Genomic DNA, 66,265 nt, shown 5'->3' with positions numbered 1-66,265 from the left:
GATGAATGGATAAAGAAAATGTGGCACATATATACAATGGAATATTACTCAGCCATAAAAAGGAGTGAAACTGTTATTTGTAGTGAGGTGGATGGACCAAGAGACTGTCATACAGAGTGAAGTAAGTCAGAAAGAGAAAAACAAATGCCATATGCTAACACATATATATGGAATCTAAAAACAAAACATGGTCATGAAGAACCTAGGGCCAGACGGTAATAAAGATGCAGACCTACTAGGGAATGGACTTCAGGATTCGAGGAGGGGGAAGGGTAAGCTGGGATGAAGTGAGAGAGTGGCATGGACATATATACACTACCAAAGGTACAATAGATAGCTAGTGGGAAGCAGCTGCATAGCACAGGGAGATCAGCTCGGTGCTTTGTGACCACCTAGAGGGGTGGGATAGGGAGGGTGGGAGGGAGGGAGATGCCCGAGGGAAGAGACATGGGGACATATGTATATGTATAACTGATTCACTTTGTTATACAGCAGAAACTAACACACCATTGTAAAGCAATTATACTCCAATAAAGATGTTAAATAAAAAAAAAAGAAAATGCATACTCTTCCATCAGGATAATGCAAGACCACATGTTTCTTTGATGAGCAGGCAAAAACTGTTACTGTTACTTGGCTGGGAAGTTCTGATTCACCCACTGTATTCACCAGTCATTGCACCTTCGGATTTCCATTTATTTCGGTCTTTACGAAAGTCTCTTAATGGAAAAAATTTCAGTTCCCTGGAAGACTGTAGAAGGCACCTGGAACAGTTCTTTCCTCAAAAAGATAAAAAGTTCTTGGAAGATGGAATTATGAAGTTGCCTGGAAAATGGCAGAAGGTAGTGGAACAAAAGGGTGAATACATTGTTCAATAAAGTTCTTGGTGAAAATGAAAAATGTGTCTTTTATTTTTACTTAAAAAACGAAGGCACTTTTGGGCCAACCCAATAAATAACACACCTACAGTTCTTTTCTGTTCACAAAGTATTTTCAAAACCATAATCTTGTTTGATTCTTATAGTAACCCTGTGAAGTAGGCATAAAAGGCATTGTTATTATTCACTCCACCTCACCTCTGAGAATGAGATGACTGAGGTTCAGAAAAGTTAAATGTTTTACTAAAATTTACAAAGCTAAGAATGTGGTATCATCGTCATCGTTGTCGTAGCTGCTACCATTTGTCTCATACTTATTATATGCCAGGCACTGCTTTATGTGGATAGTTCTTTTAACTTAAGATAGCATTTTGCTGAGACAGAAATAACCAAAGGTGTGCTCCATTTTCACTATATAAAACTGCCGTTCATAACAGTAAATGTCAGACATTCAAAAGCAGCTCTTCAGTCTATTTGATGTGAGAAAACCGAATATCAGATTTACATTTCCTGAAAGCAACGGTTCCTATGACTTCTTACCTCATAGTTAAGCCTACTTTAAAAAGACTTTTGAGAAAAACATTTATTTAAATTGGTTGTTCTGGCCAAATTCTTTCATTCATCTTTCAGTTGAGTTGACGAATCTCATGATTTTGTGCAGAATTTGTAGACAAAAATGTAACAAATACAGGTTCCCATTTAAGGTTGCCTTTGTCCTTTAACATAAAGCAGCAATTCAGGCACTAACATGAAAATAGTTCAATTATGCAAAGAGGCCCAAAGGAAAACTTTACGGTCGATTTTCTGAAGGTTTGCTCTCTCTGCTGTGAGTAGGTTATTCCACCTAAAAATACATTGGAACTACTCATATAATTTCAGGATGAAGAGATAACTTTATACTCTTCCTTTGGGTCTTGGTGTGTTAAAATCATTATAATATATAAAAACAGAGATACTTTTACTTCACTAAGCACCAGCTCGAAATGTTTAATTTCAACATCTTGTTACTTATTGCAGAAGTCAGCACTCTTGTAGCAATCACGTCACCACTCTGTCAGTCCTGGGGGGACATTGCTAATTGTGAGAAACATGTGCTTCCCGCTAAATCAGGACTCAAAGCAGCCTCCAAGCTTGTACTCTAGCCAATACTAACCAACCCCAGTTGGCACCTACAGAGAAACCTAAATCTGAATAAGATCAGCTATTGTATCAAAGTCCACATCCTGGTTGAGATATTGTATCACAGTTTTGTGGGATATTACCGCTGGGGAAAACTGGGGGGAGGGTACTCCAGAGCTATTTTTACTGACAAAACAAGGTTTTTCCCTACATCAACCAATTCTCCTACACCAGCTGGATGTCATGTAATTCAATTCAATTCTGACACTCTTACCTGAGGTTAGCATCAGATCCCACAAATTAAGGGCTCAGTTGCATAAGTTCACCCCACTACAGAAACCAATCACAAGTCCCGGGCCTCCCATAAGTTCTGGCTGAAAAACTATAAGTCAGGGGTTCCCACGACCCTCCTCAGGTTCGATTATTTGTTAGAACTGCTCACAGAACTTAGGCACCATACTTACTGGTTTATTATAAAGGATAGAACTCAGATGCGGCCAAATAGAAGAAACACATAAGGCAAGGTATGGGAACGGGGTGAAGGGAGCTTCCATGACGTTTCTGGGTGTACCACCCTCCCAGTACCTCGATTTTTCACTAACTTCTGTGAACCCTGTGATTTAGTGGTATTTATGGAGTTTCCATTATGTAGGAATGATTAAGTCATTAACCATTGATGATGAGCTCAATCTTCAGCCTCTCTCTCGTCTCTTGAGATTTGCAGCGCTCTAATCATGCCTTGGTCTTTCTTGTGACCAGCATCCATCTGAAGCTATCCAGGAGCCCGGAGCCCCCAGCCATCTCATCAGCGTACAAAACACACACAACTCACTGGGAAGATCCAAAGGTGTTAGAAGCTGTGTGCCAGAAATCGGGGACAGAGTCCACGTATTATTTCTTACTGTCGCAGACACACGAGATTTCTGTTTTATTTCTTACAACTGCATATGAATCGACAGTTACCTCAAAACAAAAAGATGACTTTAAGAAATCTATTTGTCACTTGGGATTTGCAATAATTTCAAAGAGAATCTCTCTAATGTGATAACAGAATGACCATTTTAATTAAATCAGACAGTTGTAGAGCAGGCAAGGCACCAGCTCGTCTAGTTCAGCTCCTTTACTTCAGAATGAAGAAACGGAGGCCAAGGGAAATTAAATGACCATTGCTGTGGTGCCAGAATCTGTTTGTATGCATAATACCGTAAGTGGAAAGAAGAAGGAAACTGACGTTTGTTAGGTGATTATTTTGTGGCAGACACTGTGCCAAAGAAGTTTATATACATGATCCCGTTTTACTTCCCAAGAATTCTTGTAGGTATTATTTCCATTTTACAACTGAGGAAATTGAAGCTTGTCATAAGTCATAAAATTAGCAAGGGATGGGGCCTGGATTCAAACTCCTTGTGAATCTAGAGCAGTCAGTTTTCTGCTACGCATTTTAAAACTTTCCCTACTAGAATCCATTATAAAAAATAAATATTACATTGTAACCCAAATACACATACAAACTGAATCTTTTTTTTCAAATACCCTTACTATGTATGATGCTCTGTTCTATTCTTTCATGAAAAATACACTAAAATTGATTTTATGATCCATTAATGGGGGTTGCGACCTACAGTTTGAAAAACACAGCATGTTATTTTCCCTTTCCTGTGACCATTCCATTAATATTGTGGAAGAATCTTTCTTTTCCATGCTAACCAACAGTCAGTCCTCTTTTTAGCTTTGCTCAGATCTTACGAACCAAAATTAAAGGGGAAGTTGTCTTAGTTAGTCTTTGCTCATTTAAATTTATAATAGCTCGTGCAAAACATCATAGCATAATTCTTCCTGTGGCTTTAGGCATTTTACCACCCACATCCCGTACTTCTCTCTCTCTCTCTCTTTCTTTCTCTCTCTCTCTCTCTCTCTCTCTCTCTCTCTCTCTCTCTCTTTCTTCCTGGCTACATCCCTGTGAGGGAGCAGATAGACCCATTCAAATTGAACCCTGTCATTTTCTGAACTGATAGGTGGTTTGTTGTTTGAGGAGACTCCAAGGCTATGTCTATAAGAGGCAAATGTAGGCAAGTTATCCACTGATTTACATTTGGCTTAAAACCTTCTCTGAGTGGGTGTGTTGGGTGGTAGTAGTGGTGGAGTTGGCCTACGTATCATTTACCCTGGCACTCCTCCATAGGGCAGGGTGTGCTTGGGTGACCTGGCATTCCCAGCTCATTTCCTGGTGGATGCCATGATGTACCTACTGGGGACACCTATATCACCCATTTACAACCCTTCCTTGGGTAATGATATATCAGGGCCTTCAATTTCCTGGCCCATGTGGGATTACTCTGAGAGCCCAGAAATGCCATAGGTCTGTCAGTGGTTGTGTTAGATTTTGATAACTGCTGGAACTGATTTAGCCTCCTGGGTGTCAGGGACTGAGTTAAACACGTCACACACATATCTTGTTGAATCCTCAGAGCAGTCCTGTGATGGGGATATTATTATATCATTTCATATTAGCCAAAAGGCTAGGTAGGTAGGTGGCTTTCGCTCAGTAAGCACTTAAAGGGCAGGGAAGGGTTGAATTAGAAAACGTAATGGGAAAGGAAGCTGTAGAGATGATATCTATACACAGACACACAGACACACACACACACACACCAAAAATCAAGTTTTGAGGCGTTTTGGTGTCCAAGTTAAGCCTGACCTGCCTTCTTCCTTTTCTGGCCTTGATCATCTGGGCGCTGTCATCATCTGTTTCAGCCAGCACGCTGACAATTTAAATCCTAGAATCTGCTATGCTTGGCTCATCTCATTTAGAAAAGAAGATTGAAATTGGCTCTTAGATCTGAGCGGACTTTTCAGTCACAGGCAGACTCAACCTTCAGGTGGAAGATAGTTCAGTTTTCCTGTTGGCAGTTGTTCTCAAATACCAGTGCACACAGGAATAAACTAAGAAACATCTTAAAATGCAGATATCTGAGCTCCGCTTAGTTAGATTTTGATTCAATAGGTCAGAGGTGACTCCTTGAGATCTGTATTTTAAACAAATTTAGATTTAACAGTGTGAATCGAGGTGATTCAGATTCAAGTGACCTAGGAGCCATATTACGACAAATGCTAATTCGAGGTCTTATGAGATGTACGCAGGAGTAATCCACGCTGTGGGCTTGCTTCCTTGTCAGTCCCGTCTTCAAAATTGTCTTAGGGAGGACCTCAAATATTTTGCTAAAGACAATAACTATAATATGCATATAATATTTATTAATATTATATCTATTCATAACAACCATGGATAGAGAGTTAAACAGTGCTTCCAAGCTACCTAGAAGTGTTCTCAGCCATATCTAATCAACCAGGATACAGGTCCCCTACAGGAAGATGCTCCTCTTTTTCTTTCCTCCCCCAACTTCATATAGGTAATGTCAGGGTGAGACTGAAGCTGCAAGATGATAGAAAAATAAGATGGAAACAGCCTGGGTTCCTGGGTCATTGTCTACGGGAGAGCTACTTTGAATTGTGACACAAGCAACAATAAGCCTCTATTGTACTAAGCCCCCAAATTTGGGGCTTATTTATTTTAGCAGCACAGGCTAACCTCTCCTAACACTGCTGTTATTAACAACTGATTGATAGTCATGATGGAAATATTTCCTTTACTATGGCAGAACAGACTAATTTGAACTGAACTCCCCATTGTACCAATAACCTAGCAGAACAAAGCCTGGGCAATCTTACCATTGCCCCTTCAAACCAATAGCCCACACGGAACTATTCCAACCAAATATTTGCTGAAAAGTATAAAAGTTAGTCCTGTTTAGCATGCAAGGAATAGCTACCCACTTTTTCTTTTTTCTTTTTTTTGATAGATAAGAAGTGGATTTATTTAGAGAGAAACACAGACAGAGTGTGGGCCATCTCAGAAGGTGAGAAAGGTACCAGGATATGGGGTTGTCAGTTTTCACAGGGGTGGGTAATTTCATAGGCTAATGAGTGGGAGGAGTATTCCAGCTACTTTCGGGAAGGGGGGAGGATTTCCAGGAATTGGGCCACCGCCCACTTTTTGATCCTTCTGGTCGGCCTTGGAACTGTCATGGCGCCTGTGGGTGTGACATTTAGCTTGCTGATGTGTTACAGTGAGGTATACTGAGGCTCCTCAAGGTCTAGTGGAAGTCGACTTGTCCACCATCTTGGACCCACTTGGTTCCAATCAGTTTATGTCATGTCCTTGGGCTACGTCATTCGTTCAAAGGCTATGCCCTGCCTCCTTTCCCCCTGTTTCATTCCCCTCTCAGAGATTTTACTCCCATATTCTTATGGGAAGCAAAAGGGCAATAGTCTGTCTTCTGTAACTACTTCAAGGCTGAGTAGGGACATCGACTCTGCCTGTCAGGGAGTAAAAATCTCTGGATGCCTGACCTAGGGGCCCCAAGGGCAGGACAGCTTCTTGTTTTGAGTTGTTATGGGTGGAATCCTTGCACGGTCATCATCTTGGAGTGGAACTGGTTGTAACTTCTTCCACAGCCTTTCTATGAATCTCCCTGATGACGAAGTGCTTTTTGTAAGAGCATAGAGTACAAGAATAACTATAAATGACAAAAGACTTAAAAGGCATAATTAAACATCTGAATTACAGTGTAATCAATAAGCAAACTTGGTTACAAGTTTCTGGCCCTATGCCTCAAACTTGATCACAAACCAACCCTTTCTTTACTGCTTCACCAACAGAAAATTATGAACTCCCTCAAATCTCAGAAAGAAATGGTGTCCATGAATTAAATGGTTCTTACTTTCAACAGCTGCTACATAATCTATGGCAAAATAGAAACTAACACGGCATCTAAAAAGATGAAAAATAATGAAAACCTAAGAAGGTACTGCTACCACTCATCAAATTTCTTAAGAATGCGATCACTTAACTTGGCCCATTATCTTTCCCATAAATGTTGAATGTTGACTTTATTTACTAAGCTGAGAAAAATTGTTTTTCTTTCTGTGTGTGCTGGAGCAGTGTTTTCCAGATGCCCGTCATGACCTGTCAATTCGGGGAGTTGAAACAATTATAAGCAGCATTATAAAAGAAACATAAGAGAGATTATCAAAGTGTGTCACAAATAGTAAGGGTAAGTATTATATTTTATGAAAGTTGTTTCTGATTAAGCACACACACGCAATCCTTGTTATCAAGGTACTTACGCTTTACTTAGTTGCCTTGAGCAGTGAATTAGCAAATCCTGAATCATTGCTCCTAGAAGACGTGCAGCGTTAGGTTCCTGCGAATCTCTGGTCACAACATTTTCATCCACTGATCAATACATAACCTTGTTTTATGTGTGTTTCTGTTTAAAGACACCTTATTAATAAACACGTTTTATTTATTCATTGACATTAAACTCACGGCCAACAGCACTATAACTTATGCCTTAACAAAGCTCATCTAACATGTATTTCCTCCATATGACACATCACAGCCTTTCTTGCACTCTGGAACACTAGATAGCACTTCAGCGCTACGCTTGGAGCCACTTGAAGCAATGAAATCACCAACAAAAAGCACAAAATACAAAAAGGTGGCACTAAATAGACCAAAAAGGACACGTTTACAGTATGAGAGTTGAAATAAGAAGGCTGTTACCTTGTTTGACCTCAGCTAGGGATTTGTATATAAGGCAGCTCAAGTTTTTTGATGCTCTGTGCAAGCACATGTCCTCGATTGACCATAAAATGACTGTAAATATTGATTTTGGGGTTACAAATAAATGCTAGCAAGTTAGTAAATTAGCAAATACGGAAACTTTGAATGAGCAGGATTGACTATCAAAGCTGTTGGATATTGAGAGATGGCCTCAATTAAAAGTAGAATGATTTTATGAATACATTTTTATTAATAAATATGTGCTACAAAGTTTATATATAAATAATATTAAGAGATACTATAGGTAAGACCGGTAAATTCTGTCACATAATAGGTAATTAACAGAAATGCCACTGATGGTTCAAAGAATGGAGCTTCCGTAATGGCAGATTACCTGTGTCCCTCGTTTTCTCTGAAAATCTGCTGACTAAATATGATTGGTAGCCAGAGATGTACAACTGGTCTTAGAAGAGTTCTATTACAGCCAGGGGTAGTTGCTCAGATTCAGAGAAGGTTCAGTTGTGGCAGCTCTATCTAAACACTTCTACAGTCTAGACCTAGTCTTTTATTTTCTACAGAACTGGTCTGGGAGGTAGTGGGATATGAGATTAGGGATCTCATTAGGGATGTGATTTTATTCATACAACATTTTGGATAAGGCAAAATGATAAGGACAGAAAACATATCAGTGGTTGCTAGTTGCTTTTTTTTTCCCAACTATTTCTTTTAGATGTATCCATGTTGATATACAGAGTTCTAGTTCATTCCTTTTTAACTGCTACATAGTTATTCCATCATATAAATATATCATTCTTCATTTATCTAGTCCCCTACTGATGGACGTTTAGGTTGTTGCATTTTTTGCTAATACAACAGACAGCAATGAATATCATTGTGCATACTTTTCAAAATGAAAAAGACATTTTTAAACATTTTATTTAAGTATAGCTGATTTCAAAATGAAAGATTTTTAAATCTACTCTTTAGTAACTTTCAAATATACAATACAGTATCACTAACTATAGTCACCATGCTGAACATTACATCCCCAGGACTTATTTATTTTATAACTGGAAGTTTGTACATTTTGACCCCCTTCACTGGTTTCACTTATATCCCACTCCTCTGGTTGCCTCTGGCAACCAACAATCTGTTCTCTGTATCTATGAGCATGATTTTGTTCATTTGTTTCTGTTGTTGTTTTTTAAAATTTCACATATAAATGAGATCATATGATATTTGTCTTTCCCTGTATGACTTACTTCACTTAGCATGGTGCCCTCAAGGTCCATCCATGTTGTCACAGATGGCAAAATTTCCTTATTTTTTATGGCTGAACAATATTTCAATGTGTGTGTATGTATCATATAAATGAGATCATATGATATTTGTCTTTCCCTGTATGACTTACTTCACTTAGCATGGTGCCCTCAAGGTCCATCCATGATGTCACAGATGGAAAAAGATTATTGAAGTGTAGTATACACACATATATATGTATATATATTTAGTTTTCTTTATCCATTAATCCATCAATGGACACTTAGGTCATTTCCATATCTTAGCTAAATGATGCTGCAAAGAACTTGGGAATGCTTACATTTTTTGAGTTAGCATTTTCGTTTTCTTCTAATAAATATCCAGAAGTGGAATTGTTGGATCATATGGTAGTTCTATTTTTAATTTTTTGAGGAACCTCCATACTGTTTCCCATAGTGGTTGCACCAGTTTACATTTTCACCAACAGTGCACAAGTGTTCCCTTTTCTCCACATCTTTGCCAACATTTGTTATTTCTTGTCTTTTTGATAAAAACCATTCTAACGGTGTAAGGTGATATCTTATGTGGTTTTGATTTCCATTTCTCCGATGATTAGTGATGTTAAGTATCTTTTCATGTACCTGTTGGTCATCTGTATGCCTTCTTTGGAAGAACGTCTATTCAGACCTTCTGCTCATTTTATTAAAAATAAAAAATTGGATTCCCCTGGTGGTCCATTGTTTAAGACGCTGTGCTTCCACTGGGGGCAGGGGGGAGGCATGAGTTCAATCCCTGGTCAAGGAAGTTCTGCATGACACGTGGTGCAGCCAAAAAGAAAAAAATTATTGAAGTGTAGTTGATTTACAATGTTCTGTTAATTTCTGCTGTACAGCAAACTGACTCATTTATATATATATATAATATATACCACATCTTCTTTATCCATCCATCTGTTGATGGACATTTAGGTTGTTTCCATGTCTTGGCTATTGTAAATAGTGCTGCTATGAACATAGGGGTGCAAATATCTGCCCATTTTAAAATCAGATTGTTTTTTGCTCCTGAGCTGTATGAGTTCTTTATATATTTTCAGTATTAACCCCTTATAAGATATATGATTTGCAAATGTTTTCTCCCATTCAGTAGCTGCCTTTTCAGTTTGTTGCTGGTCTCCTTTCCTGTACAGAAGCTTTTAAGTTTGATTTAATTTAACTTGTTTATTTTTACTTTTCTTACCTTTGTTTTTGGTGTCAGATTAAAAAAATCATCACCAAGACTGACATCAAGGAGTTTGCCATCTGTGTTTTCTTCTAGTAGTTTTATAGTTTCAGGTCTTACATTCAAGTCTTCAATCCATTTTGAGTTAATTTTTATGTATGGTGTAAGGTAGTGGTCCAGTTTCATTCTTTTCCATGTGGCTGTCCATTTTCCTGACACTTTTTATTGAAGATACTGTCCTTTCCCTACTGTTTATTTTTGGTTCCTTTGTTGTAAGTTATTTGATCTTATGTGCATGGGTTTATTTCTGGCCTCTCTCTCTGTTCCATTGATCTATGTGTCTGTTTTTATGCTAATACCAAGTTGTTTTGATTACAGTAGCTTTGTTTTATAGATTGCAATCAGAAAGTGTGATGTCTCTAGCTTTGTTCTTTTTCAAGATTGCTTTGGTTATTTGGGATCTTTTGCTGTTCCATACAAATTTTAGGATTGTTTTTTCTGTTTCTGTGGAAAATGCTATTAGAATTTTTATGGGGATTGCATGGAATCTGTAGATTGCTTTGGGCAGGATGGACATTTTAACAATATTAATTCTTCCAATCCATGAGCACAAAACTTTTTTTCCATTTATTTGTGTCTTTTTCAATTTCTTCTGTTAATGTCTTATAGTTTTCAGTGTAAAGGTCTTTCCCCTCCTTGGTTAAATTTATTCCTAGACATTTTATTCTTTCTGATGCAATTATAAGTGGGATTGTTTTCTTAGTTTCTCTTTCTGGCAGTTCTCACAAAAATCTTTTAATTGCTCAGTTTGAACAATATAAATGCTGAAGTAGGAGAAAATTTTCATAATGACTTCAATGTCAGTAGAAAGGACATTAGATGCTGTTTGAACAGCATTTGCAGAATATGGCAGGATAGCCAACACCTTACATTCATGTTTTGCTTCAACTTTGACTAAACATTGTCTGCACTTTCATGCAAATATCTAGCAGAATCTGTATTCATGATTTTGCCACCAAAAGCAGTACAGTTTTCTCATTAACTCCTAACACAATAATAGAACCCTTCTGAAGTCTCATCTGAAAGAGATTTTACTCACAATAGCCTTATAAGTAACACTTTTTCATGAGAAAAGTAATTGTACAAACAAAGGGAACATGTTTTCTGCATTATGGCTATTTGCATCTATAGCTATGTAAAGATAAGGCATTAGATTTCCCATAAGCTCTGTAACAATAAGTGGAACTATTACATTTTTATTGTTGTAATAGATTTCACCCTGATAATTTATTTGTAATTTTGGGATCAGAAAATACTTCTGGTAGCAGCACATTCCAACAGTTATTTGAGATGAAGGCAGATGATATTCAGTGTGGAAAGCCATTACAGCTTCTGCTGTGATTATTTTATCTTCTTCATCTGAATGTCCCATAAAAATTTATTATTTTATCACATCTTTGGCAGTAGTTGAAGAAATTACATTTCTTATATTTAGTTACTATTTTATACTGATTTATATCTGTCTTTCTACAATTTTTAAAACATTAAATCAACAATTGGGAATTGTACAGAGAATTTCCAAAGGACTTTCTCCTCATTTAATCAATGTTCACGGATCAGAAAATGTATTACAAAATTTATATTATGTTTTGGGATTCAAATATACACAAATTAAAGGCCACACAGCAAGGAATGAAAATTGAATTTGATAACATCACGGTCGTGATGGTGTGTTTGTCATTCACAAGTAAGAACTCACAACTAGCTGTAAGCAGGGTTTGAACTGTTGAAAGAGTTGCAAACTTGTGAACTACTCAAGAACTGATGTAAAAATGATGAACTTCCCCTTTGCACAAGGAAGAGCTGTACTCGTAAGGCACAGTATTACTGGGTTAATGTTTTGGGAAGCCTGGCTTTCAGGAATCGGTGGACTTTCAGAAAGTCCAGATGTGCTAGTGTGGCCACTGGAATGAGGCACTTACTGATTGGCTGTTGTCCTGAAACATGGGGTTGTCACTGATTGGCAGACTTTTGGAAGCTTCGATGTCATTGATTTGCTAACTCTCAGAAGCTGTTACTGGAGTGAGGCTGTTGCTGATTGGGTGATTTTTCAGAACGTGAGCATTGATCTATCCCTAATTAATGGTGGTTCCCTCTTCATGACTTGGGACTTTAGCCAAAGAACAGTCTTTTCTTTTCTTATGTATGAAAAATATGTATTTTAATTCTAAGTCCCTCCTTTTGGTTTTCCCTCAGCCAGACCTGCAGGAGAGGGCAACTCGGGTTGTACAGATGTGTGCAGGAGTAATCTGGGGCTGGAGTTGCCATTTAAGAGACTTAAGCTCCAGTTACTGTGGTGGAAAAATAGCACCAACTTTTCATGAGTATTGAGAAGAGCGGAATATAGGACACTTAGGTAGACCCGACCAAGTCAATACAGGAAGTAGGAAAGGTCATTTAAATACAGGACACGTCCTGTGCATTCAGGAGGACACACAACCGACCCCAACCGCATCTCTGGCCCTGTTCCTCTTCTTCCAGGGTCTCGAGGGTTCTCAAAGGGGTGGGGCCCAAGTTGAAGCTGGATGGTTTCAGAAGTCCCATGCCACATTAAAGAGACACTGAGAAGTTTAAGTCGAGTAGTAAAATGATTAGATTTGCATTTTAGAAAGATTATGCCAGCATCTGGGTGATAGATTCAGGGGTAGGGCCCAGAGACTGGAACCAGGCATGCCTGTTAAGAGGTTCAGCACTCAGGACAAGAAAAATTAATAATCTACTTATAATATTTCATAAAATAACTGTTAAAGTTTAAAATTTTATTTTATTAATTCATTTTTAATTTAAAAGACATCACTTTACCAATAATCTTAGGAAAGTCTGGGCAGTGACAAGGAAGGGACTCAAACTTGGCAAAGAACCATGAAATTCATGATAGCTCCCCCTATTAGGAGTCATGTGTGTGCTGGGTACGGAGTGGTTTTGCATACATTACCCTCACTGTGTCATTATGAAGGAGGAAATTAATTTAGTGCAGTGGCTAAGAGCCAGGTTCTGAGATCAGAATTATGGGGTTTAAATCTGGGTTCTGTCACTTATTGTTTGTGCCACCTTAGGACCCACTTTCTCCATCCCTGTGATGGAGATAGCAGAGTTATCTGTGTGATCATTTAAGGACTACACGAGATAATGGGCTTAGATTGCTGTGTACAGGGTGTATCTTGTTATAAATGCTAATATATAAATGTTATATAAGCGTTAACCGTTATCATAACATAATTTTACAGATGGAAAAACTGAATCTTAGAAAGATTAGGTTACTTTTCCAAGGTCACATAGGAAAAGGCAGGGGTTTGACCCAGATACATCTGACTTCCAATCTATATCATTACTCTCTACTAGCTCTAAATATCTGAGACACAGGTCTGGAGAAAATAAAATATGTGCCCATGAAAGAGGAAAACTTGAAGTTTTGTTTTTTGTTTTCATAAGAAGAAAGGATTATGTGTTCTAGCAGTTGTTGTCTCAGTCATAATAAGGCATTGGAAGCTAAGACAGGCCAACAGACATGTCTATTACTTGAGGTTCAGTTCCAGTGTCTTCTTTAATCAAGCTATTTCACACAACATTATGCCAGCTAGAGCCTTGGTGGAAATGGAATATGGAATCTGGAAGAAATGGTTGCCACTTTTAAAAAGACTATGGTTGTTTTAAAACAACTTAATACAGTGTCTGTTTTTTTAAATTGCACTGACATTAATTCAATGTCGGGCAGTGGAAGGTTTTTGCCATTTAAACTTCCATCAGTCAAAGATGTCCAGTAGGGATGTTATACATCTGCTCACACAGAGAACACCTACTCAAGCGGCTTCTGCTGTGAACTAGTTGGAGTCAACTCAAAATAATCTGAGTTGGAACATTCTCCCTGTGTCTCCGCTGCTATTGCTATTCTTGCCTTATTTTTGACGTTTGGCTCAGCTACTGTTTATCCAAATTTAAGGAAACAGGAAGACAGATAGTTCAAAGTCATGGTAATAGAGTAGCCTCTAGATTAAGAGTTCCATTCCAAGCTCTTTCTTTAAGAACAGAATAACAATCCTAGTTAAGGGTTTATAGATAGCTTTTTTAGTTACTAAATTGATGTAGATCTCCGAGCCCAGATCTTAAATTTTAGTTAATTGTTTGGTTTCCACAATAAATTGAAGTTTATGTTTTCCTTTAGGTAGACCTTATTAAAACCGCAGTTTTCACTTCTCAATTTACAGAATTTGAAATGGGTTAATTACTACTTTTTCCCCCTAACAGCTTCATTGAGGTGTAATTGACACACGATAAATGTACATATATAAAGGGTACAATTTGATGTTTTGACATATGTACACACCCATTAAACAGTCACCACAATTAAGACAATCAAAAGTATCCATGAAAATTTCCTCATGCCCCCTTTAAAAATCCCTTCTTTCTACACACGCCAGCACCGTGGCCCCCAGCCCCAAGGCATGAAGATATTGATCTATTTTCTTTCACTGTAGCTTAACATGTGTGGTAGGCAGAATTTTAAGACGATCCCCAATGACCCTCACTTTTGTACAATCCTCTCTCCTTTGAATGTGGAGAGAACGAGTAAATATGATGAAGTATCATTTCCATGATTGATCTCTGGTGGCCTTGGCCTACAGCGGCTTGAAGCAGGGTTTCAGATCCCAGCCAGAGATTGAGGTCAGGTTGCGGCGGTGAGAGCACCGAATCCTAGCCACTAGAACAGTGGTCAGTGACAAGGCCCTGGCCCTATGGCTTTGCAGAAAAAGAATTCCCACAAAGATGGAAAGTAGTGAAACGAGTAAAGTATTTATTAGGGAAAAAAGAAGTACAGTACGTGGGGATAGACACAAATGGGTGGGCTCAGAGAGACAGTCATGCCCTCGTGGCAGTTTGAATCACTTACATGGGGCATTTCTTCTGGGTTTCCTTTGGCCAATCATTTTGATTTGCCTGGTTCAAAGTCTGTATTTGGTATAGCTCAGGATTTTCCCATGTGTGCGCACGCAGCTCTTAGCCAAGATGGATTCTACCAAAGAGGCCTATGGGTAATGAGCATCAGTTGGCATCAGTTAGCATCACTCCGCTTTTGACCTCCAAAGATCCCTTCTGCTCATGTGTAGTCGGGGAGGTCTCCTGATTTCAGGAATGAGGAATATGTGGTCTCTTATCTTCTATCTGGGCAGGGCCCAGCCTCCTCCATCATCCTGCTTTTATGAAGTTTCTGCTATTATGGAGTTTCTGTCCACAGTGGGGAAACTGTTCAGGCTGGGGCCCATCTATCTCCTGCCTCATGATGAAATCCTGTTAATATGGCAAAAAGGATTTGGCCAAGGTAATTAAGTGTGCTAATCAGTTGCCTTTAAGATAAAGAGATTATTTAGGTGAGGCTAAATGAGCCAAATAAGCCTTCTAAAAGCAAAAGTACACTTGGTGACTTGCTAGGCAGCAAGAGAAGACTAATATAGATTTTGGTACATGGAAGTGGGGTGCTGCCATAAGAAATTCTTAAACTGTGGGTGTAGCATTGGAATCAGACAATGGGTAGAGGCTGGAAAACCGTGAGTAGAAATATAGATGTTAAAGACACTGCTGGCGAGGTCTCAGAAGGAATGAGCAAAGACATTACTGGAATATGGAGGAAGAGGATTCTTGTTATCCTCGTGACAGAAAGCTTGGCAGAATTTTGTCCTTCAGTTATGTGGAAAGCAGAGTTTGTAAGCACTGAACTTGGATATATAGCTAAGGAGATTTTTGAACAAAGTGTTGAGGCTTCTGCCTGGCTTCTTCTTGCTACTTATAACAAAATGCAAGAGGAGGGGCTTCCCTGGCGGCGCAGTGGTTGAGAGTCCGCCTGCCGATGCAGGGGACACGGGTTCGTGCCCCGGTCCGGGAAGATCCCACATGCCGCGGAGCGGCTGGGCCCGTGAACCATGGCCACCGAGCCTGCGCGTCCAGAGCCTGTGCTCCGCAACAGGAGAGGCCACAACAGTGAGAGGCCCGCGTACCGCAAATAAATAAATAAATAAAAATAAACAAAATGCAAGAGGAGAGAAAATACATTGAGAGAAAAACTGTTAAAGAGAAAGAAACCAGGACCTGATGGTATTGAAAGGTCTCTGCCTATCCAAATGGCAAAAGATGTTAAAATTAAGAAGTTTGCCATCAGGAGAGAATGATCTAGAAAAAGCTGAGGGTATGACGCTACAATCCTTTGCTGAAACCTGGGAAAGTTAACAAAAGATCAGAATTCTCATGTTAATTCAGGTTAACGGAAAAGGAAGGCAGGTTCAGTTCCCTAACCTCCACTAGTATCTGTTGTGTTGCTCCCAGAAGTGACTTAAGACTCCTTAAAATTTGATTAGGTCCTTTAAGCCACCCACGTAAACATGCTGTTTAGATAAGAACAAAGTGCTTGCTATGAAAACACAGCTTCAAGGCAAATCTCTTTCCATTCCTTCCACTCCCTTTCAACCTTACTACTTTCCCTGTAATAGTTCTATATATAAATTCTGGAGTTATCACTGTTGGATTGTAGCAAGTTACTTGGTTCACATCCTTTGATATTATGACATTTTAAAAAATTGGAATATTTTGAACAAGTACATGGAGAGACTTAGACTGTCAAGGTTTTCAATTCTTAGATTGGAGAACTGGTTTAGGGGTTACCCGCATTACAGCATACGTCTGGGGTTCAAGTGAATGGTGAGTTCAGGTGCCAGAACTTGTGCTAGAATTATGGTCTGGCTTTCTAGGTCGTCCTCCACGGCTAGCACAAATAACAGAGATAACTGAGAGCTAGATCTACTGTAGGTATGTACTTTTGTACATCTAGCTACCTTACAATAAGTTTTAGTATTTTGAATATCTATTTTTAAAATTTAGTTTGAATACTAAATTGATACATTTTTAAGCTTCACACCACTGTTTATTTAGGTCAGAGAGATTTCTTGGGAGTTACTATTTATAGACTGTTAAAGACCCCTCAGGCGATGTCCAGGCTGTTGCATGTGGACAGTTTCTTGAATTATAGCACAGAAACTTTAATACCTACCTCAGGAATGATAGGGGTCTTAAATAGGCAGTATTTTACTAAAGAAACCTAGAGTTTTCTTAGATTGCCAACCTTAGTAAGACAAGAAATGTCAGGGTGACAGAATTTAAGTGGCTCTTTTCAGATATGTTACAGTGATTGTCTATATTTAAGATGCAAAACAGCCTCCCAGGAACTATTTAATTAAGTGAAAGTGAGTCTAGTCCCTTTGGAATCGAATGGTTCAGTGAGCAAATACATATCAGCAAGTGAAGGAAGTGGGGTAACTTATTATGTGCTTCATAGACACAGTGACACTTTATAACCCCATATCAAGGATCCTAAACAGTGATTGGTTGAGAAAATTATCAAACTGACTTTAAATTTCGGCAGGTACAAAATTGTCATGCGAAAGCCCAGGACAGTGTGCCACTCAGTCCTCAAAGAGAAAGATAAGAAATCCTGGATTTTCAAAGTCCCTTTGAAGGCTTTTAAGGTAAGATGGACCCAACTGATTTCTTTGGAAAGAAATTCGAATTTCAGAGAAGCCAACTCGATTTAAAAAAATGAATAACCCTTATGATTAGACATTTTCCTTCACTTTTGACTTGTCAAATTAAAATTATGTTTTAAAAGATAATGGAAAATTATGTGGTAAGTGGTGCTAATTCCACCTAGCAAAATATTGCATCACTGAAGAATCAGATTTGTTTTCCACAGCCATTATGTTAAAATGTCAGTTGCTAATAGTCAGGAAAAGTATATGTAAGATGAAGCACATATTTTATATCTAAAATACTAACAACGGAATGAGTGATTAGAATATTTTATGCATAATTCACTAAAGCTCCATTACTGTTATTTTTATGCAGAAAAGCCATCTCTTTCAAATAGTAACATTTAAACACTGACTGTATTAAGAAATGAACATGGATTTAGGAATTTGATTTAACACATTATGTTACATTTATTTCAAAGTTTGGCTAATCTAGTCAGTAATAAACTCTATGAGGATAGGACTCATATGTGTTCCCAGGGTTCAGTATCTGGCCCACGTTAGGCCTTCAAATGTTTGTTGAATGAATCTCAGTTTACATTTAATTTTTTGGTCCCTGAAAAATCAACCTTTGGCCTAAAATAATAATAATAATAAATTGTTATTATTTTACCAATTGACATTAGGGTTTTAAAACTAGATTAAAATACTTCTACTTAGGATATCTGGAGAGTCTGACTTCTTTCACACACTTTTTCTGTTTCATGATATAATAATAGGTTTGGAAAATAAAAGACATGTTACTAAAACAATGGTAAACTGAGGTAGAAACCTTGTAATTATCTGGTTGCTTTTATTAGTTTTGATAACAAATTAGATAACCAGATATAAATAACTACCTTGGGCTTTGAAACAGGGCTTTATTTAAGCTTTGCTTTTCAAGGTTTTATTAACTCGTTCAAATTAAGTAAAATCTCATTTTGTTTGTGATAATACATAAAATAATCTGAAGGGGGTTCACACAATTCTGAAGCCTCTGCTTTCAGACTGACAAAATGGAGGCCATTTCTATAGTAGCCTTTCAAGCCATTTCCCTACCTGTGGACACAGTGGCAAGTAGCGTCGTGCATTGTGCAACTGTTCTGGCGTAGATCTGAAAGGGAGCTAAAGTGGTCAGATTGCTGGATTGCAGTTCAGAAATGGGATGCACACAACTCTGTCCTTCACTATAAGTTCCTTTCCAGGATACCGTGTTTCCTCCAAATCACAGTGTAGACTGGTCTTCTGCAGAGTCTATGTAATAATTAGGTTTGGGACTGCAAAGCACAGTATAACCTCTGCTTACTAAACAGCTGCCCTTCCACATCTATGCCCCAGAGCTCTGCATTCTAGTGTCCTGAGGTCACATCAGCCTCGTTTTTAATCTACAGCATTTTTGAAAGAGGTCTAGCTATTCTTGGCTTTCTGTTGGACAGCTATAAGAGTAAGCACATCTTTTTCCCCTCTCAATAGCTCTGGAACTGGGTCCTCTCTCCTGTGAAAATGCCGATACTTCTAGGACAGTTGATATTCACTGCGGTTTTATTATGCTTCCACTATCAACATTAAATTCAATCAAGGCTATCTTATGACATACAATATTATAATCTATAAATCCAGTGGGAGTGCATGAAATAGAAGGTTTAAAATTTTGATTCTCATGAACTCAATGTCTATCCCAAAGTATCAAAAATGTACATTAGATCGTTTCTGAATGTGGATTCTAACAGGAATGAAGGATCATGTTTTTAGAAGTCCCACATAATAATCGCTATCATTTATTGAGACTGTTAAATACCCGGAACAGTGCTACATGTTGCTTAGAGTAATAAGTATATATTCATCAGCAACAGTCACAAAATAGCTTGTTCTGTGCTATGGTTTGGAATACAGTGATCACCAAGACACTCTCCTGGACCTCAGGAGCTCTCAGTAGAGTGGGGGAACATATAAGTAGCCACCAGGCTACTTTAAAACAGTGAAAACTGTGCAGCGCTACTAGCAAGGTGTGCAGAAGCTCCTGGGTGTAAAGAGGAGAGAGACAGCAAACGCCCTTTGACATGGAGTCAGAGAATGTTTCTCAGAGAAAATTCTTCTGCTAAGATAATTGGGGTAATCCTGAAGTGCAGGTATTCTTGTTATCCCAGACCGAGGAGTCAAATGCTTAAGAAAGCTACTTAAATTCTTCAAGCTCGCACATCAGGTAGCAAAGATAGAATTGGAACCCAGGTCTCTGAATCCAAACTCCATGTTCTTTCATCTTCATGCTAGTAACTTCTTTTCTGTACAATCTAGCCAGCCCAGTAGTGTGGCTTTGGGGGTGGGGATGATAAACACAATCTTTTAAGCACAATTTTAGCAGAATTAGTTAATCCTTGATTAAAACTATTCAGAAGACACATTATTGCCATCAGGAACAACAGAAGGAGAAAGTTATAGTTATGGTTTTTGTAACTGCCTGGCTGTACCCCTTCATTAGCAAAGGCAGAAAAAGTCTAGGTAGCGCCATCAGTACTGAGCTGGATGACGCCATTGTACGTCACTGTGACTCCAGGTGTGTTCTGGAACACTGAGTCGTTTTTTTTTTTTTCTCGGTACGCGGGCCTCTCACTCCTGTGGTCTCTCCCGTTGCGGAGCACAGGCTCCGGACGCCCAGGCTCAGCGGCCATGGCCCACGGGCCCAGCAGCTCCACGGCATGTGGGATCTTCCCGGACAGCAGCACAAACCTGTGTCCTCTGCATCGGCAGGCGGACTCGCAACCACTGCGCCACCAGGGAAGCCCGGGAACGCTGAGTCTTGACAGCTTCTTCTGATGTTGGATCCATACTCCTTGCCTAGGAAAAACGCAAATGCTTACGGACCAAAATAATACATTATATGGTTATCATATTTTGCTCTATAAGTAATTTTGTGCTGTTCTTTTTTCTTCAAAAACAGCCACTGATTAATATTTCTAAAGGAAATGAAGATAATTATATATTTTTGCATTTGGACAGTAGCATGGGCCATTCCAGTAAGTATGCCTTCCTCAAAAAACCCTTCTTACCTTGTTATCTTTTTTAAGCTAACATATATATATAAATATATAAAAGTATATATACTTTTTTTTTCTTGAGACCTTATCGATCAGCTGAATCTAAACTTTTAGATTTACATGAAAGACTTTACAAGATATATTTGGGGTCTCAACAAAACCAAATAGGCACTCCAATTCAGGCTCCCGTTCTTCTAATTGAAACTCCTGTCTTGTTGGAAGGATTATTTCTTTTAAAATTCACTCAGATTCATTTACATTTAATGCTTAGAAGTCATGGAGACTGTCCATCTTTGCTAACACCCTATGAGTTTCATTCTAATATCAACAAAGCCTGTATTGTTTAGGAAGATTTCAAGAAAGAAAAGTAGGAAAAAAATCACATGTTTTTTCAATGAAGGGAAAACTGATGTTTCACTCAGAAAGTTAAATTTGGGATATACAGATGAATACCGACAAAGAAAAATTAGGAAAATTAAACCATTTGTAATTTTATTAGCCAGCTGCTATGGTTAACATTTTGATATGTTTTCATAATACCAAATACTTTAGTGTTTCTGTAGTTGAGAATTTTCTCAACTGTTTTCATTGTGCTCCTGAAGGTCACAGAAGTAGCAAAGTACTTGCCTTTGCTTCCTCCCTGGCTCTGGTCAGACCTAGCATTTTCTTAGGGGTTTTGGCCAGGATTATACTTAATGTGGGTCTGGTGCTATTGCAAGAAGCATCGTACAGAAATATCAAAGGTCTCTCTCTTCATTTTTATAAAAGACTATTCCCTTTCTACAGTTAAGTGATCTGGTTAATACTTCAATAAAATTGGGAATACTGCCAAGTTTAAATTCTACATAAGCCCTATAACAAGCCACTTCTCTTTTCTACCCAATTAGATCATACTTTGACCTTTGTGTTATATCTTTTTTTCTTCATTTGGAGAAAAATGTGTGTGTGTTTGTGTGTGTGTGTGTGTGTGCATGTGTGGGCACACATGTGCACAAAATAAGAATGCTTTCAATTTCCAGTATTTTCACTTTGGTAGGTTCCTCAAATCAAGCCATTGGAGAGACATGCTGTTGACAAATCTGTGAATTTAAATCTTCTAGCAAAATTGAAAGTGCCAATACAGGTACAGGATGTAAAATGTGTTTCTAAGTTGTTTTTAGATTCCATTAATTTCCAAAAAATTGATGCTCATCTTTTCAGTTTGCTTTACTTTAAGATGGTATCCACAATTTATTTTGCATTGTTTCTCTTTTCCAGGATGAGTTAAATGCCAATGATACCACCAAAGAAAGTGGTGTCCTCCTGCATGAAAATGAAAGAGGAAGGCAACAGTACACCGAAGATGGTTACAAAGGAGAGAGAAATGGTTCTGAGGAGGCAGAAGTGGGAGAGAAAAGTTCTTCTACAAGTTCCATGTTAGCAAATGAAGAGAGGAATACTGAGGATCTGAATGGGGGCACAGGAAAACCAGAAACACATGGTCATGATGGGCTCCATCAAGAAGACAGCACCACAGCAAATGGCATCAGGAGACAAGTAAGCATCACCGACAGTGCTGGAACAGCAAATGGGAGCAATATTAGTGGGATTACTGAGAACAATTCCCAAAATGGGGGTGTTGGAAATGCAAGTCAGAGTGAAGATGCCACTGTTGTCCAAGAAGATGGACATCAAGTAGCTGGAAGCAGTAATGGTACAGGTCACGAGGATGAAATAAGTGGGAATTTCTGTAGAAATGGGGGTGATACAAGTGAAGAAACACCTCAGAGAGAAGGCGAGAGCAATGGGAATAAGGAGACAGGGGTAACACCAGGGGAAAGTGGAGATAGCAATAGAGAAGATGTTGCCTTGGACAATTCTGATGGAAGTCTTAGTGGGAATGGAGCAGATGAAAATGAAGACAAGGGCTCTGGTGATGATGAAGGTGAAGAGACAGGGAATGGAGAAAAAAGCCCTGATAACAGCAAGGGCCAAGAGGGTCAACCTCATGAAACAGAAGATGACGATGACAATAGCTTAGGTCAAAATTCAATTGGTGGTGAAGCTGATGATCCTGCGGACAAAGAAGACACCCACGCCATTGATGGACACAACACCTCCAAGAGTGAGGACGATTTTGACGGTACTTCAGGAGACAATGGTAGCCAAAAAATAGAGGACACTCAAAAACCCAATCAGAGAGAAAGCAAAGCTGTGGAAAACGGAATCACTGAGAAATTAGAGCCACCTGCTATTGGGAAGAACCAAGTTAAGGTTAGTTTGTGAAGCTGGTTTCTTTCAAGGCCAGTTTAAATTCTCCCCTTCCTTCCATGATGGTAGCATGAAAATAAATCATGACAAATAGTCATGTAGTTTTGCATCTAAATTACTTGAATATTTGATGGGAAAGCTAGAGTCCGTACTAGACTTTGCTATAGAACAATTTTAAAAAGCAGAAATCTCTGAAAATTTGGTTATAATTCTTCAAAAGTCTTATGCTAAATAATTAATGCAGCACGTAACTGTTTATGAAAGCTCTTATTGGGTAAAAACACAAATGGGATAGTCTATAATCTAAACACCAGAGTACTTTCAAGTACTGAATAAAACACGTTTTCACAGACATGTTTCTGAAGTACTGGAAGCTGAACTCCTGTTCTATGGCCATTTTCCCCAGTCAGTCTTCCTCAAACCAATGCAATTTTGCGGAATAACATTCACTAATTAATCATTCTTTTCTCCATCTTTCCATAGGGAATAGAAATGGAATGTCCCAGCAGTGGCAACAGAAACAATATTACCAAAGAAGCTGGGAAAATGAATGAAGATAAAGAGAGTAAAGGCCAACATGGAATGATTGTGGGCAAAGGAAATGTCAAGGCACAAGAAGAGGTTGACGTCATGCAGGGACCTGGCCAGAAATTAGAACCTCAAGATAAGTTTGGACCCAGCAAAACACGCAGTGACAGTAACAGTGATGGCTATGACAGTTATGAGTTTGGTGATGAATCCGTGCAAGGAGATGATCCCAACAGCAGTGATGAGTCTAATGGTAGTGATGATACCAATTCTGAAGGTGACAACAACCACAGCAGCCGAGGAGATGCTTCTTATAACTCTGATGAATCAAGTGATGATGGCAATGACAGTGACTCAAAAGGAGGAGAAGAAGGTGATAGTGATAACACATCAGATGCTAATGATAGTGGTGGTGATGGCAACGGTGACATTGGGAGTGATAAGAATGGAAAATCAGGCAGCACCAAAGATAACTCAGATAGTAGTGACAGCAGTGACAGTAGTGACAGCAGTGACAGCAGTGACAGCAGTGACAGCAGTGATAGCAGTGAAAGCAGTGACAGCAGTGACAGCAGTGACAGTAGTGACAGCAGTGACAGCAGTGATAGCAGTGACAGCAGTGACAGTAGTGACAGCAGTGACAGCAGTGACAGTAGTGACAGCAGTGACAGCAGTGACAGCAGTGACAGTAGTGAAAGCAGTGACAGCAGTGACAGCAGTGACAGTAGTGACAGCAGTGACAGCAGTGACAGCAGTGACAGTAGTGATAGTAGTGACAGCAGTGAAAGTGACAGTAAATCAGACAGTGACAGTAGTAACAGCAGTGACAGCAAGTCAGACAGCAGCGACAGTAGTGACGGCAGTGACAGTGACAGCAGTGATAGTGACAGCAGCGACAGTGACAGCAGTGACAGCAGTGACAGCAGTGACAACAGTGACAGTAGTGACAGCAGTGACAGCAGTGACAGCAGTGACAGTAGTGACGGTAGTAGTGGCAGCAAGTCAGACAGCAGCGACAGTAGTGACAGCAGCGACAGTGACAGCAGTGATAGTGACAGTAGTGACAGGAGTGACAGCAACAGCAGTGATAGTGACAGCAGTGACAGTGCATCTGACAGTGGTGATGAGAGTGACAGCAAGAGCAAGTCTGGTAACGGTGACAACCATGGAGGTGGTAGTGACAGTGATAGTGACAGTGAAGGCAGTGACAGTAGTCACTCAACCAGTGGCGATTAGAACTAAAGAAAACTCCACCAGATTCCTTTCGTGAACAATCTGGTGAGTAATTGATAGGAAATAAAGATTTCTAAGAAAGTAAACAAAGGGGAGAAATAAAAGAGAAGACATATGTAAACAACAACAGAAACAACCAGAAAATAGTCAAATTGTCAGATTCAGAGCCAGGTCTGAACACCCTCAGAGAGAGAATCCGTGTACCCGCGTGTTAAATATATTCAGAAAAGATTTTGTTAAAAGTGTAAATGTAAACATAGAAGAATGATTAAAATATTCTTTAGTATTTTACACAGAAACCTCAAGTAATCACATACTAAATAACTCAATTTAAATGCCAAGTGCTTTAGAGAATGTAGCAAGTAAACACATCTTAATGCCTTAATCTTTCAGTAATTATATATTCTGGATAGATGGTCTGCTTACCTCTGAGTAAAAGATGCTGTTACCATGATCCCCAGCTTGGCTACAATTCATCTGCTTGTTCTAAGGAAGAAATACACTTGCAACATGAAAAAAAAATCACAGCAACGATTTAACCTACCTGGACCATGGGAATAATCTTTGTAATTAGTGAATAGAGTAATTACAGATTATGGAAATTCTAAAGAGCGCTAGGCAGGAAAGAATTCAGAGGCTGGTTTAAACAAAACCTCATGTATAGTATCACATTCCTACAAAGTGCTGGAAATGGAGCATAACGTCCCCAAAACTACTGACAAAACTGAGGCAGTGCTTAGAACATGCTCCAACTATTAATAAATAAACTCATGAATGAAGTGCTCTTGGAGGGGATGCACTTTTTGAACTCTCTGTTCAGACGTCTAAGTGGAATCAGTTATTTGTCTTCCACCTCATTCTCACCAAGCCAAACTTGGTTCACATTTGCCTTTAAACCCCTACAAACTAAAAATTCCAAATCAGACTCTGAGACTTCCTTCTTATTTTAATCTCTTTAGTAAAGCCCACAGCTGCTTTGGAAACTACTCTTTTTTATCTGAGTCATACATGCTGCTAAAATCTGAACGTGGGTTCTTCAGATTTTGCATGAATGAGGGTACTTCTTAGTTTTGAGATGAAGCCCTAACCCTAGAACATGAGGATCTTAAAGGTGTATGAAACTAGAGCGTGGTATTTAATAAGGTGGATATATCATTTATCCTCAAACTAGGATACCCTTGAGAATGAAAGGGCTGCTATGAATAGTTACCTGGGGACTGGAGGTGTAAATTTGGCTTATCTGGGACTCTGGGAGATACAATGACCATAAGCATAAGCCTTAGGGTATTATTCAAGATTTAGTAAGTGATGATTTGTAATATCTCTCTTCCACTTAGGTAGTTATTTTAGATTTGTTCTAATTCAAAGGTAAAATTCTATACGGCGAAGTGTTGAATGCAACTTTTTAATGTTAATTTTCAGCCAGTCATTAGCTGACTGGTTGAAAATTTTATGCTCTATTATAGGGCATATTTACACAAAGAGTTTCAGTAGCTTTTTTTTTTTCCTGCCTCCTTCCTCCTTTATGCATGAGTTTCTTAGTTAAGAGATCAATATTGCAAGTAATATTGCTGAAGGCTTTCAAAATACTGCCATTTATAAACTACTTGGTAACTCCTAATACTGTAAAATTTCAAGTTTCTACTATATCATAATCATGTACATGACTCCAAACTTCTTTCCTTAAACTATGCTCTAGATTTGTAACTCCTTTAGCCCTTTTGTCTTTTTCCAATTTGTAAATTGTGGCTTCTAGTAACTGTCCTACCTATTTCAAAAGGTTGTTGTGAGCTCTAAGTCAGGCAATGGATATGAAACTCTTTGTAAATTATATAATGTATGTAAATGAAAGAGATAATGAATTTTGGTGCTATAATAAACATCTATTTCTAGGACTGTTCCCAAGGAAAACTCCCTTCATCTTAATGAGTTTGTGAGTACTTACTTCCTCCAACATACTTTTTTAATTAGCTTTTTTTTTTTTTTTGGTCCATGCTGTGCAGCGTGTGGGATCTTAGTTCCATGACCCTGGCAGTGAAAGCACTGAGTCCTAACCACTAGACTGCCAGGGAATTCCCTAAAATAAGTTAATTTTTTAATTGAAAAAGTAATATTATATATACACAAAATAAAAATTTCAAGCACTATGAAAAGGTAGGCAAAAATATTAAATCTCTATCATCCCAGATTCCCAGTCTTCTATTTCTCTTCCTTAAAGGCAATTCCCTTTACTAATATCTTGTGGAAATTTCCAGAAATATTCTATGCACATATAAGCACGTATATCCCCCTTTTAAAAACACATGGAAGTCTACTACACACAGTGTGCTTAACTTACTCTTTTTAACCTAAAACTATACCTTGAATATTGGTTCGTTACACACAGATTGACATTCTTTTTTCAAAGCTGTGTCATATTTTATTTTATGAAATGCCTTAGGTATTTAACCTGTCCCTATTTTTTGATCACTTTCCATTTCTAGTCCAATGAGAGTCTCTGCAGGTGTCACCTGAGTCAAGTGGGATAAATTTCCTGCCAGTTCTTATAAAGACTTCACCTTAAAAAGTATTTCTGGGGCAGGGGAGAGGAGACGTTCAGAATCTAGGGCCGATGTCAGAAGCCATGAAGGAACACTATGACCCTGACCTTCCACTGTAATATCTTCGTTGACCTCCGTCCGTAACTTCAAGGTGAAAATGAAGGAGACACTCCCAAGGAACGTCTCAACGGTAGATCCTTTGAACACAAGAAGTCTGGTATTAGAAAATAAAATTGCTTTTAGGTTATTTTCTGGACTGAAGATTAATGAAGAAACTGCTAATATATTGCCCATGAGAGTGGTATTTTTGTAAACTGCAGGTTGCCACTCATATAATAGGTCATGATATCAGTTCAGTGACACATGACCAGCATTTTGTAAAATGAAAGAATAAAAAAGAAAAATCTTTAGTGTATAATGTGTAGTGTCTTATGAAACAGTGTTATTTCTCTATATATACATACATACACAAATATGTCTAAGTATGCATATACTCTTGGTTGCAGTAAGAAAAAGATGTGAAAGCCATTGGTTTAGAAAAGGGTTATAAAACATTATTACTGCTAGTAATCATTTTACATTTACTTTTGTCATCTTTTTTTAACATCTTTATTGGAGTATAATTGCTTTACAATGGTGTGTTAGTTTCTGCTGTATAACAAAGTGATTCAGCTGTACATTACATTTACTTTTCACATTCACTTTTCTCCTTACAAATCTCTGTCTCTTTCCCACTTTAAAAAAATTTATTTATTATTTATTTTGGCTGCGTTGGGTCTTCGTTGCTGCGTGCGGGCTTTCTCTAGTTGCGGCGAGCGGGGGCTACTCTTCCTTGTGGTGTGCGGGCTTCTCATTGCAGTGGCTTCTCTTGTTGTGGAGCACGGGCTCCAGGCGTGCAGGCTTCAGTAGTTGTGGCACGCGGGCTCAGTAGTTGTGGCACGCGGGCTCAGTAGTTGTGGTGCACGGGCTTAGTTGCTCTGCAGCATGTGGGATCTTACCAGACCAGAGGTCAAACCCGTGTCCCCTGCATTGGCAGGCGGATTCTTAACCACTGCGCCACCAGGGAAGTCCAAAATCTATTTTCTAAAATAGATTATAAAAAGATAACCTCTAGAGAATCCATACCTCATCATATAAATACATTTTAAATTATTAATTGGAATAGAATTTCCCAGAAGTCAAACTTGCTTTATGGTTTGTAATGGAAGTTCTGAAAAACTTGAGACCAAAATAACTAGGAACAATTTTCCTCTCCCTAAAAGGAACAGGAACAGAATAGAATAGCTCAGTTCACAGATGAAAATATCATTGTGTTCTCACAGTGATCCATTCACTGCTGCTTGCAAGCAAATCCTCCAGAGAGTGAAACAAGCCAACAGCTCAAAGTTCCCAACCTCTCCCCTCTGAACAGAGACCTTGGGTTTATATGCTAAAAAAGAAAAAAGAAGAAAGAAGTAAGAAATTTTAAAAAAAGGAAAAAAAGAGTCAATTCCTGTGGGGCACACATGTAGCTCAGAAAATGGTATAAGGGCTAAAGGTCACCAGTACATGAGACTCTGTGTTTTCCATTAGTTTGCACAGCCCCAGCTCTAGCATGAACACTGCATTTACAGACAGCTGTATCATAAGTTGCTTCCCTTACTCCCGCGACCATTATTTTGGGCTCTGCCACTAGCTATACCCCTCCTTCCTTTACTCCTTCCTTCTTTTTTTTTTTGCGGTACGCGGGCCTCTCACTATTGTGGCCTCTCCCGTTGTGGACCACAGGCTCCGGACGCGCAGGCCCAGCGGCCATGGCTCACGGGCCCAGCCGCTCCGCGGCATGTGGGATCTTCCCGGACCGGGGCACGAACCCGCGTCCCCTGCATCAGCAGGCGGACTCTCAACCACTGCGCCACCAGGGAAGCCCCCACTCCTTCCTTCTTTTCCTCCCTAGAATTTTCTTTTCAAAGAGTTGAAGATGTGTCTGTGGGAAGAAAGCACTTGCAAAATTTAATTTCCAGACATCGTCCAGTGTGAGGCTCCAGTCCAAGCCCCTAGTCAAGGGCTGCTGTGCTCAAGCTTACCTCACTGTCTCTTTGGCCTGCTCCCAAGATCTGTCACAACCAACTGGTTCCCAGCTCCTACCTCCCTCGTACTTTCCTCAGTTGAAACCACTGAATCTTCCTTGTTGTTCTAACACAATCTGAACTGAAGGCAGGAGATACTCAGACTGTAACAGATCAACATTTAGGCTTGGCACGAAAGCACATTTACCTTTTGTCTTGTCCTAATATCTTGATTCCCGTAAGTGGATCCTTACCTTGTCCTCAAGCAACAATCCCCTGTGATCTTTCTAACTGGGCTTCTGCATAGCTTCCTCATCTCATCCTAGCATGTACACTGATTAGAACTGTGCCAGCCCAATCAGCCTAAGGCAACCAGGAGCAAATTGTCTGACACAATCAGGCTTCTGGGCCCAATGCAAGGAAGGAGACTGCCCACCAGAGCAACTTTGGAGTCTTAGCAAAGGAAAAGATAGAACTATTGTAGGATTTGGGGAAGGGATGGAACTGAGGTGATATTTAAATGAAGCAATGTTTGAGAGGCTCAAAGCAAGGCTGGGCTGTGGCTGAAGGAGTCAACGTCAGGTTGGGACTGTGAAGTAGACCCAGGCTCCTGTGTCCTTGCGAAGTGCAAAGTAAAGTTGAGATGGATGTGGACTGTTGGATCTGAATCTCTGCCCCTGGGTTGTAAATTGAGATGGAGTCTTTGTGTCAAAGTGCCTCAGACCCTCCAGACAAGAGTTGGGTGTTTTATTTTTACTGATATAATTTTAAAAAGCAAAGTCTCTGCTCATCTTTGATTTTAGAGAATAAAATTTCTCAGTGATTAATAAAGCAGGAGTCATTCAAAGTAGGGGGTTGTCATGACCCTTTCTAGATTCAGTGTCCTTGAGAGAGATGTTATTTTCTGTTAACGCTTGCAGCTGGCTTTATTTCTGTCTGCTTTTCCAGTCTGACAAATGGTGGGTAGATTTCTACTTTCTCAGTCCAAGCTAATTTTTGTTTTCTCATGAGATATGTTTCTGCTAAAACCAAAAGTCTGATTACCTTGCTAGTCCTTTTCCTGAATTCTGGCAGAACTTCTAGATGCCTGCCTGTTCTTTAAATATTGCCCATTGTAGATTACCACCTGTTGGACTTGGCGTCACTCCTGGGATTTGTTTCTTTTTCGCTGCTTACTCTCTGTACCCTGAACATTTGTGCTGTGTAAGCTGGTCCGTCAAATGCGCCATATGATTCACCAGATCCAATGGTGTTTGAAGTGGCGGTGGCAGAGAGGATGCTGTTCGGAGCCTTTGGCAGGTCCCTACAGGTGAATTGCAGCACAGGTCTTTAGGATTATGGAGCAAGGTCATCTTCAGATGCCATCATCTGAAGATAACTACCTTCCTTTTTTTTTTTTTTTCTTTTTTTGCGGTACGCAGACCTCTCACTGCTGTGGCCTCTCCCATTGTGGAGCACAGGCTCCGGACGCGCAGGCTCAGTGGCCATGGCTCACGGGCCCAGCCGCTCCGCAGCATGTGGGATCTTCCCGGACCGGGGCACGAACCCGCGTCCCCTGCATCGGCATGCGGACTCTCAACCACTGTGCCACCAGGGAAGCCCACTACCTTCCTTTTGAGAGAGAGCCCTTGGCCTGCTACTGGGCCTTTGTAGACATTGAACAACTTACCATGTGACCTGAGCATCCCATTATCAACTGGGTGTTAACTGACCCATGAAGCTCTAGAGTTAGGTATGCACAGCATCTCTCCATCATCAAGTGGAAGTGGTGTGTACAGGACTGGGCCTGAGCCCTGAAAGCACAAGTTACATGAAGAAGTGGCCCAAATGTCCGTGGCCCCTACTCCCGCTACCCCGCCTTCTCTCTCCCAGCCTGTACCTATGACCTCATGGGGCAATCCCTATGACCAGCTGACAGAGGAAAAGGAGACTCAGGCCTGGTTAACAGATGGTTCTACAGAATATGCAAGCACCACCTCGAAGTGGGCAGCTGCACTACAGCTTCTTCCCAGGATATCCCTTAAAAAGAGTGGTGAAAACAAACCCTCCCAGTGGGCAGGACTTTGGGCAGTGCACCTGTTTGTTCACTCTGCTTAGAAGGAGGAAAGGGTAGGTGTGCAATTATATCCTGATTCATGGGCTGTGGCCGTGGTCTGACTGGATGACCAGGGGCTTGGAAGGAACATGACTGGGAACTTGGTGATGCAGAGATTTGAGGAGGAAGTATGTTGATAGATCTCTCTGAGTGGGCAAAACCATGAAGATATTTGTGTCCTATGTAAATGCACACCAAAGGGTGACGTCAGCAGAAGAAGATTATAGCAATCAGTAGGATAGGATGTCATGTTCTGTGGACACCAGTCAGCCTCCTTCCCCAGACCCCTGTCATTGCCCAATGTGTTCCTGAGCAAAGTGGCCATGGTGGCAGGGATGGACGTTATGCATGGGCTCACAACACGGACGCCCTCTCACCAAGACCAGCCTGGCCGTGATGACTGTTGAGTGCCCAATCTGCCAGCAGCCGATTCTAACACTGAGCCCGCATATGACATCATTCCCCAGGGTGAACAGCCAGCTACCTGGTGCAGGCTGATCAAATGGACTGCTTCCATCATGGAAGGGGCAGTATTTTGTTCTCACTGGAATAGACACTTACTCTAGATATTGATTTGCCTTCTCTGCCTGCAATGCTTATGCCAAAACCACCATCCATGGGTTTAAGGAATACCTTGTCCACTGCCATGATTTTCCACACAGCATTGCTTCTGATCAAGGAACTCAAATCAAAGCAAAAGAAGTGCTACAGTGGTCCCATGCTCATGGAATCCACTTGTCTTACTATGTTCCTCACCGTCCTGAAGTAGCTGGCTTGATAGAATGGTGGAATGACCTTTTGAAGACTCAGTTACAAAGCCAGCTAGGCGGTAATCCTTTTCGGGGCTGGTGTAAGGTTCTACAGAAAGCTGCGTATGCTCTAAGTCAGCGTCCAATATATCATGCAATATCATATTTATATGATAGGCAGGATTCATGAGTCCAGTGATCAAGGGGTAGAAATCGTAGTGGCGCCACTCACTGTTAACCCTAGTGACCCACTAGCCAAATTTTTGCTTTCTGTTTCTGTGACTTTATGCTTTGCTGACCTAGAGATTTTAGTTCCAGAGGGGGCAATGCTTCCACCTGGAGACTCAACAATGATTCCATTGAACCGGAGGTTAATACCGGCACCTGGCCACTTGGAGTTCCTCATGCCTCTGAAACAACAGGTAAAGAACAGAGTCACAGTGTTGGCTGGGGTGATGGATCATGATTACTGAGGGGAGATTGAATTATTATTCCACAGTGGAGGTAAGGAAACATATGTCTGGAATACAGGAGATCTGTTAGGGTGTCTCAGTATTATCGTGCCTTGTGATTAAGGTAAATGGAAAACTACAACCACCCAATCCAGGCAGGATTACAAATGGCCCAGACCCTTCAGGAATGAAGATTCGTGTAACTTCACCAGGTAAGAACCATGACCAGCTGAGGTGCTTGCTGGAGGCAAAAGACTTAGAATGGGTAGTAGATGAAGATAGTTACAAATATCAGCTATGACCACATGACCAGTTACAGAAATAAGGACTGAAACTGTCCTGAGCGTTTCCTCCTTATTTTGCTATGAATACATTTGTGTGTGAATATGTATGTGTGTATATCTGTCTCAGGTATCTTTGTCTTATTTCCTCTCTTATTCCCTTATCATGTAACAGAAGAAAGTGTATTGACTTTATATCAGTATTTAAGTATTGTTAACTTTCATGGAACTTCTCAGCCTCCAAAATCATGTGCCTATTCCTATACCTACATCTATATATCTTATATAGCTTTACATATCCTATTGGTTCTGTTTCTCTGGTGAACCCTGACTAATACAATCAGTGGCGAGGAGGGAATTCCGAGTCAGATGAACCGCTGATTGGAAGCAGAATGTATTGAGGGGTAGAAGGAATAGATGAGGATGCCAGAAGTAGAGGATTCATAGAGAAATTACAAAAAAGAAGATGAGATGGAGAGATAAGAAAGATGTATGGTTGACCCTTGAACAAGGGTTTGAACTGCACACACAGATTTTTTAAAATAAATATCTGCTATAGTATTACATTATCCCTAGTTGGTTAAATCTGCAGATACAAAACCCAAGATACGGAGGAACCAAGGATATGCATGGCTGACTATAGGCTGATTTTCGACAGTGCAGGGGTCGGCGCCCCTAAGCCCACATTGTTCAGCTGTAATGTACGGCAGTGCTGGTTGCTTCGTTTCAACTGTTCTTTTTTTAACCTAACAAAAAGCAATTGCAAATGGTTCAATCTAAGCTGTAGTAAATAGGAAGTTGGACAAAGCTATTTATTCCTTTAAATTATGCAAATAAAGAAGAAATATTATCTTTTACAAAGTGTCTTATAGGGGTCTGTCTAGCCCTAAATATATTAACAGATAATAAAAAGCGAAGTTATTGGGAGCAGCTAAAGAACAAAGAGAGAAGAAAATTGAAGAGTAGGACACTAAAATCCAAAATTAGTTTACTGAAATAGGATTAGGAAATATACTAAAACAGGCACATAGATCACAACCGATATTTATGCATGTAATTTTATGTGTTCAGGAAAGGAAGTAGACTAATAGATATTCTTTATTTTTTAACATCTTTATTGGAGTATAATTGCTTTACAATGGTGTGTTAGTTTCTGCTTTATAACAAAGTGAATCAGATATACATGTATCCCCATATCTCTTCCCTCTGGGTCTCCCTCCCTCCCACCCTCCCAATCTCACCCCTCTAGGTGGTCACAAAGCACCGAGCTGATCTCCCTGTGCTATGCGGCTGCTTCCCACTAGCTATCTATTTTACATTTGGTAGTGTATATAAGTCCATGCCACTCTCTCACTTTGTCCCAGCTTACCCTTCCCTCTCCCCATATCTTCAAGTCCATTCTCTAGTAGTTCTGCATCTTTATTCCCGTCCTGCCCCTAGGTTCTTCATGACCTTTTTAAAAAATTTTTCTTAGATTCCATATATATGTGTTAGCAAGTACTTGTTTTTCTCTTTCTGACTTACTTCACTCTGTATGATGGTCCCTAGGCCCATCCACCTCACTAAAATAACTCAATTTCATTTCTTTAAGTGGCTGAGTAATATTGCATTGTATATATGTGCCACATCTTCTTTATCCATTCATCTGTTGATGGACACTTAGATTGCTTCCATGTCCTGGCTATTGTAAATAGAGCTGCAATGAACATTGTGGTACATGACTCTTTTTGAATTACGGTTTTCTCAGGGTATATGCCCAGAAGTGGGATTGCTGGGTCATATGGTAGTTCTATTTGTAGTTTTTTAAGGAACCTCCATACTGTTCTCCATAGTGGCTGTATCAATTTACATTCCCACCAACAGTGTAGGAGGGTTCCCTTTTCTCCACACCCTCTCCAGCATTTATTGTTTGTAGATTTTTTGATGATGGCCATTCTGACTGGTGTGAGGTGATACCTCATTGTAGTCTTGATTTGCATTTCTCTAATGATTAGTGATGTTGAGCATCCTTTCATGTGTTTGCTGGCAATCTGTATATCTTCTTGGGAGAAATGTCCGTTTAGGTCTTCTGCCCATTGTTGGATTGGGTTTTTTGTTTTTTTCTTATTGAGCTGTATGAGTTGCTTGTAAATTTTGGAGATGAATCCTTTGTCAGTTGCTTCATTTGCAAATGTTTTCTCCCATTCTGAGGGTTGTCTTTTCATCTTGTTTATGGTTTCCTTTGCTGTGCAGAAGCTTTTAAGTTTCATTAGGTTCCATTTGTTTATTTTTGTTTTTCTTTTTGTTGCAATGGTAAATGGGAGTGTTTTCTTGATTTCACTTTCAGATTTTTCATCATTAGTATATAGGAATGCCAGAGATTTCTGTGCATTAATTTTGTATCCTGCTACTTTACCAAATTCATTGATTAGCTCTAGTAGTTTTCTGGTAGCATCTTTAGGATTCTCTATGTATAGTATCATGTCATCTTCTGCAAACAGTGACAGCTTTACTTCTTTTCCGATTTGGATTCCTTTTATTTCTTTTTCTTCTCTGATTGCTGTGGCTAAAACTTCCAAAACTATGTGGGATAATAGTGGTGAGAGTGGGCAGACTTGTCTTGTTCCTGATTTTAGTGGAAATGCTTTCAGCTTTTCACCATTGAGGATGATGTTGGCTGTGGGTTTGTCATACATGACCTTTATTATGTTGAGGAAAGTTCCCTCTCTGCCTACTTTCTGCAGGGTTTTTATCATAAATGGGTGTTGAATTTTGTTGAAAGCTTTCTCTGCATCTATTGAGATGATCATATGGTTTTTCTCCTTCAATTTGTTAATATGGTGTATCACATTGATTGATTTGCGTATATTGAAGAATCCTTGCATTCCTGGAATAAACCCCACTTGATCATGGTGTATGATCCTTTTAATGTGCTGTTGGATTCTGTTTGCTAGTATTTTGTTGAGGAGTTTTGCATCTATGTTCATCAGTGATATTGGCCTGTAGTTTTTTTTGTGTGACATCTTTGCCTGGTTTTGGTATCAGGGTGATGGTGGCCTCGTAGAATGAGCTTGGGAGTGTTCCTCCCTCTGCTATATTTTGGAAGAGTTTGAGAAGGATAGGTGTTAGCTCTTCTCTAAATGTTTGATAGAACTTTCCTGTGAAGCCATCTGGTCCTGGACTTTTGTTTGTTGGAAGATTTTTAATCACAGTTTCAATTTCAGTGCTTCTGATTGGTCTGTTTATATTTTCTATTTCTTCCTGGTTCCGTCTCAGAATGTTGTGGTTTTCTAAGAATTTGTGCATTTCTTTCACATTGTCCATTTTATTGGCATATAGCTGCTTGTAGTAATCTCTCATGATCCTTTGTATTTCTACAGTGTCAGTTGTTACTTCTTTTTCATTTCTAATTCTGTTGATTTGAGTCTTCTCTCTTTTTTTCTTGATGAGTCTGGCTAATGGTTTATCAATGTTGTTTATCTTCTCAAAGAACTAGCTTTTAGTTTTATTGATTTTTGCTATTTTTTCCTTCGTTTCTTTTTCATTTAATTCTGATCTGATCTTTATGATTTCTTTCCTTCTGCTAAATTTGGGGGGGGGGGTTTGTTCTTCTTTCACTAATTGCTTTAGGTGTAAGGTTAGGTTGTTTATTTGAGATTTTTCTTGTTTCTTGAGGTAAGATTGTATTGCTATAAACTTCCCTCTTAAAACTGCTTTTACTGCATCCCATAGGTTTTGGGTCTTCATGCTTTCATTGTCATTTGTTTCTAGGTTTCTTTTTATTTCCTCTTTGATTTCTTCATTGATCTCCTGGTTATTTATTAGCGAATAGTTTAGCCTCCATGAGTTTGTATTTTTTACACAGTTTTTCATGTAATTGATATCTGGTTTCATAGCGTTGTGGTCAGAAAAGGTACTTGATATGATTTCAGTTTTCTTAAATTTACCAAGGCTTGATTTGTGACACAAGATATGATCTATCCTGGAGAATGATCCATGAGCACTTGAGAAAAATGTGTATTCTGTTGTTTTTGGATGGAATGCCCTGTAAATATCAATTAACTCCATTTTGTTTAAGGTATCATTTAAAGCTTGTGTTTCCTTATTTATTTTCATTTTGGGTGATCTGTCCATTGGTGAAAGTGGGGTGTTAGAGTCCCTTACTATGATTGCATTATTTTCAATTTCCCCTTTTATGGCTGTTAACATTTGCCTTATGTATTGAGATGCTCCTATGTTGGGTGCATAAATATTTACAATTGTTATATCTTCTTCTTGGATTGATCCCTCAATCACTATGTAATATCCTTTTTTGTCTGTTGTAATAGTCTTTATTTTAAAGTCTATTTTGTCTGATATGAGAATTGCTACTCCAGCTTTCTTATGACTTCTATTTGCATGGAATATGTTTTCCATCCCCTCACCTTCAATCTGTATGTGTCCCTGGGTCTGAAGTGGGTCTCTTGTAGAGAGCATATATATCGGTCTTGTTTTTGTATCCATTCAGCCAGTCTATCTCTTTTGGTTGGAGCATTTAATCCATTTATGTTTAAGGTAATTATCATTATGTATGCTCCTATTACCATTTTCTTAATTGTTTTGGACTTGTTTTTGTAGGTCTTTTCCTTCTCCTGTGTTTCCTGTCTAGAGAAGTTCCTTTAGCATTTGTTGTAAAGCTGGTTTGCTGGTACTGAATTCTCTTAGCTTTTGCTTCTTGTCTGTAAAAGTTTAAATTTCTCCGTCAAATCTGGATGTGATCTTTGCTGGGTAGAGTAATCTTGGTTGTAGTTATTTCCCATTCATCACTTTAAATATGTCCTGTCACTCCCTTCTGGCTTGCAGAGTTTCTGCTGAAAGATCAACTGTTAATCTTATGGGGATTCCCTTGTATGTTATTTTTCCATTGCTGCTTTTAATATTTTTTTCTTTGTGTTTAATTTTTGATAGCTTGATTAATATGTGTCTTTGCGTGTTTCTCCTTGGACTTATCCACTGTGGGACTCTCTGCACTTCCTGGACTTAATTGAGTATTTCCTTTCCCGTATTAGGAAAGTTTTCAAATATAATCTCTTCAAATATTTTCTCAGTCTCTTTCTTTTTCTCTTCTTCTTCTGGGAACCCTATAATTTGAATGTTGGTGCGTTTAATGTTGTCCCAGAGGTCTCTGAGACTGTCCTCAATTCTTTTCATTCTTTTTTCTTTATTCTGCTCTGTGGTAGTTATTTCCACTATTTTAACTTCCAGGCCACTTATCCGTTCTTCTGCCTTGGTTATTCTGCTACTGATTCTCTCTAGAGAATTTTAAATTTCATTTATTGTGTTGTACATCATTGTTTGCTCTTTAGTTCTCCTTGTTAAACATTTCTTGTATTTTCTCCATTTTATTTCCAAGATTTTGGATCATCTTTACTCTCACTATTATGATTTCTTTTCCAGGTATACTGCCTATTTCCTCTTCATTGTTTGGTCTGGTGGGTTTTTACCTTGCTCCTTCATCCACTGTGTGTTTCTCTGTCTTTTCATTTTGCTTCACTTACTGTGTTTGGGGTCTCCTTTTTGCAGCCTGCAGGTTCGTAGTTCCCATTGTTTTTGGTGTCTGCCCCCAGTGGCTAAGGTTGGTTCAGTGGGTTGTGTAGGCTTCCTGGTGGAGGGGACTGGTGCCTGTGTTCTGGTGGATGAGGCTGGATCTTGTCCTTCTGGTGGGCAGCACCAAGTCCAGTGGTGTGTTTTGGGGTGACTGTGATGTTATTATCATTTTAGGCAGCCTGTCTGCTAATGGGTGGGTTTTTGTCCTTGTCTTGCTAGTTGTTTGGCATAGGGTGTCCAGCACTGTAGCTTGCTGGCTGTTGAGTGGAGCTGGGTCTTAGTATTGAGATGGACATCTCTGGGAGAGCTTTTGCCGTTTGATATTACATGGAGCCTGGAGGTCTCTGGTGGACCTATGTCCTGATCTTGGCTCTCCCACCTCAGAGCCTCAGGCCTGACACTCAGCCGGAGCACCAAGACCCTGTCAGCCACATGGTTTGCTTTATAGAGCATGGGGGTGTGAAATTTTGTGGACATTTTAATCGTTTCGTTTTTGGAAGTCTGAGGTCTTCTGCCAGTGTTCAGTTGGTGTTCTGTAGGAATTGTTCCACATGTAGATGTATTTTTGATGTATTTGTGGGGAGGAAGGTGATCTCCACTTCTTACTCCTCTGCCGTTTTGAAGGTCCGCCCCTCATTTCTTTTAAATTTAAAACATTTTCCTCCTTTTTTTTGCCTTCTAGTTCTCTTAAGGAATTATCTGTTGTGTTTATTCCCTCTTTTGCTCCTTTTAGTTTAGTCTTCATTTTCAAAATTTTTCTCTTATTTCAAAATTTTCATGACTTTCAATAATTTCTGAATTATTCTAATTTCTATTTATATTGTTTTTCATCTATTGTGCCATTTTCATAATGTCTTTTTGCTATTTTTAAAGTAGAATGTCACGGTTTTGATGTATTCTCAGCATGCTTTCATTGTCTATAAGGTTGTTTGTTTTCTGCTCTAATCTAAACTTCATAGCCTTTCGCTGTTTTTATATGAAATTGGTTTTCCTGAAATTTTGGAAGGAGATATAGCTCAGGGTAGCTTTCACCCTCTTCTCTGGTTCTCATATTGTGTTAAAAAATATAGCAGCTTGCTTTCTAAGATGTGTTGCATCCATTTCCCTCTCCCACACTTATTTGTGCCTTCTCTACTTCCTATTCTGTGCAATTTTTATTCCACTCCCAGCAGTTTCTCCTCTACGTGGGTCTGTCCTGCAAGGCAGCTGTGGTGTCTGTTTTGAGAATTTTTAGGGGCCAGACTGCTCCAGATCCTTCAAATTTCATTATGTTCCCTTTGCACCTACCAGCAACAATTGACTATTTTGGTGTTTCCTGTTCGCATGTCCATCAGCTGTCCTGCTGCTTCCCTCTGCTTAGTCCTGCACAGATGATGTAGGAATTGTGGCAGTTGGTGGCTTGTCCTCAGCCACTTTGTTTGGAGTTTGTGGCTACAACCTGTCATGTAGTGTGGTAACCAATCTCTAAAATGGCCTCAACATTTCCTCTGCTCCCTATACATTCATTCTGCTCTTCACATCAAAAGATAGAGACGATTTCTCCTTCTGAATCTGAGATGGCCCTGTGGTTGATTTGGCCATTAGAATATGGAGACAGTGACATTCGGGCAGCTCTTGGACTCCAGCCACCATGTGAAAAGGCCAAGCCACAAGGAGAGGCCATGGGAGGGAGAACTAAAGTGCTCAGAATAACCGTTACAGCTCCCCAGAAACAACCATATGAGAACGATACTGAATATTCTGTTTCATTGAGTCCCCAGAAGACTGCAGTCCTAGCTACGAGAGATAACAAAATAGTTGTTGTTTTAAGATATAAAGTAGTGAAATGGGTTTTTTGTTTTTTTTTTTTTTTTTGCGGTATGCGGGCCTCTCACTGTCATGGCCTCTCCCATTGTGGAGCACAGGCTCCGGACGCGCAGGCTCAGCGGCCATGGCTCATGGGCCCAGCCGCTCCGTGGCATGTGGGATCTTCCCGGACTGGGACACGAACCCGTGTCCCCTGCATCGGCAGGCAGACTCTCAACCACTGTGCCACCAGGGAAGCCCAGTGAAATGGTTTTTAAGGCAGCAATAGAACTAAAACATTTAGTTTTGTTGTACATGTTGTCCATGGTTTTCAGTTTTGTTATCTAGCTGCTCTGTTTTTATGTGGGAATTGGAGAGATCCTAAAACAACGTCCTGTAATACCCTTTGCCAAAACCTTCCCAGAATCCGCTCTGACATTAGATTATAAGTTTCTTCTAGGATAGACCTCAGTCAAGACCTATGAAACCAACAGGAAATGTAATTCAGAACCAGAACAGAACATAGGGAATTTACAGCTTCCGCCTATGAACTCTGGTCTGTTAATCAGCCCTGTATGAAAATAGACTCTCCTCTCCACATCTTCTGCCCCAACCTCATTGCAGTTCACAGTGAGAAAGTTAAAAGCCCATGAGTTAGATGTGAGTTTCCTGGATAACACTGGGCACCCCAGTTCTCCAGAACCAGGCTGGTAGGAGCATCAATTAAAATTTCCAACAATCGTAACTCTTTCAAAAAGAGTCAGCGTGAATCACGTGGGTACTGCAGGCAAGCTAATCGTCTGGCCCATTTAAAAGCCACTCATTCATTCATAAAACTGCTTATTGAGTGTTTATGATGACCCAGGCACCTAGATATTAAGACAATATACACCAGGAATTAAAGCAAACATCCCCACTCTTGAGGAAGTTAAATTCAGGTGGCTTATGTTTTTTAAATATTTGTCCAGTGGTCTTTCTACTGTTACCTGAGCATGCCCCTTGGGAGTTGCCCACCTCATTTCCAACTCCTTACACAACTTTCAGCACACTCCCTGAAGAGTCCTGGTCAATACCATTTTATTCATTTCATTACTTTTTCAAGAATGGCAGAAAATCCCTTGGAAATTGGTTTCTCCAGATGCTGCCCAACTAGCCTTTCTTTTAATCCAATACTGATTCCAGAGTCACCAGCGTTAAGACCAAAATGTGGCAGGCAGTTGAGGGGAGTAATGAAGTGCTGGATTTAAATTATTTTCAATTAAAAATGAAAGTTACTTAGGGAGGTGCTTTAACATTTCCAATCACCACAGAATTCTGTAAGGGGCTACTTTGTTAGATTAGTAAGAATTTTGGACCTTTGTGTGTATAGGAGGGCAGGGAGATGAGAGGAAAAGGAGATGAGTAATGGAGGTTGTTAAAAGATGAAAAGGGCAAGAATGAAACCCATCTTCTCAACACCAACAATTTAGGCAAATCTAGTATTTTAGTAGGTTCTTCATGTGCAACCTGGAAATGTACATTAACAGGAAACTTTCTACCTACTCCTTGACTCTCCTTTTCCCATCCTTGTGTCTGCTGGGATCTGCAAGTGGGTGGAAGACATTGTCATTGTTTATAATGCTCAAAGCCTGCATGGATGTGAATGACATATATTTAGAAATCAAAATAAAGCTTTAGGAAGATCTTCAATTTAATTGAATCTAGTCTAGTCATTTGGGAACCACAAGAGCTTTTTAGGGAAAATCTGCTTCTGTAAGCTGGAGGAAGTGTGGGTGTACTGGAGTCCCGGTCACACCTTGTGATGTCAGTCACCCCCAGCCTGCAGCTGATTGGCTGGGAAGAGCCGAAGCAGAGTTTAAATTCCTGCACCATCAGAGAAGTGTTCAGAACGTCAACACAAGAGTGGCTTCATTGTCACAGATTTCCTCTGTGAGAACATCAGCCTGATTGTTGAGACATTTGGGGCAAAGTCTTTGTGAAACTGAAGAAGGTAAGACATTCTCATTGTTTAATTTTTTTAAATGAGTTCTGCCGTGTTGTTTGGAAAATATTAAGTATGCATACGTGTTGAGCAGCGTTATGTCACGCAGAGAAAGATGGGGAGAGCTGTGCCTTGGGTAAAAACGATTCCATTTTGTTCCAGTTGTTTATGCCACAGTAAATAATGACTTTAAAATGACAGGTTAAGTCAATAGAGACAGGTGCTCTTCTCAGTAATACTTTAATTAGATCTCTGCATGGTATTCTGACAGGGAAGTTTTACTAATTAGGAGGCAGATGGATGGTCATTCTGAAGTTTTGCTTTAATTATCAAAACAAATACAGCTTTTACATTTAGATTTAATGGATATAGGTATGCTCATGGCCTACAAGATGTTATAAAAGAATGTAAACTAGACTGGCAGAACTTTCTAAATATGGTCCCTTAAGTTGAAAATCAGATAATGCTATTCATCCAATAGTATTCCTTATGAACTGAGTAGCTGAAAGGAGATGCTAAGACTACTGAAACAAACCATGGCTGGGATAATTATACTGCTTTTCTATTGTCTGGCTGGGTCTTCATGTTAGCATGATGGCTTGCATACAGTCAGAGGTCAGTAAATGTTGAATATAACTGTCTTTTAAAAAGACCTTTCCTAGTGTAGAAGACCTAGGAGTATATATACTCCTGCCCATGTGTATTTTTATTTGCTGCATTTATTCTTCTTCTTCATCTATATCAGAAGTGTCTGTCTTCCACAGCAGAGTGGGAGCTGTGGTCAGGCAATGCTTTCTGCATGACATCTAGAAGATCCCACGTGTAACAGCAACACTTCAGGCACTCCTCTTCTTCAAGAGCTATAAGTTCTGGTGACCCATACTTTCTGTTTAACTGAGGGCCAAGTAGACTATGCTACTTCGATCTGGTTGGTTAAAATATTTAAACAAACAAACAATTTTCTATCGGGTATTAGTCCGCAAGAAATCCCCCAAATGGTGATGTGGACCAATGCGTCTTAGATGCCGTGTGTCCTCCCACATCTATCTTTAATTTGGGGACACCTAGGAGTTATTTTACTGTGGTTGAAAGCATATAACATGGGATTGATTATAACTGACCTCGAGACAATTACAATTGGAATGTTTGGAATTTTTTTTTTTACGCCTTTATTGGAGTATAATTGCTTTACAATGGTGTGTTAGTTTCTGCTTTATAACAAAGTGAACCAGCTATACATATACATATATCCCCATATCCCCTCCCTCTTGCGTCTCCCTCCTTCCCACCCTCCCTATCCCACCCCTCTAGGTGGTCACAAAGCACCGAGCTGATCTCCCTCTGCCATGCGGCTGCTTCTCACTAGTTATCTACCTTACGTTTGGTAGTGTATATATGTCCATGCCTCTCTCTCGCTTTGTCCCAGCTTACCCTTTCCCCTCCCCATATCCTCAAGGAAATTTTTATTGATTTATTTATTTGGTTTTCTGAATTCGTGATAGAATTCATGTCCTGGCCAAATTCCACTTTATTTTCGAAGAGTAATAAAGAAACAAATTCTAGCTAATGGAGGTCCCGGTTAGTTGGGTTCTGGGTAATTTTGCTTTTGTTAAGACAAGCATGTTATCATTATCACACATTGTTGAATACTCAAGCACCTAGAACAGTGCCTGGCGCACAGGATTTCTCAACAGCTATTTATTGACTGCTAATAAATGGATACATTATTCACTAGCATTATTAAGGATGACAACATGAAGTCAAAAATAAGCAAACTAAGCATGATACATTGAGCTTATGATTTTTCAAGTCTTTCATTTCCTTCCTTTAGCCTACCTGTTTCATCTTAGTTTACATAAAAGAAAATATACACTTTAAAAGTGAATATTGACTCTGAGGAAGGTCTGGCACAAGGTTTCTTACTTGAGAGCACAAAGAAGTTCTGGCTACAGTTGAGGGTGGCCAGAGAGAGAAGGGACTGCAGTCCACTTCTCCAGATCCTAAGCAATCTGGATTTTTCAATTCTGGGAGAACAACTCATAAAGGTTGAAAAGCTCTGATACACACACTACCTTCCATACAGGTGGAACTCAAATTGAGGCTGTTGATGTCCTTTTGTTACATGCTCTCATTGTAGCATGACAGCGCGTGCGATGTAGAGATGACATTTACCAATCACTGAAGAAGAACGTAGGGTTCTTGTGTCACCTTTTAGGCTTGCAGCTATTTTGCTCATTTATGACTCAGAATAGGGCTGCTGTGTGTCCGCCTCTACTCTTTTTGGGGTGGCGGGTAAAACGCTTTTGGAAGTTTGGAGCTCTCGTTTGAAATACACTTCACGCAAGTATAATTCTTCTTATCAAAAATACTAATTGAGAGCCTAACACGTATAGTGCTTGAGCTCTGACTTTCTGTAATGCTTGATGGCAGACTATATTCTGTGGTTGGCAACACCGGCTCTCTCGGGACCTCAGGCTGTATTTTATTTTAGTTTGCCAGACTTCCACTTGCAAAATTATGACTTTGAGTCGGGGTGCTAAATGTTATTTCTAGAAGCACGAGCGAGTTACTGCATCTTCCTTATGTTTCATAATATTACACCCCTGAGAAACTGAGCACTGGAAGCACACACTTCCTTCATAAAACACACAACGTTCATTGGTGTAGAGCATTTTTTTGTTATTTAGATAAGAGAGAAGCAAAAGAAAATACGAGGAGAACTCAATATTTGTTGACTTCTTGGAACACTGGCTGGCTTTTAGAACACCGTGAGATTATCACTCTATTCAAATTTCACTTTGAAAATGAAAATGGTGAGCCACCTCAGGATTATTTGACCTATGAAGCCAAAACCATCGGTACACAGTTATTTTGAGAGTGTCGTATTTGGGAGAAACTTTCCTTTCCTTAAGCAATGAACCTGAGAACTTAAAAGAAAATGTTTTGATTACGGGAACTAAAGGGAAGTGTAGGGGAGGAAAAGTTTTCCTCTGTCCTCTTGGGGTCTCTGGCTGAGCCTAAGAATTAAACTGGCATAAGACAGAGGAACAGGAGAAAAGCATACACGTTTTATTAAAATTTTTACATGTACATGCGCACCTTCACAAGAGAACGAGGACGTGAAGAAGTGACCGGAGTGGAAGCTTTTACACCTTTTAGGCAAAGAAACAGTACATTTGTGAAGGATTGACAAGACACAGGGACAGTAGATTGTGGAGAAGTAACCAGGAAGATCAGGTTAGTTTAACAAGATTTCTTTGCATGGACTTCCCTCAGCCTTGACTCCATCTCTGGTGATGAGAATGTCTTCCCTCCTCCTAAGAGAGGGAGGGCAAATTTCACGTGGGAGATTTATCATCTCCTGCTTCCGGGAAAAAGAAGGACGATCAGAGCACCCTTCTTGCATCTGCAGTCTCATGAGTGCCTTCAGCTCAAAATAATTTTTATGTCAAAGAGGCGTATTTTGGGATGGGATATTCTGGTTTCCTTCAGAAGTAATATCTGTTTAATTAGGCTCGTTTTAGGGGCAGCTGAACATTTTCATATGTTTTCTCTGTTGATATTAGGGGAAAGATTTGAAAAAGAAATAAAAATAATATCAACACACAAGGATTGATATGAAATGTGCTAATTAGAATAAAGAAAATAACACAAAGAATAGCTGTGTTGACGAGGAATAACACTCAAGATACAAGAGAGGCTCTATCGGACCATTTGAGCTTTATGAAGGTAGAAATGAGGAACCTTCTCAGTCTCCTTATCTTAGGATTTCTACTGTTTTCTTGAATAAATTTGAAAAATAAGATGAGGTGACTTCCTGAGCCCAGTGTTTCAGACATTATTCAGTGTATTCGGACATTATTGAGCAAGGTACTATTATTTCTTAGATCAGAGGTTAAAATCATTTGGAGCACGTTAAAAACAAACCCATGCTTGTTCCCACCCCCAGTGAACTGATTTGTTACCCCGTGGTGGGTTTGGGCACTGGTATTGCTTTAAATCTCCCCAGGTGATACTGATATACAACCAAGGTTGGGGATCTCTGGCTTAGATCTTTTGTCACTGGCATAGTATATATTTAACATTTAAAGACACAAATCAGCAAAAGTGAGGTCTGAAATCAGCCAGCAGGATTTTCCGCAGAGTATACGGATGTCCATCTGACCAGTCTGTTAGGACAGCCCCAGGGCTTATGAGTGCAGGGCAAATTATTTTCCTTTTAAATCATTTCAATAACTTTTTACATTAGCATCTAGGACATCTATTTTTAGATATAGAACAAATTGTTTTCCAAACCACCAGTTCTTGAAGTGTGAAATGAAGCCACCCTCCAGGAAAATACAGTTTGATTTGGCAGGTTTCTCTCAGTGTGATTCACAAGTGTGTCCCAAACCTCTAATCTTCTCTGAATCCTTCAGTATTGTGAATGACACTTTAAAAAATTAGCATAATCATGTATAATGTATGACTAAAAGTAGCACAGAGGATATTAAATGCTTTCTGGAGCTGTAATATGAAGCCTGCCATAATGCATCTCTTGAAGATGAAGAAAAAATGCAAAACCAAGCTATTTTGTCTAGACGTTATTATGTGGTTATAAATGTGAATGAGGAGCCCTGTGTGTGTGTGTGAAGACAAATGCCCACCACCTATCAATGGTATCAATGGTATGAATGGTATCAATAAATGTAGTTTTTTGGTCGGAAGATATTTGCCAGTCCGTTCTGCCACATTAGATAGCTACTGGGAAGCAGCTGCATAGCACTGGGAGATCACCTCGGTGCTTTGTGACCACCTAGAGGGGTGGGATAGGGAGGGTGGGAGGGAGGGAGACGCAAGAGGGAGGAGATATGGGGATATATGTATATGTATAACTGATTCACTTTGTTATAAAGCAGAAACTAACACACCATTATAAAGCAATTATACTCCAATAAAGATGTTAAAAAGAAAAAAAGTGAACGGTCAGAAATTTCTCTATTGCTTTTTCTTAACTTTTCCTCCATTTGTCCTAGTTTATGTGTTAGTGAAGAAGTGTTTACAGAGCTCCTCATTGAAAAGTTTTCAATTTATCTCTTTGGAGTGAGGTTTTTTAAAAACAGCTTTATTGAGATATAATTCACACACCGTATACCTCACCCATTTGAAGTATGCCGTTCAACGGTTTTTCATATATTCACAAGAGTTATTCCACCTTCACCAAAGTCAGCTTTACAACATTTTCATTATGTTCAAAATTCACCCCTTAGTTGTCACCCCAACGGCTCATCTCCTCCAGCCCGAGGCAAACACTTACTTTCTGTCTCTATAGCTTTGCCTATTGTGGATTTTTCATATGAATGGAATCATACAATATGTGGTCTTTTGTGTCTGGCTTCTTTCATTCAGTATAATGTTTGCAAGGTTCCTCTGCTTTGTAGCATGTATCAGCACTCCATTCCTTTTCATGGCTGAATAATACTCCACTGTGTGGATATAGTGCATTTTGTTTATCCATTCTTCAGTTGATGGACATTTGGATGAGTTTATTTTTTTAATAGAAAGAAGGTGTTAAAAAGTTGAAGCGTCTATATTTCTTGAAGGTGGAGAAAAGCATCTTCTGTCTTTCGTCACAGGTAGAGGTGACACACCCAGCAATGAGGACCAGCATCCTGCTTGTGTTCTTGTGGGGACTGTCCTGTGCTCTCCCAGTGAGTATCAGGGTAGGGACGCATGAAAAAAAAAAACGGTTTATACCTAAAACTGCACAAATTGCATTGGCTATAAGCCAAAGTGGCTGCGTATGTTCCAGTCAGATGAAAATGTAGCTTCTTAGGAAGCTCTTTTCTTTAAAATATCATCCGAATAATCCCTTGTTCTGTTCACTTGCCGTTTGTATAGTTAGGCTGCTCATGTCTCTTCCTCATAAGAGTGGTTCTCAAAGCGTCATCCCCCAGACCAGTAGCACCAGCTAAGACCTTGTTAGAAATGTAAGTTCCTAGGTCCTCCATGAGACCTACTAAACCAGACTCTCCAGGGATAGGGCACAGCTATCTGTGTTTTAACAAGGCCTCCCGGTGATTCTGATGCGTGCTAAAATTTGACTAATACTCCTCTTAAGTATGCTAATGGCTGCTGCTTTGGAAATTTCTGTGGGCCGACCACTTGTGCTGAATTTTCTAGGTAGCCAGGTATCAAAATACTGAATCTAAGAGTTCTGAAGAATGGAAGGTGAGTAGAAAAGATTTTTTTGAAATATTTTTATTTTAATATGTTATTAGTATAACCAAGATGGCTTCATTGCAAATGTTGAAACTACTACTGACTTAATGAACACATGAATAACCTAAGATATAGGGAGTAAGGGCGATAATTTCTAGTTCTTATAAGAAAATGTAGTCCATATAATGCTTCAGCTCCAACTTAATAGTATAATTTGGTGAGGAAGCATTTTCTCCTTTAGCTTTATTTTTGTGATTGGTCTGTATAGTAGCGCAAGGGGATGGATGACAGTGAACCAAGATTGTCCTTGAAGGATTCGGGCTAGAAGTCTGTTCTATCAGATGTCTGGTAGGCAGGAGGTTAGGAGATCAAGTCCCGGAAGGTGAGAAGAGAAAGAAGAATGAGAGAATGCTAGTCTTCGGAATGATAGCTAATGTTTATTGAGTGTGGGCTCCGAATAACCCAATCGTTATTAACTCTCAATAGTTCAACAACCACTGCCAGACACGGTTCTGTGTGTTTCCCATGTATTAACTTTCTCAATCTTCACAGTACCCCTAGTGAATTAGGTGTTGTATTTTCTGTGTTGAGACACAGAGAGTAACCTAGTCTGTCTAGGTTATGTGGTTAATTACTGTTAGAGCCAGACTTTGAACCCAGGTCGCTCTGACTCCAGAATTCATATTCTTTGCTGGGGTGTTACATCCCTCTTGGGAAGGGGCCAGGTCTAGGAAGTCAGTAGATTTTCAAGATTGGAACTACAATTGTCACTCTGTATCCGCAGGGCATTAGTTCCAGGACCCCCTCGGATACCAAGATCCATGGATGCTCAAGACCCTTATATAAAATGATGTAGTATTTGCATGTAACCTGCATACATCCTCATGTGTACTTTAAATCATCTCTAGATTACTTATAATACCTAATACAATGTAAATATTTGCTGGAGTGCAGCAAATACAAGTTTTGCCTTTTGGAAACTTCTGGAGCATTCTTTCTTTCCTTCTTTCTTCCTTTTCTTAAAAATATTTTTGATCTGAGCTTGGCTGAATCCGTGGATGTGGAACCCATGGATATGAAGGGCTGACTCTAGGAGTAAGGGTTAAAATCTCAACCTAAATCAGAATGTTTTTTCATTACCTTGTTTCCTGCTGGCTTTTATGTATGACACAGCTAGGGCACAATGATGGCCAGATAATGTCAGAGGCCTGAGATGGGGTCCTGCCCCTGCTTGAGGCTGGAATAGGTATTGCAGGATTTCTTACATGAACTTTCATCAGGAATATCCTTAGGCTGGTTTATTTAAAAGCAGCTGCTGTGGATCCCTTCTTTCATTCAGCCTGAGTTCCCCAAACACACTGTGTTCTCAAGTCTAGCCTTGACAGGAGAAAAATACCAATGTCTCACTCCCTTCCATTCCTAATTCCAGATGCTAAGTGACTGGCGTTGTCTGCCATGGTGCCTGCTGCAGTGTCACAGGGCAAAGACTTTAAGTGATGATAGGTCCTTCCTCTAGGAGCTATCCCAGCCCAGCATCGCTGAGAGGCTTGTTGAAGACATGCTGACAGCAGCTACTCTCTGCTCTACTCTGCACCCTGGGTCTTCATACCCATTGCTCAGTGGCTTTGAGCCACATGGGATTTGGGATTTCGTCGTGTTCAAGGCGAGGGGGAGAGTAGATGGGGAGAGGGCACCAGAGGTGGTACAGGTACTCTTAGAGTTCTCATCAGATTAAAGAAAGTGAAATAAATCAGAACTCTGACTAAGTTTCAGATTTAGCATTTGTTATTTTGGTGATCTTACGTGACTCAAGAAAGGTTTAATGGCTTTTTCAATTCAGTTTTGTCCGCTATTGAATTTTATAAAGTAGATGTTCTCAAAATGGATCACTTCTTCAGCTTATATCATATTGAATACTTTTCAAGATGCTTCCATAGGCATTAGCCAATTTCATCCTCACAGTAACCATGTACAATAAGTGCAGTGGTTGTTAATATTCTTAATTTACAAATAAGAAACTGACATCAGATAGGTGAAGTGAATTGTGCAAATTCACGTAGAGTGACCAACCATCGCAGTTTACCTGAGACTAGATATTTCCTGGAACACATGAATTTCAGCGCTAGCATCAAGACAGTTTTCAGGGCTAAAACCTAAGCCAAGGAGCTAACTGAGACTTAAATCTGGGTTTGTGAGTTCCAGCGCTGTTTCTCCTCTCTTACATTTCCTCTAGGTTGTATATTTTTCCTCAAAGAAATTGTGTTTTTGTCTAAGTATTGGAAATACAAAAATCTTCTAGGTTTTTTATATCACAAGGTCTTTTCAGGCCACTGGTCATCTGACATTCATTGTTTAGCCATTTCATTATAAAATAGCATTAATATTCATGTGAATACAAAATAGATATCAATATACTAAAAAATCCTAAAATTATCCTAAATGTTTTCAATGATATGATCCATCTGTGAAAGAGTAACTTGTCTTCCTTCCTTTTTTACAGGGTCTTTTGGCTCAGACACCAACACCACCTTTGGTAACTATCTCATTGATTTTTTTATCATAAACATCTCATGAAATCACTTTCACACTCTTATCATCTCAGGCCGTTTGGAAAGTAGTAAATCCAAACCACAAGCGATGGATGTGTGCCCTATTTTTATCTTTATTCATCAATTACGAACATGAAAAATAAACATTTCTTTTTCTTTTTAGGAGAGAAGTGAGTCATCAGAAGAAAGTAAAGTTAGCTCAAAGGAACAGGTAGTTAAACAAACCTTTCTTAACTTTCCAGGCTACTTAGGAATCAAAGGAAATGATGTTATATTAAATTACCTAGTGACCATTCTAAATATAATATTTTCTAACCTTTGGTTATGCTGGCTAAATCGCCCCATAAAATAGGAAGGGAAAAATGAGTGGGAGAATTCAGAGGTAGACATGCCCTTCATTCCATATTTATCACTGGGGCCAGATGATAGACAAATGGCCCTAAATGTCCCTCTAGTTAAAGAGAACACACACACGCGCGCACACACACACACACACACACACACACACACACACACGGTCATAGACTCTGGAAGACGAGGAATAGCTCACTCATAAATCTCAAATGTTGGTTTCACAATTGGAGCAGTTCAGATCGGGCAAAGAGTTCTGGTTAATGTGAGATGCCTGCTGGGCCTGGAGACCACCTCTGGGCCCGGAATCCTGTTGGAGGAGAGAATAGGAGAGCTCTGGGGAACCTTTAAGGAGACAGCTGCTCTAGTAATGACATCTTTAAAATAGTCTCATCTGTGGCCCTGGGAGAGAGAAAAGCTGACTTAGCTTATATCACTTTAATAGAAAACTTGGTAGCTTCCTTCTTCTTATGCTCTTTCCCGTCCCCACCTTCCCTCTCCTTTCCCCACTCTTCTGTCCTATCATTTTGACCAATCTCAACCCCGAGGGGCTCCAGACATTCTAGGAACCAGGTTTCTCCCTGAAACTTTGACCCATGTTGCATTCTATACTCCATCAGTTGGAAAATGAATTTAGACTTTTTTACCACTATTTACTAAAGATTGTCAGAGGAACATTTTACAGATTTATAAGCGTAGAATTGGGGAAATGCTCTTTTCTGGGGACGTTGTGATGTACTGCCTCAGTGTTCTCTGGGCTCTCAGAGGATGATAGCACCTTGGGAGGGGTCCAGTATGTGCCTATCGAGGTCAGGAAAACTAAATAGATGCTCAGTTCCAATGGATCAGTGTACACCCTAGCGATAGGAAGAGGTGTCATCACCCTGTAGTCCTGACTGGAAACTCAGACATTGATGAGTAGGGACAAGTGGGAAAAAATAAAAAAGTTGGCAAGAATGTTCTGTCATAGGATATGGTAGAGAGAGCAGATTTTTCCAGAGCGTGATGAATGAAGATTCACTATCCTTCCTTATCTGAGTAGAGCATCCAATGGTTTTACTTCTGGGGATCACCTCTCTGAGCTCACACTGAGAACTAAGCTGCCTTGGTGGTCACACTAGCTACAGTTCTTCAGCTAAGCCTTCCACAGGCAACCCTGTGCCTGTGCAAATGAGTTATAAACATGGTTTTGGTGAGATTTATACCTTACTACAATATTATACTTTCATTTTAGCTAAAGGTTTCATCCGCCTGCCCTAATACATTCCTCCCCCCCAGAGTTGATTAGAAAAAAAAAACTTGAGTCATTTTAAAAATCACCCAATATTTTAAAAAACTGTGTTTTAAACCAAGCAACTTGGTGAGTGAGTATTATAAACCAATTCTTTTTTTTTTTTTTTTTTTTGCGGTATGCTGGCCTCTCACTGTCGTGGCCTCTCCCGTTGCGGAGCACAGGCTCCGGACACGCAGGCTCAGCGGCCATGGCTCACGGGCCCAGCCGCTCCGCGGCATGTGGGATCTTCCCGGACCGGGGCACGAACCCGTGTCCCCTGCATCGGCAGGCGGACTCTCCACCACTGCGCCACCAGGGAAGCCCAACCAATTCTTTAATTTACAAAAAATTCTCTGAAAGTATCCTTTAAGGACTCACACTTAAATATTGAGTTCCATAAATGTGATTTCTATAAAACTTTTTGAGAAAATGTTTGCAGCATTAAGCGAACTGTGCCTATGTAAAATGGAACGAGTTGACTTTCAACTGTTCTTCCTTCCTTTTTAACCCCTGGTTGAAACATTATTGAGCCGTAAAATTGGCTCAATGGCTTTGATGAGGGACATAGGAAGGAGAAAGCAAAAAGAGCCTAGATGGGCATTAAATACCACCCTTGAGAGCAGCTCCTGGGGTACTAACCATGTCTGTGAACCCTAAACTCCAGGTAAATGAAGACCCCAGTGACAGCACTGAATCAGAGGAGGGCCTGGGCCTTGATGATCAGCAATACATTCATAGACCAGCTGGTGGCCTTTCTAGGAGCGGAGGAAAAGAAGGAGATGATAAAGATGATGATGAAGACGAGAGTGGAGATGACACCTCAGCTGACGATGACCATGGCCCAGGACCTGAAGAGAGGCGAGGCGGGAACTCCAGGCTCGGAAGCGGTGAGGACCCCACTGACAGCACACAGTCCACGGAGGACAGTGTCCCACGGGGGGAAGACAGTGCTCAAGACACCACCAGTGAGAGCAGGGACTTTGCCAGTGAGGACGAGGGGCACAGCAGGCCCGAGGGACGTGACTCCACTCCAGACAGCGAGAGTGCAGGGCGGTGGGTGGGAGGCGACAGCGAGGGAGTTGGTAGCCACGGGGACGGCTCTGACTTTGACGATGAAGGAATGCAAAGCGAAGACCCCGACACCTTCAGGAGCGAGAGAAGCAATTCCAGAATAAGCAGGGCCAGCATCAAGTCAAAAGATTCGAAAGGGAGCGATGGGCAAGCAAGGACTCAGGATTCTGGTGAAAGCCCGTCAGCGGGGTATCCCAGTAGGAAATTTTTCAGAATGTCTCGCATCTCGGAGGAAGATGGCAGAGGTGAGCTTCATGACAGCAACACAATGGAAGAAAGCAAGAGTGACTCCACAGAATACCCCGACTCCAAAGAAGCTGGTCTCAGCCAATCCAGGGAACACAGCAAGAGTGAATCTCAACAAGAGAGCGAGGAGGATCAGTCCCCAGAAGACAGTCAGAACGTCCAAGAGACCAGCAGTGAGTCCAGTGAAGAGGTTGACCTGCCTTCTCAAGAAAACAGTAGTGAATCTCAGGAAGAGGTCGTGCGTGAGTCCAGGGGTGACAACCCCAATAACGTTACCAGTCACTCAAAAGAACAGGAATCTAGTGACTCCAGTGATGAGGACAGCTTGGATAAACCCTCCAGTTCAGAGAGCAGATCCAGAGAGGGGCAAACTGACAGTGAATCCAGTGAGAGCCTCAGATCCTCGGAGGAAAGCCCGGAGTCCACTGAAGAGGAGAACAGTTCCAGCCAGGAGGACCCCTGGTCTCCCAGCGCCTCGACAGAGAGCCAGAGCCAGGAAAGCCAGGAGGACAGCCCGTCTGAGGAGGAGCAGAGCAGCGATTCTCAGGACAGCAGCAAATCAAAAGAAGAGAGCGACTCCACTGAGAGCACATCAAGCAGCGAGGAAGACATCCAGTCCAGAAACACCGAGATAGAAAGCAGAAGATTGACAGTCGATGCTTATCACAACAAACCCATCGGCGATCAGGACGACAATGACTGCCAAGACGGCTATTAGCACGGCCGTTCCTGAGTGCCTCTCACAGACACGTGTCTTGGGGGTTGGAGACTAGGGAAATCATGAGAACTGTAATTTACTGATGTTTGTATCAGAAGGATAACCAGAGACCATTCCTTTATGAAAGGAAATACTGGACATTATACTTCTTTCTAGGATGTCACCAAACCATAGAGGTTTCAATAATGGGGAATTTCACTAGAATACCCTCGATGAGACCTGACGCAAGGAAAGATGTGCATTATAGCTTCACAGCTGAAATAGTTCCTAACTCATTAACCTAACACACAGTTGCTGAGATTCTGTTAGGTACCAGGCGCTGTGCCAGGTGCTGGGGATATAAAGAAGTTAAGACTTGTTTCTTGCTCCTGAGGAGCTTATGGAGGGATAAATAAAGCTAAAGAGGGATACATATGACAGAAGCAAGAATTACTACTATCCAATGAGGTGAGTCCTATAACACAGGTATGCACAGAACACATGGGAGCACAGAGCGGGGACCAACTTTGCCTTAGAGAATCGGAGAAGGCTTCACAGCAGAAAAGACACTGGACTTGGAGCATTGCATAGGATTTCTCCATTTAAGAAAAGACAGTTCTATTTATTCTTGGTACAGGCAATAGAAAATCCTGTATGAATAAATATTTAGTTTGTGAAAGCACTTTCAAATTATGGCACAGTGAGGTGTTTTGGATAAGCAAAACTTCTTTTTCAATTAATTTATCCTTTTCAATGTTTTTTGTGGTACTCCAGTGAGCATCACTTCCCTGCCCACTGGTGATGATATGGAGGAATGGTTTGGGGAGAGTGGAAAAAGAAAATTCCTCTTTAAATAGACAACTTTCAGCTTACTTTTTTCTAAGATCAGTCCATGTGCAATGTTAGAGAAACTGTTCTCAGAGTCCTTTGCCTGGGTCGCATGTAGCAAAATTGTGTGTGTAGAATTCAACTGATTTTTGCCAAATACCCTTTGAAATGTTACCTCAACATAAAATATTTGTTTTGTAATAAAGATAATAATCTCCAGAAGAAGTATGTGCTTATTTTTTATAGTGATGTCAATTTTTAGGATATATTTATATGAAACAACTCTTCCTTTAACGCACTGCAAAATAGTCTATTAGCTTTCTCCCATTAAAACAAAAGATTTTCTTAAGTTATTTCCTGAAAATTTAATTTTACTTATACTTCAGGCGGCATTTTGATAAAGTTACTTTGCATGTTGCTTATGGTATTTCACTAACTATACCCGTTATAGATAAGGCTATAAAAAGGAAGCAAACGCTCAGCTTTTGTATAAGGCCATGCCGAAAGTTCACGGTGTTTGGGTTTAACATTAGTCCTTCCTGGTCTCTCTGACAGTCATAAGTGTAAACTCTGGAAACTACAGAGATACACATTCCTCGCAGTGTATTTCTTTGAAGGAAACTACCTCACCTCAGCACTTCCACTTTTCAAATGTGTTTTCACACACACTGCCACTAGAGCACATCAAAATGCCCCTACAAATTCATCCAGAGAATCAAGAAAACTTCCTAACCTTCAGTCTGACCCTTCCCATCCTTCACATAGCTCTGTTCCCTCATAATGTCAAAGCTATGGTCTCTTGCGGAGATAAAATATATATAGTTCTCTAAGCCTCTCCCTTCAGATTTTAATTCAGTAGATCTGGAGTGAACCCCAAGTTCTGTATTTTAAAAAGGATCCCAGGAGATTCTGAAGCAGCCCATCTGCACACCTACATTTGGGTTCTCTGACTCTCTGGATTACTTACCTTGCTTTATTAACCTACAGGTTCCTACCAACCCACAGCGTCTTCAGAGGAGAACTGCCCATGCACAGACTTCCTGGTTGCTTGAGACATAGGTGACCAGGTTCTAGCCGCTCCAATGGCCCGCCTCACCACAGGGGATGGTGTGGGATGAGCGCCCAAGCCAAGGGAAGTCGGCCAGCAGCCTCAGAGGAGGCATGTCACAAAGGCTCTGCCTGAAGAACAATGAGGGTGGCTTGGGGTCTAATCTGATTTTCCCTCTCTGTAAATTTGGATGTTTAGGGAGAGAGGTGCCAGAAAGTGATCTGAACAAAAACAGACGGGAAAATACAGAGAAGCAGGAATAAGGAGAAAGCTTAAGTCCATTAATGGTGGAGCACAAAACTGAAACTGATTGAACTGATGCTGGGGGGGGGGCAGATCGTAACCCTCTTGCTCTCATGCTTGGATCCTGACTTTCCTATTGCCTATCAGGCCTTCTTGGATGCCTGTGACATTCTTTCCTCTTAAGTGCCACCTGTATCCTTACAATACACCCACCTTTCTGACATCTTTTCTCCTTGCAACCAAAAAGCCTAATGAAATCAGACTCATGAACTTAGGTCATATAACCTCAGAACAGTGGCTAACTTAATAGCTAAGTGGAGGAAGTACTGGACGACATAGGTGGACCTTGGAGAGTGAAAAAGAAAACAGGGGAGAAGCACATTCCAGGCAGAGGGAACAGAGGAGCAGATGTATGGAATTGTTTATGGCACATTAAGGTATGATGTTCAAAATCTGGTGTCACCAAAGCATTTGGAAGAGAGGAAGAGGGAAGGGAAGTGATAAGAGAAGAGACTGGAAAGGCAGATCGCGATCTAAAGTGAAGGCCTCAGAATGCTAAATTAAGGAGAATAAACTTCATTTTTATGGAGTGCCTTTCTGGCACCAGGTTTTCATGTATTATATATCATACATATCACAAACATCTTTCATGGATATTACAAACTCTCTACCCCTTAAAAATATATAAAAAATAAAGAAGAGCAAATGAGGCCCAGAAAAGCTAAGTTAATTATTCTAGTTTAAAATCCAAGAAATGACAGAGCCTGCTTCCATTTCAGTTTGATGATGAACCACTGAAAGTTTCAAGCAGTGGAGTAAGATTCATGAGTATACGATTATGGCCTTACCTGCTTGAAATATAAGTAAAGGAAATGCTATATTCTCTGCTTGTTCTCAGCATGGAAAGAACCCAAGAGCCTCTCAGTCATTTTCCGATGGCTTATTTTCCTAGACCTGCCCCTTTCAGTGGAGAAATTCATTCTTATTTCGCACAAAGTTTCCCATGTAGATCTATGTCACAGTGAAGATTACTACTGAAGATTTTGTACAAGGAAATATCGTAGTGATGCTGGAGAAGCTAGCAATATTGGTGTCCAAAAAAGAAAGCTTATACTGAAGTCTTTAGGAAACATGGCTTCATATGCAGGAGAACTCATTCAGCCTGGAAGCCACTGATTCAACTACAAAGCATTAGACACTGGCTTGTACTGCTGACCCCGCTGGTAATGACTCCGGAGGCTGCCGGTAACACTGGTACTATTACAATAACCCTGGTCCTGCTGATCCCGGCTGTCGCTGCTGCCAGAGACCCTTCTCCACGGACCCTGCTGGGTTATATCACTAGCTTTCCATTCCAAGTTTGTGGCAGATGCATAAACCTGTCAGAGCCTGTACTAAGTGCCCATGCAATAGTTACAAGGGGCCCTACAGAGAAAGTATCTTGCGTTTTCAGTTTCAATATCACAAGGTGAATTTTGTCTCTCATCCAAACATATAAGGAGGTAATATATGTAAGAAGGCGCTTCAGATGCTGCGTGAGCAAAAAGATGGAAAAACATCCCGCTGATGGGGAGAAGGTCCGTGTCCGTGCCAAAAGGAGGAGCGGCATTAATGTCATGAGAATGACCAAGTCAACCACCAAGGCTCTGGTTGTGATTCGTGTTGCTGAAGATGGGAGAAGTAACACTAATACCAAGGGGGATGCGTGGACCACCAAGGAATTCTTTTTTTTTTTTTTTTAATTAACAATCATTTTATTTGCTTACTTTTGCCCATGCCAGCACACCAAGGAGTTCTTACAGGGAGCAAAGGAGCTTTGAAATACAAGGGAACGAACATCATAGAGCATCACCATGCCCCAGGTCCTGTGCTAGGTGTCCGCCTTGGGCCAGAGCTCCAGGAATTCCATTGGTGGGTCCCTGAGAGAGGGATTAGTGATTTCATCTATACTTTCCCGGGCTTCTGTGGAAGACAGAATCAAGACACTCTGAAACTGGGCTTCATGGGGGAAGGTGTTTCTAACGTCCCTAAAATTATTTGCTAAATCGTGGATATATTTGAGTAGAGGATCCACGATTTTCATCAGATGCTCAAAGGAGTCCATGACTAGGCTGCCAGAATCTATTCAATTAAATAAAAGAAATAACACTGACAACCATGTAAGATCTGTCTGAACATTGTCCTGTGGAACTACCGTGTTCTGGCAAAGCCCAGGTCAGCGCTGAGGAAGCGTGCTGAGGGCATTAGCATGATCCATGTTACATGCATCACGTGCTATGCATCACTTGCATACATCATAGCTAATGCTTGTATAAAGGAAGATAGTATATCATAAAATATCTTTTTGATCAAATGAATACAAATTTTAAACTTCTTAAATGTTGATATAGGACACATAATGAAAATAAATTTTCTCAAAGTAAAATTTTAAACCATATAGTTCCCTTGCATTCCAAGTATATTTAGATTCTGGACTGGATGTAGATGTTGTGGAAATTGAGATTTATCCCCAATATCCATTTTCCTCTTCTTTGTATTAGTAATAAAAATCTTTGGTTTTCAGTTGAGCACATGGCTGCCGAGATGGAGACTCCATTTCCCAAACTTCCTTGCAGCACATGTGGCTAAGTTCCTTACATGCACATGTGGCTAAGTTCTGGCTAACAGCATGTGAGCAGAAGTGATGCGCTTGGCCTCTTTCCTTTCCTCTCCTCTCTCCCCATTGGCTAGAAATTGGCATCTTTCAAAATAGTTTCCTTGTACCAAAAGGTACCCTCCTCCTCGTTGTCTCATGAGAGAGAAATAAACTTCAATATTGTTTAATCCACTGTATTTTGGGATTTCCACATTACAGCAGCTTAATCTACATCCTCATTAATATGTGTATATATTCAGAGACTATATAATTTAGAGTTCTCACCAGAAACACTGAGTTAGCTTTCCTTTATTTTATTTTATTTTTTAAAAGATCCATACTTTTGACCAGATTTAATAGCTTTCTTTCTTTCTTTATTTATTTATTGGCTGCGTTGGGTCTTCCTTGCTGCACACGGGCTTTCTCTAGTTGCGGCGAGCGGGGGCTACTCTTCGTTGCGGTGCGCGGGCTTCTCACTGCGGTCGCTTCTCTTGTTGTGGAGCACAGGCTCTAGGCGTGCGCTTCAGTAGTTGCGGTGCGTGAGGACTCAGTAGTTGTGGCACACGGGCTTAGTTGCTCCATGGAATGTGAGATCTTCCCGGACCAGGGCTCGAACCGGTGTCCCCTGCATTGGCAGGCAGATTCTTAACCACTGCGCCACCAGGGAAGTCGCACTTTCCTTAATTTAATAATTGAAGAAAACATGTTCTCCAACTGTGCTCTCAGAATATCGTTATGTATCCTCAGTAGGTTTAGTATTAGTTAGATTGGATTAACTTTTAGACTGTGAATTTACTGTTAAAGTGAATGGAATATTTAGCTTTTGAAAATATGGGTAATGAAGAGAATGCCCCAGTATATAATCTATTCTTTGGGAATAAATAGGAATTTTATCGTTTCACGAAACTGCTAGGTACCATTTGGTAAATTTCTACATCTAGGACTGAAATTATTGGTCAGAATTTCAAGTTGAGACATTGATTTACTCAAGTGCAATTTGCAAATCTGGCTGTTATTAATGAATATAATGAAAATGAGGTAAGGCTGTAAACTTGCTTCTATTCCATTGTACACTGTCTAATAGCACTGGTTCTCAGCCCTGGTGCGCGTCACCTGAGGAGTTTTTTTTTTTTTAAGTCTTTACCCAGGCTCCACCCCAGAGAATCCTATTTAATTGGTCTGGGATTAGGCTTCAGCACTGGTATTTTTATAAAGTCTTCAGCAATTCCAAAGCATAGCCAGCATTGAGAGCTCTGATATAATATAGTGGTTAATTCTGCAAACGTTTGGCCACTCTTTGGTCCCAGGCATAGGTCTCATTTTGGAAGGAAAACACTAATCAAATTCCGACCCTATTTAATATGATGAGTTGAATGCTTATGTCGATTACACAGGCTTGTCTGCTTCCTCTACCAGCACATAAATGGACCCAACGTTTGAGTGACTGGAGCATTTAGCTCTCATCAGCTCCCGGACAGTGACTAGTTAAGATGTAATCAGTCATCAGAAAAAATGTAAGGCTCTTTTTGCTTTTTGGTAAACTGCCCACCCCAAGGCCATTCAGAGCATAGGATCTCTGAGGTTTACTCTAGTTGGCTTTCTATCAGCATCTGAATTGTCATCAAAATAAATCTTACTTAAGCTCGTGAATGGTTTCCCTCTGTCCTTGCACCACAGTACCACAGATGGAAGAGATTATAGCAGGAGAAACATCTACAGACTGTAGGTCTCACGGTCAGACACACAAAACAGCCTGGCTTTCCCTTTTCTTTGGTACAGATCATGACTATTATTTTAACCAACTGAATATAAACGTAGTGTTTGGTTAGAGACCTTATTGTGTAACTGACATGAAAGAGACCATTACCATCCTTTCACATAACACAGGTCAGTCTTTATGAATTGTACATCTAGCAGATTGTCTGGAAGTCCCCCATGGGGAAGAAGGGAACTAGCAGAAGGGAGGATGCAGGAAGTCTGTCTGGGACATTGTCGCTGGGACCACATCCACACTCCACCCCACACAGAACTTCAAAGCTGTCTCGTCTCCTTCCTGGAGTGGGTGATTCCCTACTCCCATCCTATTCCCCCACTCCCACTGTCAATACAAGTTATGGCAATAAATAGGGAGCTTACATAGGTAGAGAAAGGACAAACTCTGCTATGCTTTAAAATGGTGACAATATTACTAAGAGAAATGTTTTCTTTTGTCCTTTAGATGTTTCCACTCTGAGGATGGACCTCAAAGTACACTGTCCTTTATCCTGCCTTATTCAGGATTTAAAGGATATGAATTACTCTCCCTACTTGTCTCTGTTCCAGCTTCACTAAGGGGGAAATTTGAAGGAGTCAAATGACTCCAGTGGATGAAAAAGGACTAAAATTATGAGGGGGTAAAAGGAGAGGAGAAAGAGGAAGACAGAGAAGGGAGACCAGAGAGAAGGGACCCCCTTATGCCCATGGGAACTGGATTCCATATGGGTTGATAAATGTCTTGAAAGGCAAAGTAGAGAACTGTTTTCACTGTCCTTCAGAAATTGTATGTGTGCTTGAAGAGGTAATGTTAATCTTTTTTTCTGGGAGTGGACCGTAACTTCCTGACTTCTCAAATACTAAGGAGAGAAGTAAGGGGGACACAGTAAGTCGGAGGGATTATGGCATCTTGAAATATGGTCCACTTGAGGTCAGAAGCCAAAAGAAGGTCCTACACAAGAGAATGAGACAGGATGCTTTGAACTTTGGCCAAAACTAGGTTCATGAGGTTCAGAATCTGATATAGAGCAGGGGAACCGTAGAGATGATGTAAAAGTTTACCATCCTCTAGAAGTTCACCCTAACACGATTTAAACATGATGAGTTCCATCAAGGGATGTATAGTTTGACCTCCTGGCCACCACTCAGTAAGCATGCATATCTTTTCCATAGTTGCAGTTACAGTGACTTTTTTTTTTTTTTTTTTTTTTGCGGTATGCGGGCCTCTCACTGTTGTGGCCTCTCCCGTTGCGGAGCACAAGCTCCGGACGCGCAGGCTCCGCGGCCATGGCTCACGGGCCCAGTCGCTCCGCGGCATGTGGGATCTTCCCGGACCGGGGCACGAACCCGTGTCCCCTGCATCGGCAGGCGGACTCTCAACCACTGCGCCACCAGGGAAGCCCTACAGTGATTTTTAATTTTCTCACTTAGCCTATTTTTTTATGTTTTACAGTTTCAAGTTATCATATCTTTCTTTTTTCTTTTTACTATTTGAAATGAAGCAATGAACAGCGTTATGCAAATATCATTTGCTACTTATCAACCTTAGATTATCCACTTTAAACTCATCCATTACCAAGAACAGCCGTGAAAATTTTTTCCCTACGGCAAGACGCCTTCTAATTTAACTACACGTATTCTTCCACCCAGTCTGAATGGAGAGTTATATGTGTCTTTTTAACCTCCCTCTATTGAAATACACGTTCAACTAGGCTATAATGCTTGATTTAATATTGGTAATTTAATGGCACCAACTAGAGTAAAAATGTAAATTACCCTGAGAAGAGCAATTCCTAAACTGCAGCCTTTCCAGACGTCAAGTGAAAGAGTCATAATGTAATAGCATTATGACCTAAAAGATAAGAATTATCATTAAACACAATTGGGATTTATCTACATTTCTTTAAGAACAAGATTCTTTAAGAAAGCTTCAAATCCTGAAGTTCAAGAATATCTGGGTAGTCCCACTCTGTAACTTCTCTAACTCCCAGCAGGTGGCAGTGTTGCTCGCTGCTGTGGTCCCCGAGAGGCCAGAAGAGTCTGGAATTCAGAGCACAGGTGGATGGGTTAACCCTGGACAGAAATGCGGGCAGCTCTAGCATTAGAGCTAGATGATGAGTGTGATAGATTGACTTGATGATGTAGGGCATTTTGAACGGGCTTGGAAGGTCCAGTAGGATTTTGGGGGCAGATTAGAATATAGGTCAGGAAAGATTTTAATTTAGATTTTATATTCTCAGATTAACAGCTCAGTAAATTGCCTTAAATTTTGAAACTTAATTTTCTTAGAACCAGCTCTAAACTGGCTTCTTTCTCCTGGCTGAAGCACATACTGAGTCTTATAACCTTAAAAGGAACCTAAGAGACAATTTTCCTTCCAGGAGGATCAGTTCTACTTCTGACAATTTTCCCTATGCCCAATGTCACAAACCATACCTGAATCATAAAGATATTTAACACTCAGAGGAGATACTAATAAGGTTCCTTTAAATATTGAAAATATAATGAAGTCAGGCTTCAGTCCAAGTATTCTACCTTTTTCCTTGCATAAATACAGACAGTGTGCAGGACCAAATTGAGTTCTAGATATGAGTCCAATTTTGCTCTGTTGAACTAGTCACTTCTCTGAACCTCTGTTTCTACTTTATTTAAGAAACATTACCCATATTACTGATACTAGACAACCAATAAGAGATAGAAACGGATCATAACTAGATAGACTGTGTAGATATACTACATGCTCTATACATTCTCCTAAAATTCAAGAAATAACTGATACTGTCCCTGTTGCACTAAAAGATCTTGTGGGTTAGCAGAGCAACGGCACTAATTTTTAAGGAACTTAATCCAATGCTCTATTCCACTAAAAAAGCACTGAGCTATCTTGAGCAACTGACTTGCCTCTACATCATAATTTCCTAGTTCACAGTCTGTAAAATCCAGGTGTGTGCCTTGTGAAATCTTGGCTGATATCCGGCAAGGGTTATACATTCAGCCCCTCCTTCAATAAGCATTAAGTCCCTAGCAAGCTGGGGACGATTTGTTCCCAATATGCCTATGTCCCTTTGGTTCAAAACACTCTCTTTTTCTCCTTCACTCTTTTGTTCCTCCGGATTGTTTTATATCCTACGTTGGCTCCCTTGGAGGTGAGATTACTGACTTACACCTCAATCGAGTCCCCCATTTTTCCTTTAAACTTCTCTTCCACTTTCTGCCCTGTCCTTTCCCATCCTATACAGTGTATTTATTTTTTTGTTGCCACAGTAAATACTTGCGGACAGAGGTAATTTTTAATTATTTGAAGGGACCTGTTTTAGAAGCAGAAATTTAAAAAATCTCCGAGTGTATAAGTTATCTATTGCTGAGTGACACATCACCTCCAAAATGTAGTGACTTACCACAAAATAGTTACTATCTAACAGTTTCTGTGGGCCGTGAACCTCAGCTTGATTTAGCTGAGTCCTCTCTTTTGGGGGCTCTCATGGACTGCCGTAAAGGTAAGCTGTGATCAACTCAAGCCTCAACTAGGGAAGGATGTGCTTCAAGCTCACTCGTGTGGGGACTGGTAGTTTTCAGTCCCTCACAGATCGTTGCATGAAAGCCTCAGCTCCTCGCTGGCTGTTGGCTGGAGGTCACCCTCAGTTCCCTGCCATGCAGGCCTCTTTAAAGGGCAGCTCATAACCTGGCCGTTGGTTTCCATCAGAGAGCGCAAGTAAGAAAGAGTGAGCAAAAGTCACAGTCTCATAACATAATCTCAGAGGTGACATACCCGTCACTTTTGCTGTAGTCTCTTTGTTGAAAGCAGGCCGTTTGAGCCAGTTCACACTCAAGGGAAGAGGGTTACACAAGGCCATGAATGTTCGAAGGTAAGTTTCAGTGGGACCACCTTAGAATTCTGCCCTACACCTAGCACATGCTACATAATGATTAAGAATAAGGAGGTTACAACTTGAATGGGATGTCTGAGAAATTGTATTTAGAAAGAAATTTGCGTATTCCTATTTTTTTGTCCACACGTGTATACATTTGTGTGCTTAGGTAGGGAAAAAGCAAGCTGTATTCAGTAGGCAATAGAGAGCACATAACAAACATTCCAAATTGTATACCCTCTACATCTTGTTTCCCTCCTACATCTCTGCCCTCCCTCTCCTTACTCTTAGAGATTACTTTTTCTTCTACTCTGAGAGGAAAACAGAAATCAGCCAGCAAAATCTCCCTTGTCAATCAATCCCCGAATCTACAAGCATTTTCTTTCTTTTTTTTGTTTAACATCTTTATTGGAGTATAATTGCTTTACAATGGTGTGTTAGCTTCTGCTTTATAACAAAATGAATCAGTTATACATATATATATATATCCACATATCCCCTCCCTCTTGCATCTCCCTCCCTTCCACCCTCCCTATCCCACCCCTCTAGGTGGTCACAAAGCACCGAGCTGATCTCCCTGTCCTATGTGGCTGCTTCCCACTAGCTATCTACTTTACGTTTGGTAGTGTATATATGTCCATGCCACTCTCTCACTTCATCCCAGCTTATCCTTCCCCTCCCCGTATCCTCAAGTCCGTTCTCTAGTAGGTCTGCGTCTTATTCCCATCTTGTCCCTAGGTTCTTCATGACCATATGTTTTTTTTTTAGGTTCCATACATATGTGTTAGCTTACAGTATTTGTTTTTCTCTTTCTGACTTACTTCACTCTGTATGACAGACTCTAGGTCCATCCACCTCATTACAAATAACTCAATTTCGTTTCTTTTTATGGCTGAGTAATATTCCATTGTATATATGTGCCACATCTTCTTTATCCATTCCTCTGTTGATGGACACTTAGGTTGCTTCCATGTCCTGGCTATTGTAAATAGAGCTGCAATGAACATTTTGGTACATGACTCTTTTTGAATTACGGTTTTCTCAGGGTATATGCCCAGGAGTGGGATTGCTGGGTTGTACGTTAGTTCTATTTTTAGTTTTTTAAGGAACCTCCATACTGTTCTCCATAGTGGCCGTATCAAGTTACATTCCCACCAACAGTGCAAGAAAGCATTTTTCTTCTCTTGTGTTTCCTTCCTAGAGAAATTCCTTTAGCATTTGTTGTAAAGCTGGTTTGGTGGTGCTGAAT

At 40.3% G+C, this 66,265-nt stretch overlaps 2 protein-coding genes and 1 pseudogene across 3 annotated transcripts; all 3 read left to right on the top strand.

Moving 5' to 3' along the window:
* The first annotated feature begins 5,857 nt into the window (after nt 1–5,857).
* Nucleotides 5,858–25,196, top strand: DSPP (dentin sialophosphoprotein). The gene is made up of 7 exons (XM_024736017.1): nt 5,858–5,914; nt 7,000–7,111; nt 17,570–17,672; nt 20,650–20,725; nt 21,783–21,869; nt 22,004–22,999; nt 23,480–25,196. Exons 4-7 carry the CDS (start codon nt 20,675–20,677, stop codon nt 24,758–24,760), a joined length of 2,415 nt encoding a protein of 804 aa, XP_024591785.1. The 5' UTR covers nt 5,858–5,914; nt 7,000–7,111; nt 17,570–17,672; nt 20,650–20,674; the 3' UTR covers nt 24,761–25,196.
* A 4,792-nt stretch (nt 25,197–29,988) lies between these two features.
* On the top strand, nt 29,989–32,662 carry LOC112393703 (uncharacterized; annotated as a pseudogene).
* A 15,227-nt stretch (nt 32,663–47,889) lies between these two features.
* DMP1 (dentin matrix acidic phosphoprotein 1) lies at nt 47,890–54,662 on the top strand. 2 transcript variants are annotated; one of them, XM_024736205.1, is made up of 5 exons: nt 47,890–47,947; nt 48,420–48,463; nt 50,955–50,987; nt 51,167–51,214; nt 53,292–54,662. In XM_024736205.1, the coding sequence occupies exons 1-5, from the start codon at nt 47,890–47,892 to the stop codon at nt 54,660–54,662; spliced, it is 1,554 nt and encodes a 517-aa protein (XP_024591973.1). The 2 variants fall into 2 exon arrangements, with proteins under 2 accessions (XP_024591973.1, XP_024591974.1); XM_024736206.1 differs by lacking the exon at nt 51,167–51,214.
* The last annotated feature ends 11,603 nt before the right edge of the window (nt 54,663–66,265 follow it).

This window comes from Neophocaena asiaeorientalis, unplaced genomic scaffold (genome assembly GCF_003031525.2).
Source record: "Neophocaena asiaeorientalis asiaeorientalis breed wild unplaced genomic scaffold, Neophocaena_asiaeorientalis_V1.1 scaffold7, whole genome shotgun sequence".
Taxonomy (NCBI): Eukaryota; Metazoa; Chordata; class Mammalia; order Artiodactyla; family Phocoenidae; genus Neophocaena; species Neophocaena asiaeorientalis.
Note: the sequence above shows the minus strand (reverse complement) of the source record. Positions and strands in the feature narration are given on the sequence as shown.

Bases quoted from the DNA above. Each gene is read 5' to 3' on its own strand.
- DSPP (XM_024736017.1), top strand. From the start codon at position 20,675: ATGAAGATAATTATATATTTTTGCATTTGGACAGTAGCATGGGCCATT. The intron at 20,726-21,782 runs GTAAGTATGCCT...TCACTTTGGTAG, and splicing joins CAGTAGCATGGGCCATTCCA to GTTCCTCAAATCAAGCCATT. The intron at 23,000-23,479 runs GTTAGTTTGTGA...ATCTTTCCATAG, and splicing joins TTGGGAAGAACCAAGTTAAG to GGAATAGAAATGGAATGTCC.
- DMP1 (XM_024736205.1), top strand. From the start codon at position 47,890: ATGAGGACCAGCATCCTGCTTGTGTTCTTGTGGGGACTGTCCTGTGCT. The intron at 48,464-50,954 runs GTGAGTAGAAAA...CCTTTTTTACAG, and splicing joins AGAGTTCTGAAGAATGGAAG to GGTCTTTTGGCTCAGACACC. The intron at 50,988-51,166 runs GTAACTATCTCA...TTTTCTTTTTAG, and splicing joins AGACACCAACACCACCTTTG to GAGAGAAGTGAGTCATCAGA.